This window comes from Suncus etruscus, chromosome 7 (assembly GCF_024139225.1).
Source record: "Suncus etruscus isolate mSunEtr1 chromosome 7, mSunEtr1.pri.cur, whole genome shotgun sequence".
In the NCBI taxonomy this organism is placed as follows: domain Eukaryota; kingdom Metazoa; phylum Chordata; class Mammalia; order Eulipotyphla; family Soricidae; genus Suncus; species Suncus etruscus.
The window spans coordinates 131,212,677-131,284,765 of record NC_064854.1 but is presented as its reverse complement, the minus strand read 5'-3'; the positions used below and the strand labels follow the sequence as shown (position 1 = coordinate 131,284,765).

Here is a 72,089-nt window from a genome sequence, read left to right as displayed (position 1 = left end):
AATCATGTATGTAATAAAGTTGTTTAAATAAAATAAAAACAAAAACAAAAATACTTAAAGTGCTCAAAGTAGTAATCCATAGCTTTCCAGAAACTAGTCTCTAACATAATGAAAACACCAGAACTGTCTGTGAAACACAGCATTTTGTGTCTAATATTGTCAAAAAAAAAAAAGATTTAGTTTCTGAAGGAATTTCCACAAGCATTTTCAAAAATGGTTGAATCACAGGTTAGTGAGATAGCACAGTGGGAAAGGTGTTTGCCTTGCATGCAGCTGATTCAGGTTCGAGCTCTCTCACTCTATCTTCTTTTTCAACTAATGCCAAGAATGACCCCAAGCACAGAGCCAAGAGTTAACCATAAATACTGCTGGCTATGGCCCCCAAATAAAACAAAACATAAATTCCCTCCATCCCAAATGGTAGCACCAATTTAATTTCCATTTTGAGGAGTCTGGTGGATGTTTCTCCGTGACTTTTATTATTATTATTTTTTATTTAAACACCTTGATTACATACATGATTGTGTTTGGGTTTCAGTCATAAAAGGAACACCACCCATCACCAGTGCAACATTCCCATCACCCAAGTCCCAAATCTCCCTCCTCCCCACCCAACCCCCGCCTGTACTCTAAACAGGCTCTACATTTCCCTCATACATTCTCAATATTAGGACAGTTCAAAATGTAGTTATTTCTCTAAATAAACTCATCACTCTTTCTGGTGAGCTTCCTGAGGTGAGCTGGAACTTCCAGCTCTTTTCTCTTTTGTGTCTGAAATTTATTATTGCAAGAATGTCTTTCATTTTTCTTAAAACCCATAGATGAGTGAGACCATTCTGCGTTTTTCTCTCTCTCTCTGACTTATTTCACTCAGCATAATAGATTCTGTGTACATCCATGTATAGGAAAATTTCATGACTTCATCCCTCCTGACAGCTGCATAATATTCCATTGTGTATATGTACCACAGTTTCTTTAGCCATTCGTCTGTTGAAGGGCATCTTGGTTGTTTCCAGAGTCTTGCTATGGTAAATAGTGCTGCAATGAATATAGGTGTAAGGAAGGGATTTTTGTATTGTATTTTTGTGTTCTTAGGGTATATTCCTAGGAGTGGTATAGCTGGATCGTATGGGAGCTCGATTTCCAGTTTTTGGAGGAATCTCCATATTGCTTTCCATAAAGGTTGAACTAGACGGCATTCCCACCAGCAGTGGATAAGGGTTCCTTTCTCTCCACATCCCCGCCAGCACTGTTTGTTCTCATTCTTTGTGATGTGTGCCATTCTCTGTGGTGTGAGGTGGTATCTCATTGTTGTTTTGATTTGCATCTCCCTGATGATTAGTGATGTGGAGCATTTCTTCATGTGTCTTTTGGCCATTTGTATTTCTTCTTTGTCAAAGTGTCTGTTCATTTCTTCTCCCCATTTTTTGATGGGATTAGATGTTTTTTTCTTGTAAATTTCTGTCAGTGCCTTGTATATTTTGGAGATTAGCCCCTTGTCTGATGGGTATTGGGTGAATAGATTCTCCCACTCAGTGGGTGGCTCTTGTATCCTGGGCACTATTTCCTTTGAGGTGCAGAAGCTTCTCAACTTAATATATTCCCATCTGTTAATCTCTGTTTTCACTTGCTTGGAGAGTGCAGTTTCCTCCTTGAAGATGCCTGAAGTCTCAATGTCCTGGAGAGTTTTGCCTATGTGTTGTTCTATATATCTTATGGTTTGGGGTCGGATATCGAGATCTTTAATCCATATGGATTTTACCTTCGTACATGATGTTAGCTGGGGGTCTAAGTTCAATTTTTTGCAAGTGGCTAGCCAGTTGTGCCAACACCACTTGTTGAAGAGGCTTTCCTTGCTCTATTTAGGATTTCCTGCTCCTTTATCAAAAATTAGGTGATTGTATGTCTGGGGAGCATTTTCTGAGTATTCAAGCCTATTCCACTGATCTGAGGGTCTGTCCTTATTCCAATACCATGCTGTTTTAATAACTATTGCTTTGTAGTACAGTTTAAAGTTGGGGAAAGTAATTCCTCCCATATTCTTTTTCCCAATGATTGCTTTAGCTATTCGAGGGTGTTTATTGTTCCAAACAAATTTCAAAAGTGCCTGATCTACCTCTTTGAAGAATGTCATAGGTATCTTTAGAGGGATAGCGTTGAATCTGTATAACGCTTTGGGGAGTATTGCCATTTTGATGATGTTAATCCTGCCAATCCATGAGCAGGGTATGTGTTTCCATTTCCGCGTGTCCTCTCTTATTTCTTGGAGCAGAGTTTTATAGTTTTCTTTGTATAGGTCTTTCACATTTTTAGTCAAGTTGATTCCAAGATATTTGAGTTTGTGTGGCACTATTGTGAATGGGGTTGTTTTCTTAATGTCCATTTCTTCCTTATTACTATTGGTGTATAGAAAGGACATTGATTTTTGTGTGTTAATTTTGTAGCCTGCCACCTTGCTATATGAGTCTATTGTTTCTAAAAGCTTTTTGGTAGAGTCTTTAGGGTTTTCTAAGTAGAGCATCATGTCATCTGCAAACAGTGAGAGCTTGACTTCTTCCTTTCCTATCTGGATTCCCTTGATATCTTTTTCTTGCCTAATCGCTATAGCAAGTACTTCCAGTGCTATGTTGAATAGGAGTGGTGAGAGAGGACAGCCTTGTCTTGTGCCAGAATTTAGAGGGAAGGCTTTTAGTTTTTCTCCATTGAGGATAATATTTGCCACTGGCTTGTGGTAGATGGCCTTAACTATATTGAGAAAGGTTCCTTCCATTCCCATCTTGCTGAGAGTTTTGATCAAGAATGGGTGTTGGACCTTATCAAATGCTTTCTCTGCATCTATTGATATAATCATGTGGTTTTTTATTTTTCTTGTTGTTGATGTTGTGTATTATGTTGATAGACTTACGGATGTTAAACCATCCTTGCATTCCTGGGATGAAACCTACTTGATCGTAGTGGATGATCTTCTTAATGAGGTATTGAATCCTATTTGCTAGGATTTTGTTGAGGATCTTTGCATCTGCATTCATCAGCGATATTGGTCTGTAATTTTCTTTTTTCGTAGAATCTCTGTCTGGTTTAGGTATCAAGGTGATGTTGGCTTCATAAAAGCTATTTGGGAGTGTTTCCACTTGTTCAATTTCATGAAAGAGTCTTGCCAAGATTGGTAGTAGTTCCTCTTGGAAAGTTTGATAGAATTCATTAGTGAATCCATCTGGGCCTGGGCTTTTGTTTTTCGGCATACTTTTGATTACCATTTTTATTTCATCGATGGTGATGGGGGTGTTTAGATATGCTACATCCTCTTCTTTCAACCGTGGAAGATTATAAGAGTCCAAGAATTTATCCATTTTTTCCAGGTTCTCATTTTTAGTGGCATAGAGTTTTTCAAAGTAGTTTCTGATTACCCTTTGAATCTCTGTCATATCAGTAGTGATCTCTCCTTTTTCATTCCTAATACGAGTTATCAAGTTTCTCTCTCTCTCTTTCTTTGTTAGGTTTGCCAGTGGTCTATCAATCTTGTTTTATTTTTTCGAAGAAACCAACTTCTGCTTTCGTTGATCTTTCGGATTGTTTTTTGGGTTTCCACTTCGTTGATTTCTGCTCTCAGCTTTGTTATTTCCTTCTGTCTTCCTATTTTTGGGTCCTTTTGTTGAGTACTTTCTAGTTCTATTAGCTGTGTCATTAAGCTACTCAGGTAAGCTCCTTCTTCCTTCCTGATGTGTACTTGCAAAGCTATAAATTTTCCTCTCAGTACTGCTTTTGCTGTGTCCCATAAGTTCTGATAGTTTGTGTCTTTATTGTCATTTGTTTCCAGGAACCTTTTGATTTCCTTCTTTTTTTTTTTTTTTTTTTTTTTTTTTTTTTTTTTGGTTTTTGGGCCACACCCTGTGACGCTCAGGGGTTACTCCTGGCTATGCGCTCAGAAGTTGCTCCTGGCTTCTTGGGGGACCATATGGGACGCCGGGGGATCGAACCGCGGTCCGTCCTAGGCTAGCGCAGGCAAGGCAGGCACCTTACCTCCAGCGCCACCGCCCGGCCCCTTGATTTCCTTCTTGATTTCATCTCGGACCCACTGGTTATTGAGTATGAGGCTGTTTAACTTCCAGGTGTTAAAGTTTTTCTTCTGAGTCCCTTTGGAATTCACAAATAATTTCAGAGCCTTGTGGTCAGCAAAGGTAGTCTGCAAAATTTCTATCCTCTTGATCTTATGGAGGTATGTTTTATGTGCCAGCATGTAGTCTATCCTGGAGAATGTCCCATGTACATTGGAGAAGAATGTGTATCCAGGTTTCTGGGGATGGAGTGTCCTATATATATCCACTATGCCTCTTTCTTCCATTTCTCTCCTCAGGTCTAGTATATTCTTGTTGGGTTTCAGTCTGGTTGACCTATCCAGTGTTGACAAAGCAGTGTTGAGGTCCCCCACAATTATTGTGTTGTTGTTGATATTATTTTTCAGATTTGTCAACAGTTGTTTTAAATATTTTGCTGGCCCCTCATTTGGTGCATATATGTTTAGGAGAGTTATTTCTTCCTGCTCTACATACCCCTTGATTAATATAAAATGTCCATCTTTGTCCCTTACAACCTTCCTAAGTATAAAGTTTGCATTATCTGATATTAGTATGGCCACTCCAGCTTTTTTATGGGTGTTGTTTGCTTGGATAACTTTTCTCCAGCCTTTTATTTTGAGTCTATGTTTGTTCTGACTATTCAGGTGCGTTTCTTGTAGGCAGCAGAAGGTTGGATTGAGTTTTTTGATCCATTTAGCCACTCTGTGTCTCTTAACTGGTGCATTTAGTCCATTGACGTTGAGAGAAAGAATTGTCCTGGGATTTAATGCCATCTTTATATCGAAATTTGGTGTGTCTTTTGGTCAGTCTTGTCTTAGATTAGGTCTTTCAGTTTTTCTCTTAAGACTGGTTTTGAGTCTATAAAGTTTCTGAGCTGTTTTTTGTCTGTGAAACCATGTATTCTTCCGTCAAACCGGAAAGTGAGTTTTGCTGGGTACAGTATTCTGGGTGAAGCATTCATTTCATTCAGTCTTGTCACAATATCCCACCACTGCTTTCTGGCATTTAGTGTTTCTGGTGACAGGTCTGCTGTAAATCTCAAGGATGCTTGCTTGAATGTAATTTCCCCTTTTGATCTTGCTGTTTTCAGAATTCTGTCTCTATCTGTGGGATTTGTCATTGTGACTAGGATGTGTCTTGGGGTGGTTTTTCTTGGGTCTCTTTTGGTTGGTACTCTTCGAGCATGCAGGATTTGATCACATATATTCTTTAGCTCTGGGAGTTTCTCTTTAATGATGTTCTTGACCGTTGATTCTTCCTGGAAATTTTCTTCCTGGGTCTCTGGGACTCCAATGATTCTTAAGTTGTTTCTGTTGATCTTATCATAGACCTCTATTTTCATCTGTTCCCATTCTTTGACTAATTTTTCCATTGTCTGTTCATTTGTTTTAAGTTTTTTTTCCAATCTCTCCTGTTGTATGGAATTGTTATGTATCTCATCTTCCACAGCACCAAGTCTATTCTCAGCTTCTGATACACTGTCCCAGAGCTTATCCATTTTGTCATTCACTTCGTTTACTGATTTTTTCAGGCCTGTTAGTTGACATGTTATTTCAGTTTGGAGTTTTGTGATTTCTGTCTTCATATTTTCTTGATTCTTATTAGTGTTCTGTTCTATTCTATTCATGGTTTCTTTGAGTTCTTTGAATATATTCCATATTGCTACTCTAAAGTCCTTATCTGAGAGATTGATTAGTTGGTTGGTCGTTAACTGGTCATCAGAATTGTCATCTTCATTCTCTATGTCTGATGCTGGCCTGCGTTGTTTCCCCATTGTCACACTTGTATTGTGGGTTTTTCTACGTGTTGTGGTGGTATTCATTGGTTATATGATGCAGGCAACACACTTCTCTGGCTCCGCCCTTTCTGGATGGGCCGACTTGCCTCCAAGGTAGGGGAGTCCTCCGTGGATGAAGCCTCACACAGGATCAAATCTTAGGCCCAAGCACGCAGCAGAGAAGACAGTCTGGAGAGAAATTCTTGCTTCTGTGATCCAGCACAGTTCTTAGTGTGGTTTTTTTCTTCTTGTGATGGTGTTCTTTTTTTAGAAAGAGTGCACGGCTGCGTAGCGAAGTGGAGCTAAGTGCCTTCTGGAGCCTCTTTTCAGCCCACTCTCAGGAGGTTCACGCAACAGGGTAGCAGAGAGACACACATAGGCAGCACTCACAGTTTTTCACAGTCGGGCCCCACTGGTCAGGCGTAGTTTTCACTCGCTCACTGGGCAGCTTCAGAATGCTGTATTTTTGGGGTTCACTTCCCAGGACTCTGAGGAGAGTCACTGGCTCGCTGGGTAGCTTCCGAATGTAGTTTCTTTGGGGTTCGCTTCCCAGGGCTCTGAGGAGCGCTTCCAGAGTTCAGGAAAGACAGAGAAGAGTAGGACAGGGCTTCCTTCAGGTGCTCAGTTTCTGGCTCGCTGGGTAGCTTCCAAATGTAGTTTCTTTGGGGTTCGCTTCCCAGGGCTCTGAGGAGAGTTTCCAGAGTTCAGGAAAGACGGAGAAGGGTAGGACAGGGCTCCCTTCCAGTGCTCAGTTTCCTCAGAAGAAGCACAGCCGGGTGGAGACTCTGCAGGTAGAGCAATCAGCACTCTGCCTGGAAACCTCCACCATCCAGCCATTTCTTACTCACTTCCCTGGCTCGCTGGGTAGCTTCCAAATGTAGTATTTCTTTTGGGGTTCGCTTCCCAGGGCTCTGAGGAGAGCTTCCAGAGTTCAGGAAAGACGGAGAAGGGCGACTTTTATTATTTAAAATTAATTTTTTGAAGGGCCGGAGAGATAGCACAATGGTACGGCATTTGCCTCGCATGTGGCTGATCTGGGAGGAACCCGATTCAATTCCCAGCACCCATATGGTCCTCCAGCCTGCCAGGAATGATTTCTGAGTGCAGAACCAGGAATAACTCCTGGGCACCACTAGGTGTGGCCCAATAACCAATCAATCAATTGATCAATAATTAAAGTTTTAAAAAAATTAATTTTGAAAGCATTACATTAAAATAAATTTATTTTGATTATGAAATAAATTGGGACCCCAGCCCCATGGGGGCATATTTAACTTGTTAACAGCAACACCACCAGTTTCAGAGTTGGCATTGATCAGATGAGGTCTGGCTTTAATGTGATCTTTTTGTAAGAAAGGGTTTGACAGAGGGGGTTAACTCTGAGAACCAATTTCTGCCTTTAATATCATTTCACAGGCTTCACTCACATTCACGGGGTCTCACTTCTTCATCTCCAAGATTTAAATGTCCTCATCTGTAGAGTGGAGCGCATGATCCTTTCTATTGCTCGGTTTTAATCTAAAGAGAGCATGTCACCCTAAGCTCCCCTCCGGGGCCAGGAGCTGCACTGAGTCTACCATTCGTTACTAAAGTTCACTGAATCATCACAGCTCCGCAACGGAGTGAGCAACTATCATTGAAAGGCAAGACGATGAGCACAGAGAGGTCCCCCTACCTTGTTCAAGGTTGAACCCCAGCACGTGGAAAGAAATATGCTCAGCCCTGCACATCTGCCTTCTCAGCACAGGACTGATTCCTTATAGTCAGTCATGTCTGGAGCTTACGGGGTGGTCATTGCTGGGGAGATGCACTTGGCATCCAGCAGGTAGAAGCAGAGGAGTTACTAAACATCCCTTTGTGCCACACACAGAATAGTCCACAGCACAGAATTATCTATCTGGCCCTACAACAAGGGTCTCAAACTCGCGGCTCGCGGGCCCTTTGCGCCCCGCCGTACAACATTTTGTGGCCAGCGGCTGGTCTTCAAATATCGCAGTATTCGCGATTATTCGCTTACCTTTTGTGTGTGTGTGTGTGTGTAATCCCATATGCGGCCCTGCCTCACCCTGACTTTGCTTCCTGCGGCCCCCAGGTAAATTGAGTTTGAGACCCCTGTCCTACAAGGTTCTTTAGTGCTCAAATTGGAAAGCCTGCCTGGGGCTGCCAGATAATCAGAACTCAGCACTCAACACTCATAGCTATTGAAAATACGTTTCATATGACTTTAAAATGTTAATTATATATATGGGGATGTATTTATTTTTTTATCTTTATTGATTGACTGGTTTTTGAGCCACACCCCGCAACACTCAGGGGATACTACTGGCTCTACACTCAGAAATCACCCCCCGGGATGGGGGACAGAAGGGAGCATTGGTGGTGGGACTGTTGCACTGGTGAGGGGGTATTCTGTTTATGACTGAAACCCAATTACAAACATGCTTGTAATCATGATGCTTAAATATTTATTAAGAAGAAAAAAAGAAGAAAAAGGAGGAGGAGGAGGAGGAAGAAAGAAGAAGGAAGAGGGAAGAAGAAAAAGAAGAAGGAAGAAGAAAAAGGAAGAAGGAAGAAGAAAAGAAGGGGCCGGGAAGGTGGCGCTAGAGGTAAGGTGTCTGCCTTACAAGCGCTAGCGTAGGATGGACCGCGGTTCGATCCCCCGGCGTCCCATATGGTCTCCCCAAGCCAGGGGCGATTTCTGAGCTCATAGCCAGGAGTAACCCCTGAGCGTCAAACGGGTGTGGCCCAAAAACCAAAAAAAAAAAAAAAAAAGAAGAAGAAAAGAAGGAGGAGGAGGAGGAGGAAGAAGAAGAAGAAGAAGAAAGAAGAAGAAAGAAGAAGAAAGAAGAAGAAGAAGAAGAAGAAGAAGAAGAAGAAGAAGAAGAAGAAGAAGAAGAAGAAGAAGAAGAAGAAGAAGAAATCACCCCCGGCTGGCTAGGTGACCATATGGGATGCTGGGAATTGAACAGGGTCCCTCCCGGGATGGCAAAAAGGCCTTACCGCTGTGCTATTGCTTCGGCCCCTGTATTTATTTATTTTTTTTTCTCAGTGATCCAAGGTTCTCCAGCAACTGACTCTCACCTGGTTTAGCACCATCTAATTGGGCTGGGCCCAGTCAGTCAAAATGGCGAGACATTCAACTGTGATTTTACTGGACTCATGATTGGCACCAATCTTGTCGGGGCAGTGCAGACGCCTGCGGTGTGGGGGGTTCATAGACATTAGACAATATTTAGTTCTTGGGTGACAATATACTGTGCACATGAAGCAAAAGACTAGGCCCAGCAGAGAAAACAGAGAGATCCTGCTCATTGGGAGGTGTCTCTGTTTCTAAGAGAACTTTGTCTATTGGGATCTGGGAGTGAAGTGGGAGGGAGGAAGAGCCCACATGTGTGGCACAGCGCCATGTGCACTATAGGCACTTGGACATATGCTCGATTGTTGACATGGAGCAAATGTCATGCAAAGTCCCTGAGGTGGGAACTCAATGTTGGGCAGCTCAAGGGGAGCCAGAGAAGAGAGCTTGAGGGGGTACAGGGATAATGTGACCTTGAAGACATCAGGAGGTAGAAGCCATAGTAGGAATCAGCTCTTCTGTCAAAGAGTTTGGAGAGTTCTGGGTAGTGCAAGGACAACTGGTAGGCCTGTCCTTGGAGAGGTTCCACTTGGGGACCAGGCCTAGCTCTGCATGGAAGATGCTGTGTGAGTCCTAAGACCCATGTTGGCCAAGTGAGGTCACTCCCTCACACAAAGGAGAGCTTATCACTATTAGGCAACTCTGACCAACACACCTCTCTACCCCTCATCCCAAACTGGTTGAGAAACGTGCTGATTCAGATCATTAGTCACCATTAGGTGACTCGGTGATGGCCAAGGGACACTCATGGTTGCGGTGGCGTCAGTAACTGGAAACACCTGTTTCGGTCATGTAGCATCTCGTGCCCAAAGCAGGAATTTTCCCATCAGCCCTTGGTTTCTTTGGGATGTTTTCGGGTGACTCAGGTGATGGCACTTTCCCTCCACCACTACCACCCCCAGAATCTTTATCTGGCTTTCCTCATGCTCCAAAGTGTCCTCTGTCCTAGCATCAAGTCTTCCATTAACCCCTCTCCCACCAGGGTCCTGGTGAATGGTGACTGATGATGATGTCTGGAACCCACGTATCTGCACTTCTTCTCATTTGTGTGATATGATAAGGGCAAGTGTTTAAGATTAAAGAGATCTTTACCCTTTACTCTTTACCCTATGGGTAAACAAGAAGAATGTTTGAACCCAGAATGGAACTCAGGGCTTTGTACGTGCCACATGTTTTTCTATCACATGAGCTACCTCCCCAGCCCCCCAAAGACCTTTGGAGGAATTAGGCTACACCCAGTTGTTGCAAGTCAGCCCCTGAAGAGGTTGACTGATGGAGGGATGGAGGATGAGGTCTTTCCCCTTCAGCTCGGAGCAGGCGTCTGTCACCCTGTATAGCAGACGGTTCTGAGGTGAAACGGCGGGTAAACAGCTCTCAGACAGACAGGCTTGTGGAAATATTAGCTTTATTTGGTGGACAAGACTGAAGTCCAAAGTCTCAGCCTCAGTTCCAGCAAAAAAGCCTTTCGCCTTCCACAGATCCTTGTTTTTATCCCCCAGAATCAGGTACCATCCAATGGTGGGATCAGATACCACCCAATTGTGGAAGCAGAATCAGGTACCACTCTAGGGTGGGAGCAGAATGCCAGGCCACACCCTAGGGTAGGGCACAATCACCGATCAGGGTAGGGTCAGTAACATAATAATCCCATAAAATATTTACATACACAACACCAGTTACTGGGGGCTATTTCAGGCTCTGTGCCAAGGGGTCTCTGTACCGAACTGCCTCTAAGATTCCCCATTACATGCTTACATAGATAAATTCACGAAGTACATGGAGTGTAAAGTAAAGATGCTCCCACCTGAAATATTCTTTTTTGTTCTTTTGTTTGGTTGGTTTTTGGGTCATACCCGGCAAGTGCTCAGGGGTTCCTCCTGGCTCTATGCTCTGAAACCGCCCCTGGCAGGCACAGGGGACCAAATGGGATGCCGAGATTCGAACCACGATCCTTCTGCATGAAAGACAAATGCCTTACCTCCATACTATCTCTCTGGCCCTTTTGTTTTTGATTTTAATTTTGGGGCCACACCGGGCAGTACTCAGGGGTTACTCCTGGCTCTGTACACAGAAATCACTCCTGGCAGTACTTGGGAGACCATATGGGGTGCTGAGGTTCGAACCTAGGTTAACCATATATAAGGCAAATGCCTTACCCACTGTACTATCTCTCTGCTCCCTGCAGTATCATTTTTTTGGGGTTTTTTTGTTTGTTTGTTTTTTGGGCCACACCTGGCGATGCTCAGGGGTTCCTCCTGGCTGTCTGCTCAGAAATAGCTCCTGGCAGGCACGGGGTACCATATGGAACACCGGGATTCGAACCAACCACCTTTGGTCTTGGATCGGCTGCTTGCAAGGCAAACGCCGCTGTGCTATCTCTCCAGGCCCTTTTTTTGGTTTTTGAGCCACACCCGGTGACGCTCAGGGGTTACTCCTGGCTATTTGCTCAGAAGTCGCTTCTGGCTTGGGGGACCATATGGGACACCGGGGGATCGAACCGCAGTCCGTCCTAGGCTAGCACTGGCAAGGCAGACACCTTACCTCTAGTGCCACCACGCCGGCCCCTGCAGTATCATTTTTTAAGGTGTTATGGTAACTGATTTGAAGGGAGAAGGGGCTGGTCTGTGGCCAGAGCAACTGGGGTTCTGACCCCAACTCCATCTCCTCATTCTGTATAGACACAAATATTGTTTGCTTCTCTGTAAAGTGTGTGTGTATGGTGTCACCTATAATAAAGTGAGAGGACGGAGATGACACTGATGACACAGAAACCTCCAGGACAGACTACAGAGTTTAGGATTTTCCTTTCAGAATCCCACATGCTTCTTTTTCTATGTTCAATTCCACATAAAGAAAGTGAAAATTGGGGGCCGGAGAGATAGCATGGTGGTAGGGCGTTTGCCTTGCATGCAGAAGGACGGTGGTTCTAATCTGGCATCCCATATGATTCCCCGAGCCTGCCAGGAGCGATTTCTGAGTGTAGAACCAGGAGTAACCCCTGAGTGCTGCCGGGTGTGACCCAAAAACCAAAAAAATAAAAAATAAATAAAAGGAAAGTGCAAATTGCAGACTGGAATTTATTTCATCTATCTGAGCGTCGGTTGTTTGTTATTTGCATCTTCAACGACAGTTTCTATATGCAGGCACCACTATTCAGAGGTGTATGTTATTTTTCAAGTTGATATTTCAGTGAAAAAGTTAAAAATTACTAAGTAGATTAGTCAAGACTCTCCTCCTGCAGGTTAACTATTTTTGAAGATGAAAGTGGAAACCTTTCTTTATGCTGTGATTGGGTAATTATTAACTTACATCTCCTAAGGAAATAGCATGCTTTGGGATTGGGGAGATTATGCAGAGGTTAAGGTGCTGCCTTGATCTGATTATGAAACTGGTTTGAATACCAGCACCACGTATGGTTTCCCAAGCACTGGTCAGCATGGGCCCTGAGGCAGGGAGCCAAGAGTGGTCCCTGGACAGTAGTGCGGTCCAAAAACAAATGCCCAATTAAATGAAAATGATAAAAATTAAATTTATTTGGGGCCGGAGAGATAGCATGGAGGTAAGGCATTTGCCTTGCATGCAGAAGAACAGTGGTTCAAATCCCAGCATCCCATATGGTCCCCTGAGCCTGCCAGGAGAGATTTCTGAGTGTAGAGCCAGGCGTAACCCCTGAGCACTGCCAGGTGTGACCCAAAAATACCAAAAAACATGTAAATTTATTTGAAACATTGTTTGCTAAATTGATAACCCTACATTCAGCAAAATTTATTTCTTTTAAGGAGTTATGGGTTCTTTTCCAAACATTTAAAACACAGGTATTTTAAATAGTACATTGGGTAAAGTACTTGCCTTACAGACAACTGACCTGGGTTCAATCTCTGGAATTTTGTTTGTTTGTTTGTTTGCTTTGTTTTATTGGGCCACACCCAGTGGATTATTCCTGGCTATACTCTCAGAAATCACTCCTGGATTGGGGGACCAGATGGGAGGCTAGGGGATAGAACCGAGGTCCGTCTTGGGTCAGCTTTGTGCAAAGCAAACGCCCTACCAATGGGCTATCACTCCGGCCTCCAATCCCTGGAATTTATCTGTCACCCAAGCTCACCAGTTGTGACCTTTAAGCACCTTGGATATTGCCCCAAACAAAAAATAAAACAAGCAAACAAAAAAAGAAAAACAATAAATCTATAGTCATATATTCAACTAAATTATCTAATTGCTTTTAAGAAGTTATGACCGCTTTTGCAAACAGTTAATGAAGCTTTTTAAAAATACAGCTATATCTCTTACTAAATATTCTCTTATACAGTGACGATTTCCCCGATGTTTTATCTTTTCTTCTCTTTGTGAACTGATCAATAAGAAATTTAGTGAAAGATTCCCTCAGTTTATCGCTTATGTATGAACCAAGTCAAGGGGATTGTTGGACTTGTTCTTGCAGCCCCCTTATGAACCAATAATGCCACGTGGCATTATTCCTTGTTTGCATAAGCACATCAAAATGGTAAAATTCTATACATACAAATAAGTTCTTATCTAATAGAGATGGGAACACACAAAACTTGTGGTGCAATTGGACCTTACACCCTGATCACTGACATAATTGACCTGGCGCAGGCCTCAGAAGAATGGGCATTCTCCATTCACCCCTGAACTAGGGAAGCCACCTACGAAACATCCAACATTGTCTATAACATCACCTGGAAGCAATCCTCTATCAGGGAAGACCCTACCACTGCTCTGACATCGACCTACTCAAAAGAGACTTCCCTTAACACTGAGAAGACTTAACAACAATAATGTCCTGCTTACTGGACAGGGCTCACTGCATTGCCCTTTAATTGTGAGGTGCAACTAGAGGATGCTCGACACCAGCCTGACTTCAATGTAGGATATGCAGATTCCAGGATCTTTTGCCAACAACAGAGACTGTTTGAAAAATAAAACTGTACTGGCACTACAGTTTTGGACTTGGATTAGACAAACTAGTTTGCCTGGAGCCTAGAGCTGGTCTTATGCCAGGAAACTTCAGGGGTGGGGTCTCCTTGTATTTAGGCCAAGGCTTTTCCTTTCCATGTCACCCATATTTTGGTGGGCCTATGCAAACAATAATTGCCACTCTAACACCGTTTTTACTTTGCTCCTTTGACTCTAAACCTTAAAAAAAACTACTTAAACTTTTGAGGTTAACATAAACTAATATGCATATGCGTGGAAATGTGAAAAATACTATGCCTTCAATGTTTAAGAAGTTACACAAATATCATGGCTTTAAATTGTTTTGTGTATCACTAAGAAATGTTATAATGTACATCTGGAGACTTGAGGGACAAAGTAATTGTACATGGGTTCTGTTTTATTTCTTCTTAATGTTCCTTGACTGTATGTTCAAAATTAAGGTGTCAGCAACGGGATTTCTTCTGAGAACTCAGTCTATTGGTGATTGTCCTTCCACAGTAACTTTACCTTGTCCTCTTTGCATCATTGTTCTCATCATTAAAAATAAAAAATAAAAAGAATAAAAAAGAATAAATTTTAAATTTATACAATTTAAAATTCTATAAATGTTTATAAATTTATAATTCTTTGACCTATCAAAAAGACAGATTTTTGTTTCTGGGCCAACACTTGGTGGTGCTCCAGGCTTACAACTGGACTGAGCTCTGAGGTCACTCCTGCAAAACTCTGAAGACCAAATGGGATTCTGGGGATTGAACCAGGGTCGGCTCCATGCAAGGCAAACTCTACCTTCTGTCTTATGGCTCTGGCCCATGAGCTACTTCTTAAAATAACACACCAAAATATATGCCATGCGTCTGTTAATTTCTGCTTTCACTTGCTTGGAGAGTGCAGTTTCTTCCTTGAAGATGCCTTTAGCCTCAATGTCCTGGAGTGTTTTACCTACGTATTGTTCTATATATCTTATGGTTTGGGGGCTGATATCGAGGTCTTTAATCCATTTGGATTTTACCTTCGTACATGATGTTAGCTGGGGGTCTAAGTTCAATTTTTTGCAAGTGGCTACCCAGTTGTGCCAACACCACTTGTTGAAGAGGCTTTCTTTGTTCCATTTAGGATTTTTTGCTCCTTTATCAAAAATTAGGTGATTGTATGTCTGGGGAACATTCTCTGAGTATTCAAGCTTATTCCACTGATCTGAGGGCCTGTCCTTATTCCAATACCATGCTGTTTTGATAACTATTGCTTTGTAGTAAAGTTTAAAGTTGGGGAAAGTAATTCCTCCCATATTCTTTTTCCCAATGATTGCTTTAGCTATTCTAGGGTGTTTATTGTTCCAAATAAATTTCAAAAGTGCCTGGTCCACTTTTTTGAAGAATGTCATGGGTATCTTTAGGGGGATCGCATTAAATCTGTACAGTGCTTTGGGGAGTATTGCCATTTTAATGATGTTAATCCTGCCAATCCATGAGCAGGGTATGTGCTTCCATTTTCGCGTGTCCTCTCTTATTTCTTGGAGCAGAGTTTTATAGTTTTCCTTGTATAGGTCCTTCACATTTTTAGTCAAGTTGATTCCAAGATATTTGAGTTTGTGTGACACTATAGTGAATGGAGTTGTTTTCTTAATGTCCATTTCTTCCTTATTAGTATTAGTGTATAGAAAGGCCATTGATTTTTGTGTGTTAATTTTGTAGCCTGCCACCTTGCTATATGAGTCTATTGTTTCTAGAAGCTTTTTGGTAGAGTCTTTGGGGTTTTCTAAGTAGAGCATCATGTCATCTGCAAACAGTGAGAGCTTGACTTCTTCCTTTCCTATCTGGATTCCCTTGATATCCTTTTCTTGCCTAATCGCTATAGCGAGTACTTCCAGTGCTATGTTGAATAGGAGTGGTGAGAGAGGACAGCCTTGTCTTGTGCCAGAATTTAGAGGAAAGGCTTTCAGTTTTTCTCCATTGAGGACAATATTTGCCTCTGGCTTGTGGTAGATGGCCTTAACTATATTGAGAAAGGTTCCTTCCATTCCCATCTTGCTGAGAGTTTTGATCAAGAATGGGTGTTGGACCTTGTCAAATGCTTTCTCTGTGGTAGATGGGAATATATTAAGCTGAGAAGCTTCTGCACCTCAAAGGAAATAGTGCCCAAGATACAAGAGCCACCCACTGAGTGGGAGAAACTATTCACCCAATACCCATCAGATAAGGGGCTAATCTCCAAAATATACAAGGCACTGACAGAACTTTACAAGAAAAAAACATCTAATCCCATCAAAAAATGGGGAGAAGAAATGAACAGACACTTTGACAAAGAAGAAATACAGATGGCCAAAAGACACATGAAAAAGTGCTCCACATCACTAATCATCAGGAAGATGCAAATCAAAACAACGATGAGATACCACCTCACACCACAGAGAATGGCACACATCACAAAGAATGAGAATAAACAGTGTTGGCGGGGATGTGGGGAAAAGGAACTCTTATCCACTGCTGGTGGGAATGCCGTCTAGTTCAACCTTTATGGAAAGCGATATGGAGATTCCTCCAAAAACTGGAAATCGAGCTCCCATACGATCCAGCTATACCACTCCTAGGAATATACCCTAGGAACACAAAAATACAATACAAAAACCCCTTCCTTACACCTATATTCATTGCAGCACTATTTACCATAGCAAGACTCTGGAAACAACCAAGATGCCCTTCAACAGACGAATGGCTAAAGAAACTGTGGTACATATATACACAATGGAATATTATGCAGCTGTCAGGAGAGATGAAGTCATGAAATTTTCCTATACATGGATGTACACGGAATCTATTATGCTGAGTGAAATAAGTCAGAGAGAGAGAGAAAAACGCAGAATGGTCTCACACATTTATGGGTTTTAAGAAAAATGAAAGACATTCTTGCAATAATAACTTAAAAAAATATATATGCCATGCTTGATTCTAAGTCAGCCTGTGATTGAAGACATGGAAGACAATCACCACCCAGTCACTAGAGGTACTTTTTATCAGACTTGACCAGGCCAGCATGGGGAGATTCATATCACCCAGAGCCCCAGAAATCATTATTTCCTTCCCTGAACTATTTGTGATTATTTCCTTAGAAAGCCTGGGCGAGTTTGGGCAAAGATTTTTTTTCCCAAGATATTGATTGGATATAAATATATGTCTACTTCCTACCTGTGGTTCTACCCACCAATTTATCATTTCAAGTGAGGGTGCTCAAGAGACCTCAAAGCAGGTTCTAAATTATTCTCATTTCTAGTATTCACAGGAGAATTTTCCTTACAAAGTCTGCAAATATCACTGGGGTTCAGATTAATTGGATTTTAGATTTAATTTTTTGCATTTCAGATCTTTCTAGCCTCCTGCCTAAATCTCCAGAAGTCAGTTTTTAAGGCTAAAACCCTTGCAAATGCTTTTCTCCTCAGGGCTGCACACCACAAAGAGTGTTGAGTTTAGTTAGAGAAATAACTACATTTTGAACTGTCCTAATATTGAGAATGTATGAGGGAAATGTAGAGCTGTTTAGAGTACAGGCGGGGGTTGGGTGGGGAGGAGGGAGATTTGGGACTTGGGTGATGGGAATGTTGCACTGGTGATGGGTGGTGTTCCTTTTATGACTGAAACCCAAACACAATCATGTATGTAATCAAGGTGTTTAAATAAAAAAAAAAGATTCTAAAAAAAACAAAAAAAACAAATGCACAACTCTCACAAACATGAAAACAATATCTAGTGAATCATGGCCCTTCTCCAGTAGCTGAACATGCTCTTCATCCTTAAAGGCCAAGGTTACTCTCAGATGAGTTTTTCTCCTCCCTAGCAAAACATTGGAGCCTCTGGTGAGTGAAACTGTATGCAATAAAACTGCCTTAAAAATGATGTCACTCAAATTGGACTTGACCTTAATCGCACCCAGCAGAGCTTTGAAAGAATTGGAGACTGTGTTTGTGTGCCCAGGAACAAGTGGCTGCCAAATTCCAGTGATACAGGAAACAGCAATGTTTCCCCTTATCTCGCCCTGATCCAAAGTGGGCTTGGTCACCCCAGTTCTCCTAGAATGGATCACACCCAGGTTCATGGATGATCTGGAAGACACATGACATGAAATCCCAGGAGAGGCGACAGTTGTCAAGGCTGGGACCCAGCTGAGAAAGATTAGTGGCTTTACAGAGGAAGGAGCCAAAATTAGGAAGTTCAGTTTCCACCCCACCCTGGGGACCCCCGTTTTCTCCAGTTCCCAAGGAAGGAGACCCGTGCTCCCCAGTTCCTCTGAAAAGTGAAAGCAGCAGAGGAATCCAGTCATTCCTGTTATCTGTGGGCTATATAAGCCAGCGCCTTCTAGGAGGCTCCAGTCATAATTTTTGGGAGCCACAGGATGTCTCTGCCGTCCACCTCGCTGCTGCTTCTTCTTCTCTGCCTCCACGGCACCACAGCCCTGAAGATCTGCTCCTTCAATGTGAGGTCCTTCGGGGAATCCAAGAAGGAAAATGGAGAAGCCATGGACATCATTGTTAAGGTCAGTTCCTTTGATACCAGCAGAATGGCCAGACCCTCTACTCTCCTCCCACTGTCCCCAGGCTGGGAAGGACTACAAGGACTTGAGCTTATTTTTAATTCACTAATGAGGCAGAGGGAGGTCACAGCTGGCTCCAAGTATTGCAGCCAGAATAGGAGCAAAAATGACAATCACTATGCCACCTCTCTAGGCTCATCTTAAAATGGGCACAATGTTGGGAACGTCCGAAGTATTTTGGGAAATGCAGGAGCTGGCCAATGGACAGCTCCCGCAACTTTTTTGTTCATGTTATAAGCTACAGGTAAGAGTTATCTAAGATGAGAATTCTTTTTTCTTTTTGGCACCTGGCAGTGCTCAGGGATTACTCCTGGCTTTGCACTTAGGGAGCACTGTGGCAGGCTTGGGGACCATAGTTGGTTCCAGTTCAAACTGGGTTGATCATATGCAAGGCAAATGCCCTACCCACTGTACTACCTCTCTAGCCCATATGACTACAATTCTTTGTGTGTGTGTGTGTGTGTGTGTGTGTGGTAAACAAAAATGAAACCCAAGGACTCATATACATACATAAGGCTCTACAACAGAGCTACACCCTGGTAAATAGCATCACTCTCAGGCATGTGTTAAGGACTACTTCTTTTTTCTTTTGGGGGGGCCGCACCCCTGCACTTAGGGGTTACTCCTGAGTCTGTGCTCTGAAACCGCACCTGAGGGCTTGGGGGACCATATGGGATGACAGGGATGAAACTTGGGATGAAACCCCTACATTACTCTTTTTTATTTTTTATTTTTATTTTATTTTATTTTATTTTTTTGTTTTTTTGGGTCACACCAGGCAGTGCTCAGGGGTTACTCCTGGCTCTACACTCAGAAATTGCTCCTGGCAGGCTCGGGCCACTATATGGGATACCAGGATTCAAACCACCGTCCTTCTGCATGCAAGGCAAATGCCCTACCTCCATGCTATCTTTCCAGCTTCTACATTACTCTTCTTAAAGTGGTTTATTATTCCTATGCTGATATGATTAAAAATGAAAGATAAAGAAATGACTTACAATGTGAGGAAGCGATGCTAAAATGCCAGATAAATCTAATCTTTTTGGGATGGGCACTATGTCTAGAAGCTCTCAGGGTTTACTTCTGGTTCTGCACTCAGGAATCAGTTTTGGCACTGGTTGGGAGATACTAGGAAATGAATCTGGGTTGGCTGTGTATACGGCAAGTCCCTTACTCCTTGCCTTTCTCTCTGGTCCCAATCTGTTCTTTTTAACCATTAATACAACCCTGAATTTTGCTTCCTAAGACTTTCTTTGAAACGAAAGCAAACAAAAATGTTTTCCAGTTGATGAAAGAGAGACTTTCCTTGGATAGTTTGACCAATTTCTGGAGACTCTGTTCACATTTTCTGGTATCATTTAACTTTTTTTTAACCAAAAAGCTTGATTTTGGGAGGCTGGACAGACAGCACAATGGTAGGGTGTTTGCCTCGACCCAGGACCAATGGAGGTTCGAATCCTGGCATCTTATATAGTTCCCCTGTGCCTGCCAGGAGCGATTTCTGAGCAGAGATCCAGGAGTAAACTCTGAGCGCCAAAAACCAAAAGAAAAAAACCCCTTGATTTTTGATGCTAGTTGCTAAAACCCACCCCACCAATCCAACTGGGCATTATTACCTTAGAAAACCTTAGGAGACACCCTATTCTGGCAGGAATGCCAAGAGCCCTGCGTTGAGATCCCACTTAGCAGCCTTGTGTATGAGCTTAGAAAAATCCATTTGCCTCTGGAAGCTGTCAGCAGGGTGGGTCATAGCCAGTCCATAGCAGCAGCTGACTAAGAGAAGTCCGGTGTGCAAGGCCTTTCCCAGAGCTATGACAGGGTTGTAAGCAGATTAGAGCGAGTGCTGGCATGCTTGGTTCTTACTTAGATGGTCCTTTCAGACCTGGTCGGCCTTGCCCTTTGGATTTGACCCAAGGCTTCTAGATACCTGGTCTTTATCCAGGGCAACCTGGCCACACCTGCGGGAAGCAGGACACCACAGTTTAATAATGTGACTCTGATATATCAGGAAATGACTTTCTCTGCTTTCTCACTCTTGAATCCCTGGAGTCTGAATAGCTATTGATGCCCATTATCTTCCTCACTTATTCCACATGAGAAAACACTACTGCTGTTTTCAGCAGTTGCTTCATTGTTTGCTTTTGGGGTCCACACTACACCTTCCCATAGTTGCTATCCGCTAAATAGTGTTTTACCAAACAGTGAGAAGTGTCTGAAACAGAGGTTATTCCTCAACACTGCCAGAGTCCTTCAGAGAAACCAAAGGCCAGAGTTCAGGACATAACATGTACAGGGCCCGTTGTAGGAGTACCAAACATTTGCTTTTTTTTTTTTTTTTTGGGTCGCACCTGGCAGTGCTCAGGGGTTATTCCTGGCTCCAGGCTCAGAAATTGCTCCTGGCAGGCACGGGGGACCATATGGGACGCCGGGATTCGAACCGATGACCTCCTGCATGAAAGGCAAACGCTTTACCTCCATGCTATCTCTCCGGCCCCACATTTGCTTTCTTGTTTCATATGGTGACACAGTGGCATGGCTGAATTTTAACTAGAAGATAGATTGAGACTAGGGTATAACTTATTTGGGTTTCGTAGTTTGGGATGGAATCCAACCACAGAACTAAATGTTCATTTATACCCCTTTTATTTAATTGCCATGATCACAGCATTGATCACAATTGAGTTTCACTCTTACAACATATACCTCCACCCTTCTTCACCTGTGAACATTTCCACCACCAATATTCCCAGTTTCTCTCCTATCTTTCCCCATGCCTGCATCCGGGGCACCGCTCCTCTCTTTCTTCCCTTTTAGACACTGTGGTTAGCACTATTGTTAATGAAGGGATACCAAGAATATCACTTTATGTCTATTGATTTTCCAGTTATGCAAACTCAGTTATTGTCAAGAGTAGTCAATTCCATCTCTCATTGTCATAGTGGTCCTTTATTTACCTTTCCTGCACTGTTCCACCCTTTGTGGGAAGTTTCCTACCATGGACTTCCTGGCCCCATCTCTATTGTCTCTGGGTTTTATTGCTGTATTCTTTTTTTTATTATATCCTACAAGTGAGTGACATTATTCTATGTCTATTCCTCTCCGACTTATTTCACTCAGCATAATGCTCTCCATATAATTCATGTATAAGTGAATTTATGACTTCATTTTCCTAACAGCTGCATAGTGTTCCATTGTATAGATGTACCACAGTTTCTTTAGTACTCATCTGTTCTCAGGCACTTGGGTTATTTTCAGGTTCTGGCTCTTGTAAATAGTGCTGTGATTCAATGTCCTTCTTTTTTTTTTTTTTTTTTAGGGAGGCATATCCGGCAATGCTTTGGGGTTACTCCTGACTCTGTACTTAAAAGTTACCCAGTAGTGGGGCCTGAGAAATAGCACAGTCGTAGGGCATTTGCCTTGCCTGCAGCTGACCAGGAAAGACAGTGGTTTTAATCCTGGCACCCCATATAGTCCACTGAGGCTTCCAGGAGTGATTTCTGAGTGCAGAGCCAGGAGTAAGCCCTGAGCGCAGCCGGGTGTGACCCAACCCCCCACCCATACCTTTTCTGTTCCTCATTCTGAGACTATCACAACATAATGCTCCCAGCATCTGTCTTCCAGCTACCACCACTATGTCGATTGTGTGTGTGTGTGGGGGGGGGGGTGTTTAGAGGGAGAGAAGCCTGCTTCTGCCCTTTGCCTCTGGGGCTGTTCTGCAGATGTCAGACTCTTATCTGTGTAGGTCTGTGTCCTTGAAAAAGCAGACAGAGCTTATTAGCCCAATAAATGCTCACTAAAGGTAGGCCATGTACTAGATACAGCCTATGAACACAGCCCGTGTGGCCTAGCCTTTGGGATGCCGTGCAGTTGTGGGTGGTAATTTCTTCCACATACACGCTAGGAGAGATCCTGGATGCCGCACACCAAGAGCAGGGCAGCCAACTCCATCTCACACCTGCACTAACTGCATGCCCATTTTGCAGATGAGCTACTAGAGTTCAGGAAGAAGGAAGTCCTCTAACGTTAGAATATGATGCAAGTGCAAGGTGGAGGGCAACAGCTAGGCCTGCCTACACCTGTCTGAGCCCTTATCAATGCCTTTTCTTATCACCAAAATAGGTTTAGAGGCACGGAAGAGTACGCACAGAGTAATCTCTGCCCCATATTTCAGAACTTTATTTTGTTGTTAGTTTGATTTTTGAACCATATCCACTATGCTCAGGGATTACTCTTGGCTCTGTGCTCAGAGATGACTCCTGGCTGGGCTTAGGGAACATATATGGCATCAGGAATTGAACCTGGGTCAGCTGCATATGAGGTAAACACCCATTCTGCTGTACTATTTCATGAGCCCCAACTGTGAGGTGTCCTCCAAGCCATTCCTTCCTTCTCCTGAGACCAACTCATGATCCACCTGCTAGGGTTCCCTCCCCATTGGCCGTGCAGAGCCTGTACCCCTCTGTGAGCAGAATAAAAAATCTGAAGGGCCAGGAGACAGCTTAAAGGGGTGACATGCTTTCCTCGCACACGATAGATTCGAGGCTCAATCCCTGGTATTGCATGATCCCTAAGCACACTGGGGAGAATTGTTCACATGAGCAGCCTGACTGGCATCACTGAGCTACCCCACCTCTACTACTGAGCTGAACATCTCCGGGAGTGACCTCAGTACCACTTATATAGGAGACCCTTACATAAGAATAAAATCAGGGGCCGGAGTGATAGCACAGTGGGTAGGGTATTTGCCTTGCATAAAACCAACCTAGGAGGGACCCACTTTGATTCCTGGCATCCCATATGGTCCCCCAGTCTGCCAGGGCAACTTATGAGTGCAGAGCCAGGAGTAACCCTTGAGCACCACTCAGTGTGGCCCAAAGACCAATCAATCAACCAAGTTTTTAAAAAAAAAAAAAAAAAACCCCAGAGATTGGAAAGATAGTACAATAGTGAAGGTTCATTTCTTGCATACAACAGACTCAAGTTTGCTGCCCCTTGCCTCATATGGTCACCTGAGCCTGCCAGGAGTGATCCCTGGGCACAGATGCAGGAAGATGTCCCATGTGCCACTGGCTTGGCCTAAAAACCAAAAAAGAAAAGGGGAAAGAAAGAAACTCATTGAGTCTTAGGAAGTTGAGAGAGGGAAGGGGATCCTGCTTTCGGCAGTTTTTCTTAAGGAGATGAAACCAGGGGAAATATATTATTTTTATTCTCTGGCCTATACATGGGATAGGAAAAGCCTGAATAAACACATTTCAAAGAGTAAATTTAAGGAAAGCCCAGAGGCAAGATTTTAATCTTTGGTTCTGCCACACACGCAGAGGGCAACCCCACTTTATGAAATAAAACAAAGAGGTAAGTAAAAATGACTTTGGAAACAGAATACAGGAAATTCTTGTTTTAAAAGTTTACATCTTGTGTTTTCCCTTTTATAAAGTACTGTTAGCCATTGTGTTCACTTAAAAAAACCTGAAGAGGATTTTGACTTTTTGGTGGGTTTTGTTGTTGTTTGTTTGGTTGGTTTTGGGCACACCCGGCAGCTCTCTTGGGTTACTCCTGACTCTGTGCTCAGAAATCAATCCTGGGATGCCGGGGATCGAACTCTGGGTCGGCTGCATACAAGGCAAACATCCTACTACTGCGCAATCTCTCCGGCCAGATTTTGACTTTTTGAATACAAAAGTTAGAAATTGAAAGTATTTATGAGGCTGGAATGATAGCACAGCAGCAGGGCGTTTGACTTGTAAATGACTGACCCAGGATGGACCCTGGTTTCCTTCCAGGCATCTCATGTGGTCCTCTGAGCCTGCCAAGAGCAATTTCTGAGCCCAGAGTCAGGAGTAATCCCTGAGTGCCACCGGGTGTGGCCAAAGAAACCCCAAAAACAGAGAGAGAGAGAGAGAGAGAGAGAGAGAGAGAGAGAGAGAGAGAGAGAGAGAGAGAGAGAGAGAGAGAGAGAGAGAGAGAGAGAGAGAGAGAGAGAGAGTTCAGTATTTGTTTTGCAGCAGCTATTGTTAAGAAAGCAGAGTTGGAAGGAAAAAGAGAGGCTGTAGCAATCCCCTTTCACCAGAACTGTTTTACAACTGCTTACTTATCATAGCATCCCTGCTTTCCCTGCATGTTAGCATTTTCTGAGCCATTCGGTGTTATCTGGCATGATTTTGTAGGTCCTCTTCTGGGTCCAAGAATGCTAAATGTTTGGGCCATATAAATCAATGGCAATCGCTTCCTCGCTTCACACAATTGGGGCTAACACGGTGACCTTTGTAGAGGATAATGAAATGTTGACCCAAAAGAGCAGGACCCAACTGTGTGATGAACAGAGTCAGCCTTTGCTCTGCCCCTGCTGTGCCAGGACGAGGGTGTTTTGTGTTCATCTTCTCTTCTAATCCCCTTGATAACACAAGTGCTTGTTCTGTTACACAGATAAGAAATGTGTCGGTCCAAAGACTTCAAGTGACAGGCTCAGGATCACGTAGCTGGTGAGCTAGAGTCTAATGTGTGAACCTAAGATCTCCTGACTCAACTTCCATACATTTTGCCACACATGGTGGTGCTCAGGGATTACTCCTGGCTCTGCACTCAGAAATCACTTCTGGCAGACTTGGGGGACCATATGGGATGCCAGGAATCAAACCAGGCTCTGTCCCGGGTCAGCCTCATGCAAGGCAACCGCCCTATGGCTGTGCTATTACTCTGGCCCTTCAACAAAGACTGTTTTGATGATAATTTTGTAAAATATAGAAATTCTATGAGAAAATATCTTGAGTACCTTAGAGATTCTTAGGTGATTTTTATAGTCTTCAGTGTATTTTATGCATTACTCAAAATTGTATACAATAAGTATCTTTTTTAACATTTTTATTTTATTTTGGTTTTGTTCATTTTGGGTCACACCTAGCAGCACTCAGGGGTTACTCCTGGCTCTGTGCTCAGAAATCTCTCCTGGCTTGATGGACCATATGGGGTACAATTCAGCCACATGCAAGGAAAATGCCCGGTCGCTGTGCTATCTCTCCAGCCCCAAGTATCCTTATAATTAGAAAATTTTGACAAAATTATTATTATTATTATTATTATTATTATTATTATTTAGTTTAGGGGACACACCCTGAAATATTCAGAAGTTATTCCTTGCTCTTCACTCTTGGCTGGTGTGGGGGACCATATGGGATGACAGGGATGGAACCCAGGTGTGCAAGGCAAGTTCCTTACCTACAGTTTTATCATCTGGCCCTATAACATAATTCTGATAAAGGAATTAAATAGGAAAACTGCGGGGTCCTGCAAGCCCCCCGGAGGGGCCCGGCCAGCAGGAATCAGTCGAGGGGCTCACGGACGACCGCACCTTTATTTAGCAGGGCTTGAAGCACAACCACACCTGTGAAAAATCTGAGAGAGGTTAGTAATAACGACCTAAGACGATCAGACCGTTCAAAGGTAACTTTAATGGAGTCCAACACCTTCTTATATAGGGAAGGTGAAGGAGGCAGGCAAAAGACAGTGTCAATCATACTTTTGGCGCGAAAGCCACTACATCATTCCATATAAGGCAAAATTACAGCTCAGGCTAAATGAAACAAAGAAAGTAAATCATTTTCCAAATAAGGCAAGTGGGCAGTGGGATAGGGGGCAGGACAACCTGCAAGTCATGGTGAACGTGCAGTTTCCATGGAGACATCTTGTGACCTTCTAGCTACATTCCTAAACTCTTTTTTTTTTTTGTTTGTTTTTGGGCCACACCCGGCGGTGCTCAGGGGTTACTCCTGGCTGTCTGCTCAGAAACAGCTCCTGGCAGGCACGGGGGACCATATGGGACACCGGGATTCGAACCAACCACCTTTGGTCCTGGATCAGCTGCTTGCAAGGCAAACACCGCTGTGCTATCTCTCCGGGCCCTACATTCCTAAACTCTTAACTATTAGGAGGTGGGGGTAGTTGTTCTTACAGAAATGATCTTGAACAGACAATGTAACATATACATAATGATAAATGCCTCGTTAACTTAGGAATGCAGTTGAGGGAGTAGGACCTCATTTCTGGGAATGGTGCCGGGCCGTGTTGCTCTCCTCCGGGCTACAAAGTTAATTATCTCCTGCAGCTGCACATTCTTTACCGTTAACTCAAGGACTCACAGCAAAACTGCACGTAGGCAGCTTGTAGGTGAAAAGCTGGACTAAGGCAGAGAGCAGCAAAATGGCCACTGTCAAGCTACAGTATCCAACAGAAAACTATTCTACTGACCCTTTCCACTTTGGGAAGAGAGTTGGCCTTTGGGCCATACTGGCAATTTTTAGGGCTTACTTCTGGCTCTGTTCTCAGGGCTCATGCTTGGTATGGTTCAAGAGGCCCATTTGGGATCAGACCTGGGTTGGTGGCAGGCAAGATCCTATTCCTATCCAGACCCTATCCCCTCTTTTTTTCACAATGTCAAAAGAAAGATGTGAAAACAGGAGGGTCGAGATGCTTTGTGAACTGGACCAAGAGTTGGGCAAAGAGTTAGGATGAAGCAAAATCTTGCATGCTAGTCTTTTTTTAATCAACTAAATGAACCAAAAATAAACAAACAAACAAACAAACCAAAGAACCTAGAGAAAGCCGGAAGGTGGATGAATGCCAGCCAGCATGAGATACTTACAGGTTTTAGCCTCAGGAGAATCCTGCTCATGGGATGTTAAGTCACTGCTCACTCGAGTGTAGACTCCAGTCTGCCCAGAGGTATGGAGGGAACTGCCCAAAGGAAGTGGGAATCAGTAACTACTGACAACACGGGGATCAAGATTGTTTGACATGCAGGAAAGGGGATAGAAACAAGAAATCTGCACACTCAATATGAAGGAGTCTTTGGTTTTGTTTCGCTTTGTTTTTCAGTCACACACAGCAGTACTCAGGGCTTATTTCTGGCTCTGCATTCAGGAATAGCTCAAGGAAGAGTTAGGGGCCACATTGGATGTTGGGGAATGAAACTTCTTAGTCATGTGCAAGGCAAGTGCCCTACCTGCTGTACTATCTCTTTGGCCCCCACAACAGAACGTTGCTCCATCTATTTGCCCTGCACTCATGGGCCACACTCGAAAGGGATTCTCAGGCACAGTGAAACACTGGTTACCTTGATAGTTGAGTGTGATGGTCATTACTCGTACATGTACAAATAATCCCATTCATCACCTCACTCAGCATTCAGATGAGCGTCACTTCACTGAACATCCAAGCCGCAATTATATAAAAAGGACAAGAACACTGCATGGCAGGGTTAAAAATATAATGGTTGGGGCCAGAGAGATAGCATGGAGGTAAGGTATTTGCCTTGCATGCAGAAGGACAGTAGTCCAAATCCCGGCATCCTATATGGTCCCCTGAGCCTGCCAGGAGCGATTTCTGAGCACAGAGCCAGGAGTAACCCCTGAGCACTGCAGGGTGTGACCCCCAAACTAATATATATTATATACATCACATATATATGTGACCCCAAAACCTATATATATATATATAAACTGGTTGATGAGAGTTAACACTTAGAATTCCTTCATGACATATGACTATGAGCCAAATTGTAGCTTTACATAAGACAATTCACTCAATATATGATAAGTTAGAACCACACCTATCATGTCACAAATGATTGGGGGCGGGGGGCGTGATCAGTGATTTTCCTGGAACCATGCAGTGCTGAGGGTCAAATATAGGGTGCTTGCATGCAGAGCATGTGCTCCAGCCTTTGAACTGTCTCTCCATCCCAATCAGAAATTTTCGTTCTTTCACCCAAATTCCTTCCTCTGAAGTAGTACTTCTTTTTTTTTCTTTTCTTCTATTTTTTTGTTCTTGGGCCACATGTGGCTGTGTTCAGGGCTTACTCCTGGCTCTGCACTCAGGAATTACTCCTAGCAGAGCTCTGGGACCTTAGTAAGAGCCATGAATGGAACCTGGGTTGGCCACATGCAAACCAAGTGCCCTCTCTGCTATACTATCACTCTGATCCTGAGATAATTATTCTGAGTATTTCCAATCTTGTTAATGTTCTCTGAAGACCTGAATTTTGAGATCAAAAAGTCAAAAAGTGAAAAGTCAGTGAGCTACAGTGCACACTCTGCACACCAGAGACCTGGGTTTTGAACCTTAGTACCACATGGTTCCTGAGCACTGCTGAGAGCAATGTCCAAGCACCAAGCCAGGAGTAGCTCTTGAGCGATGCTAGTGTGATCTGCCTGCCCTACCTAGTACATGGCTTTTTAATTAATTAATTTTAAATTTCATCACTGTGAGATATAGAGTTAAAAATTGTTGATAGTTGAGTTTGATCAGACAATGTTCCGAAACCCATCCCTTCACTAGTGTTCATTTCCTGTCACCTATTTCCCCTGTAACCCTCCTGTCCCCCACAGCCTACCTCTATGACAAACAATTCTCTTCCTCTTTCTCTCTCTCTCCCCTTTTAGTCACTGTGGTTTGCAATACTGTTACTGAAGGGGTATTACACAACCTCTTTACTTCATTTTAATTCCAAGTATTTATCCAGAGTGATCATTTCTATTATTGTCAGCTATTATATTCTCTGTTCTAACTTCACTTCCCATCCATCCATCACTTCCCATCCTTTACTTCCCATTTATCTCATACTAATTTTTATAAATCTCACAGATGAGCGCAATCATTCTATCTCAATCCTTTTGTCCTTCTGACTCATTTAACTCAGTGCGATACTCTTCATGTCTATCTTTGTTTATACAAATTTCATGACTTTATTTTTCCTAACAGGTGCATGGTAGTCTATACAAGGTGTACCACAGTTTCTTATCCACTCATCTGTTCTAGGGCATGTGGGTTGTTTACAGATTCTGGCTACCATTAATTGTGCTGCAGTGAACATAGGCGTGCAAAGGGTTTTTCTGCAATGTGTTTTGAGTCCCCTAGTGAATATTCCCAGGAGGGGCATTGTTGGGTCAAATGGAACTTAGATTTCTAGATTTTTGAGGAAAGACCATATTGTTTTGCAAAAAGGCTGGACCAGTTGGCATTGCCACCAGCAGTGACTGAGTCCCTTTCTCCCTGCATCACACCAGCACTGGTTGTTCTTGTTCTTCTTGATATGTGCCAGTCTCTATGGTGTGACGATTGCATTACTGTTTTGATTCCTGTGAAGGAAGGACTATCACGATCCTGATGTACAGATTAGGAAACCTGAATTACAGATAATTGATTAGATCTTAAAAATTGATCAAGGGCCCGGAGAGATAGCACAGCGGCGTTTGCCTTGCAAGCAGCTGATCCAGGACCAAAGGTGGTTGGTTCGAATCCCGGTGTCCCATATGGTCCCCCGTGCCTGCCAGGAGCTATTTCTGAGCAGACAGCCAGGAGTAACCCCTGAGCACCACCGGGTGTGGCCCAAAAACCAAAAAAAAAAAAAAAAAAATTGATCGAAAAGATTTCCATTTCCTCCCTTTCCTTTCCCTTTATGGCTCTGGTGATGTCTGGCAAGTATTTCACGCTCGGCCACAGTTCTTAGCAGGGGTTACAGACATTAGTTGCAGTTCTTGCACATGTGCTCACTATTTGCTTTGCTAGAGCACATCCTGGTTGCCAGAGGTACTGTGGTGCCCACTGTGGGTGGGGGGGGTGTCACCCTTCTGGCCAGGATACTTGCACATCTTTAGCTGTGGTGTTTGCAGGCATTTGGCTCAGGCATCTTGAAGATCACTCTCTTGTACTAGAAATTCCAGACAACAGCACAGCCAAGACCTGGCTTAGCACACGTGTGTGGCACAGGTGTCAAACTCTTTGGCTCATGTTTGCAAGGCACCTTCAGTCTCTGAGCCTTCCCAGAGGTCCCCCAAGACAGAATTATAACGAGAAACATCCCTCAATGTAAGAGCTCTGGACCAATAACATTGCATATGCTCTGAATGCTCTTTTTTTTTTTTTTTTTTTGGTTTTGGGGCCACACCCGGCAGTGCTCAGGGGATACTCCTGGCTGTCTGCTCAGAAATAGCTCCTGGCAGGCAACAGGGGACCTCTTTTACCATCTTTATCCCAAGATACTTCTTGCCTATCAGAGCCTATTCAAATGCTACCTCCTCCTGGGAGCCTCCCCTGAGTCCTCTAGACAAAAGTAATTATTTATTCCTCAATACTCCCACATCTGCTACCTATTTTACTTGCATCTCATTGCAGTGGACTGTTTCCACATGTTTCTCCCGGATGATGGGTCTTTGAGGACTAGTGCTCAGTTGTTAATACGATGGGCTATGTAGGCGTACAGGTCTGGATTTAAATCCTGATCATATCTTATACTTACTTACAACCTTAAGCTAATCGCTCTGAGCCTGATTTCCTGAGTTAAAAGACTTAATCAGAGGGCAAAAGGTGAGAATTTGCCTTGCATGTAGCTAACCCCAGTTAGATCTCTGGTATCATATATGGTCCCCTGAGCACTGCCAGAAATGATCCCTGAGCAAAGAACCAGGAGTATCCTTTGTGCACCCAAATGAAAATATAATATAATTATAATGTCATATGATAAAATATATTAAAACTTCATCTACGTGGGGGAGTTCTTGTTAATTTCAGGGAAGTTGATTACTTTAACAGCTTCCAATTTGATACTTAAATCATTGCAAAGTGCCCAATAAACAAATATTGGTTTATTCGTTCTTAATAAATGGTTTCAAGAACGTGGGTCTTCTCTCCCACAGATCATCAAACGCTGTGACATCATGCTCCTGATGGAGATCAAGGACAGCAACGACATGATTGGCCCCATGCTGATGGAGAAGCTGAACGGGTAAAGATGGGTGCCTGAGACTCTCTGCAGGGTGCATATCAAGTGCAAAGGCAGCTAAAAGTCCGGGGAAGTGAAACAGTGTGAGAATTTGTCCTTGCTGTGGTCACACTGTCCACCCCTGAGTTCTCAGCCACAGTGCCACAGCTGGTTTTTAGTATGAGAAAGCAGGTTACAGGAAAGAGGAAAAGAGGAGAATCAGAACAGAGGAAGAAATGAGACACACAAGCCCTGAGTCAAGACATAGTGTTCAAAAGGAAATTTTGGCCAGAGTGCTCCAATAGTGCTTAGCTCTTCCCATGCACTCAGTTGACCAGGGTTCTAGCTCCGGCAGCCCATTTGCTTCCCCAAGCCCTGAGTGCAGAGCTGGGTGTAATTCCTGAGCAGCACTGGCGTAGCCCAAAACAAAACAACAATTCATTCGTACAAAGGAAAGATCGAGTGCAAATTAGATGAGACAGAGCCGAAGAATTAGTACAGGTGTTGACAAGTGTTTGCAATGTGGCAAACCCCAATTCAATCTCTAGTACCACATTTGGTTCCCCCAAAAGTGATGGAAGTGATCCCAAACACAAGCCAAAAATAGCCCCTTCACTACTTCTATACCATTATGTGGGGTCTAGAAGGAAAAAAATAATAACAATGAGAATATGATGGGACCATAAATAATCATGCTATGGGAATAAAGTCACTTGCCTCGACTGTGTGAGGCTTAATTTGATTCCTGGCACCAAAAAAAGGAAAAAATGACAGGCTGTAGTAAAATATTCCAAGTTTGTGGAAGGATGATCACAAAATATTGAAAAAAGCAAGTTGGGAATTGTAGGTGGAGTAGCTTTGAGTAATCTCAGAAATAAGTGCATGTTTGAGTTTGTGTGGACGGGGAAGGAAGACTGAAAGGACGTGCTCAGAACAATAAAGGGGTGCTTCTATGCAGAGTTGGGGACTATTGGATCTGTGACTGAAGGAGCAGCATGGAGGAATTAGCTAAGGAATGAATCACTTATGCTTTTTAATTTTATTTATTTATTTTTCCAAACTTTATCTATTGATTGATTGGTTCCTGGGCCACACCCAGCGAGCTCAGGGGTCACTCCTGGCTCTGCACTCAGAAATCACCTCTGGCAGACTGGGGGACCACAAAGGATGCCGGGAATCAAACCGGGTCCCTCCCGAGTTGGCCGTATACAAAGCAAATGCCCTATCGCTGTGCTTTCCCTCTTGCCCCTTATTTTATTTTTAATTTTATTTCACATACTTGTGTGTGCTTTGCATATTTTAAAGCCTGAATTAATTTTGTCACAATGAATAATGATCTTAGATGGTCTTGTATGATATTATAAGTATATTGTAATAATGCTTTATATTCTTTTTTTAAATAATCCTATTCACTTGAAAATCGCCCCAGAGCGAGTTTAAAATGCACAGTCAAAGAAACACATTTATTAATTGAGATTAACTGCATAAAGAGAATCTTTAACAAACTTTCCAAATGGTTCTGATTTACTGTACTTTTCCAACTATCCCCCATTTTGGAATTAAAACCAGGGGCTCAAACTTGCAAGGCAAGAACTTAACTACAAAGCTCCATCCCAAGACCACACTCTACATTTTAAAATTTCTACTACAATTTCTCTTTGGTAGATATGTTGTGAGTTTAAATCTAAAACTAGAGGCTATAATAGTAAGTAACAGGAAATGTAATTATGACAAAAGGTAAAAACAAAACGCATGTAAAGGATTCAAAGATAAGGAACCACATGTCAACAGTGGCTACTTTCACAATACATATTTATAAGAAACTCAAGCATAATGTCTTCTACACATTTTCTATAGTTAACCAATATAAGGAGAATAGTATACTCCTTTCCTTTTATGTTTTTCACTTTTTTGTAAATAATTCTTTTTAAAGAATATTTAATGCAGGAATGGGGGGTAGCTCAAAGGGCTAGAGCTCATGCTTTGCTTACAGGAGGCCCACATTTTATTCTGGGTTGATCCATGAGACTGTAGATGGTTCCCAGAACCATCAAAAGTGATTCCTACTGCGCCTACTGGGGCAGGAGTAATGGCATAGCGGGTAGGCTCTTGTCTTCCACCGGGCCAAACTGGATTTGATCCTAGCTATCTCATATGGTCCCCTGAACACCTCCAAGAGTAATTTCTGAGTGTAGAGCCAGGAGTGAGCCCTGAGCAAAACAAAACAAAATAAAAAACAGAGCGTAATTCCTAAACATAGAGACAAGAGTAAGTTCTGAGCACTTCTGGGTATGGGCCCCAACAAATGATAATAAAATTTTCGTTGAGGGTTTTATTAGGCTCCCTGGTATGTGACTCTGTTTTTTTCTTTTTTCTTTTAGGATTTTCTCTTTATCTTTGATTTTTGCAATTTTAAGTACAGTGTGTCTTGCTGTGCATTGTTTGTGTTCATGTTGTTCGAAACTCTTTGAACTTCCTCTTTTATCCCTTTCTTTTGGCCTCACAAAGCAGTACTCAAAGCTTACTCCTGACTCTGCATTCAGGGATCACTTGTGGTGTAACTCAGGGGACCCTATGGGGTGTTAGAGAAGAGAATGTGCAAAGAAAATATTAGTAAAATTCCAGTTATACAGCAAATAGTCAGGAATGGTACCTAGACAGAGTGTCCTAATGAGCATCACTTCCCCTGGAAGTTTGATGCATGGCCCAACTCTGGGCCAGAATGGAGGTGAACACTGGTTCTGGGATGAATCTTCTAGGGTCTCCCACAGGTATGGGTTTGAAGATGAGTATGATCTAGATTCAAATCCCAGCCTTGCTCTCAGAAACCATAAATAGGAATTACGACAGTACTCACTTTGGAAGGCTAAGGAAACAATGGGTGTCAAGATCCTGGCAGATGCCCACTTCCATTGGCTGAATGGAAAGTCAACGGGGCCTCTCTGACTAGACTCAATGCTGCACACACACACCAGCCCTCCCTGGAGGCAGAGAGGAGAGAGGGAGAGAGGGCACGGGATGTGAGGCAGCTGGCTGGGCGCTGATTCTGGAATATGCAATGGGAATCCTTCTGTTTTCTAGAAATTCAAGAGCCACAACATACAACTTTGTGATTAGTCCTCGTCTCGGAAGAAGCACATATAAAGAGCAGTATGCCTTTATCTACAAGTAAGTATCTTCTTAGTGACAGGATCACTTAAAAATTCAAACTAGGATTTAAATCAAAATCAGTATCTTTTCCTCTAAGACGAATTTCTATCTCTAAGGAGTTCTCAGTATAGTTCTGAACAATTGCTCTCAAAGACGAATTTCTATCTCTAAGGAGTTCTCAGTATAGTTCTGAACAATTGCTCTCAAATTTGGGGCGATGCAAAGAATATTTAAAACTAAAAACCACAACCCCTTCCCTTTAATGCATTACTTGGTGCCCAACTCACCACTTGTAATTTCTTAGTTGATGCAGTAGTCGCCTGCTCAGAAGTCCTTTATTCCTTAAAGACAAGCCTGGTCCAGGCATGGCCAACTTCAGAATTTCACAGTCTCACCATCCTTCCAATGACCTGTTTCAGTCTGATTAACCCATGGGAGTCTGAGATCTTAAGTAATAGCCACAGTTTGAGCTTCCAAAGGGCCCCTGGCCATTGAGAACTGACTTGGCCCTGTTCGAGGGGAAAATTTTTGTCCCACCACACATGCTGGGGAGGCCACAGGAACCCAACTCTGCTTCTTCAGAGACATTAGGAAACAGATTTCTCAGCTGGGAGAACTTTCTTTCTCTTTTCTAGGGAAAAACTAGTGTCTGTGAAGAAAAGCTACCTCTACCACGACTATCAGGCTGGAGATGAGGACGTGTTTTCCAGAGAACCCTTCGTGGTTTGGTTCCAGTCGCCACACACTGGTGAGACCCACGGGCCCCTTCTTGCCTACGATTTCTCTGGGGATCCTGTCTGGTTAATGGTTCTGTGTGTGCACTTCAGTTCTAGAAGTTATGCGGCACCATTAGGGCAGGCTTAGGCTTAAAATGGCCATTAAGAATGGAGTTACCTGGGGCCTGGAGTGGTAGCACAGTGGTTGGCATTGGCCTTACACGTGGTTGATGTGGATTCGATCCTCAGCATCCCATATGGTCCCCCGAGCCAGGAGCGATTTCTTAGTGCAGAGCCAGGAGTAACCCAAAATACCACCACCAACAAAACATTAGCTATCTGAATAAAGAGGGTACAATATAGTTTGATGGTTCCAGGTTGGCTTCTCAGAACAAGATGATTCAGTCTGGAATGACTTTCTGGAAACAGTGAAAACTCCATTCTCTTAGGTGGGTGGAGATTACTTACCATAATCCCTCCGTCTCAGCCAAGCATTTCCTTCAGTGAAAAAGAAATCCTGCCCATAGCTATAGTACAGAGGATAGGGCTCCTGCCTTGCATGTGGCCTACCTGTGTTCATTCTCTGGCACCCCTTGTAGTCCCCCAACTCTGCCAGGAGTGATCCCTGAGTGCAGAGGCAGGAGTAAGCACTGACCACAGCTAGGTGTGACCCCCCCAAACAAACAAAAGTAAAGAAAAAAAAGAAATTCCAGTGATGGCCTGCAAAAAAACACAAAGATAAACACCCAACCTACAGTCTCACTCTCCTTCCAGTAGTTTCAGTATTTTGAGGAAATCAAGGTGCAAATATGGTAGAGAGTCACTTGTCCAAGGTCCCCCACTGCTATTAAAAAGGATAAAGCAGAGTTGTAATTCAAATTACCATCTTGTGAACTCAGGCGTTGAACCACTCTGGGGACTGCATGGAATGTCAATAATAAGTTTGGTTTTCAGATTTGTGCTACATAGAATCATGGAATCTTTTCCCTGTACCTGCTATATGCCAGGCTCTATCCCATGCACCTGGCAAGACAGATCAGAATCCTGCCCTTATAAAGCTCTTGTAGAGGCAGATAATAAGCAAACACAGGCATACAAAGCCATACTCTTTCTGTATGTTTTATATTTATGCTACACAGATATAAGCATATTAATTATTTCTTCCAGGGCTATGCAGCCTAGGGGCAGAGTACTACAGGAAAATAAGGATAAGGCAGAACAGACAGGGAAATTCCCAGTCGAGATAGATAGAGAAAGAATGAGGTGTGGCTCTGTTAGGTGCAAGAATTAACCTTCAGAGAACCATACAATGATCCTTTTTGTCATGCACTCAACTCACACTCATGCAGCAGTGTTCAGAGAACCCTGATCCACCACTTCCCATTGAGCCTCCTGAAGGCCCCGGGATCTTTGTGACCTTCTCAACAAACCAAACCTGTTAGTCTGTAGTTCCACCCTTTCCTACCTCTCCCTCTCCTGTGGGATGGCACCCAGACCTGATCTGTTTGGAGTTTTCATTTGCACAACACCACCTCCTTTTGTCCTCTTAGGGATTAAAGCAAAATAAGTTAGCTATTTATCATCTTTTATTTATTCACTCCTTCTGTCATTCATTTACTTCTATCATGGATTCATCATTCATTCATGTATTCTGTCGAGAAACAAGCTTGAGAAATTTCCATGTGCTAGGTACTATGCTGAAAGCTAGAACAAAGTGAGTGAATGAGAGTAGACCAAACCAAGAAGCAAAGCAGAGCAAGTCATTTCAGATAGAAAAGTGTAAAGTAGGGGCTGGAGCAAAAAGGAAGAAAAGAAGAGAAAAGAAAAGAAAGAGAAAAAGAGAAAAAGAAAGAAGGAAAGAAAATAAAAATAAAAAGAAAGAAGGAAAAAAGAAAGAAAGAAAGAAAGAAAGAAAGAAAGAAAGAAAGAAAGAAAGAAAGAAAGAAAGAAAGAAAGAAAGAAAGAAAGAAAGAAAGAAAGAAAGAAGAAAGAAAGAAAGAAAGAAAGAAAAGAAAGAAAGAAAGAAAGAAAGAAGAGGGGCCGCGGGCGGTGGCGCTGGAGGTAAGGTGCCTGCCTTGCCTGCGCTAGCCTAGGACGGACCGCGGTTCGATCCCCTGGCGTCCCATATGGTCCCCCAAGAAGCCAGGAGCAACTTCTGAGCGCATAGCCAGGAGTAACCCCTGAGTGTCACAGGGTGTGGCCCAAAAACCAAAAAAAAAAAAAAAAGAAAGAAGAAAGAGAGAGAAAGAAAGAAAGAGAGGAAAGAGAGGAAAGAGAGGAAAGAAAGAAAGAAAGAAAGAAAGAAAGAAAGAAAGAAAGAAAGAAAGAAAGAAAGAAAGAAAGAAAGAAAGAAGAAAGAAGAAAAAGAAAGAAAGAAAGAAAGAAAGAAAGAAAGAAAGAAAGAAAGAAAGAAAGAAAGAAAGAAAGAAAGAAAGAAAGAAAGAAAGAAAGAAGAAAAAGAAGACAGTAAAAGAAAGTGAAGTAGGCACTTCGAGGGGCCCAGCTTTCATCCTCTTACCAGGTTTGACCCTTAGAGGTATCACTGGGGTGGTAACTGCTGAAGCCAATGACAAAAGGCCAGAAAAGAGCATTCCAGGAAGGGTACTGGAGTCTCTTAAGCTCAGAGGTGGTAAAAGGGTGGAAGTGTATAGGGGGGTCCCAAAGGTGGATGGAGGAGTGGATGGAGGCATGAGGAGAGCAGAGGATAACTGGGTCCTGAGAAAAGCTGCTGGGTCCAAACACCAGCTCCCCACTGAATGCAAGCAGGGGCCACCCAGCACCCCAGCTCATAAGTAGAAGGCCCAGCACAAAATGAGGGGTAAGTCAGAATAAGTGTTCAGGAGGATGTTACAGCTGCCCTCAGCAGTAGACAAGTTCCAGATTCTGGGACCCCACATCTTTCTGGTCTGGGAGAAGAAATTTTGTACTCTCCCAAGACCACTTACTTAAAAAAACAAACAAACAAAAAAAAAACTTCTATTTCCTCCTTACCTTCACTTTTTGTGGTTCTGCACACTTGGTTGTGACACTCAGAGGCTGAACATACTGAAGTAGTGGGAATAACACACCAACAGGGGCCCTGGGTTAGAGCTTTCAAATCAGCGCTTTATTACCTATGCACACGCCCAGCCTATTAGCTTTATTAAAAAAAAAAAGGTTTTTTGTTGCTTTGGGCTACACTCAGCAGGGCTCAGAGGTTACTCCTGATTCTACACTCAGGAATCACTCCTGGCAGTCTCCAGGGACTATATGGAATGTTGGGGGTGGAACCCAGGTTGGCTAAGCATTCAAGGCAAACGCCCTATTGGTTGTACTATCACTCCAGCTCCATGATAGTTTTATTTTTAAAAGTAGAGTTCCCAGTGCCCCCCCCCCGGTTATAAAAGGAATATAATCTGTATTCTTTTTAAAAAAATTTTTTTTAAACTTGATTGATTGGTTTTTGGGCTACACATAGCAGTGCTCAGGGGTCACTCCTGGCTCTGTACTCAGAAATCACCCCAGCGGGCTGGGGGACCATATAGGATACCCAGAATTGAACTGGATCCCTCCCTGTAGGTTCATACAAGACAAACACCCTACCGCTGTGCTATCTCTCCAGGCCCCGTAATCTGTATTCTTTAAAAATTGTTTTCATTTAAGAATTTTTTCACTAGAGCACAATACAGATTTTTAAATATAGAAAGCAGCTTTTCTTTTTTTTTAATGAGAAAATAACACCCTCAAGGCCAGCAAGGAACATTGTCTTCCAACTTGCCCTTGGCCACTGCAGATAGTGGGAGGAAGTTGGTTTCTGTGACCTGAGAAGCACCCTACCATCCAAAGGCACTGGCTGGGCACTGGCGATTGGGGGACCCAAATGTTGCAGAATGGGTCATCTGAGGGCCAGGGGCAGTCCGTTTCCCTGCAGCTGCGTTCCTGGCATCCCGACCGGGCATGCATGTGACCCCAACCTCTGTCCCTTTTCTCAGCTGTTCAGGATTTTGTCATCATCCCCTTGCACACCACGCCTGAGACTTCCGTCAAAGAGATAGACGAGCTGGTGGACGTCTACAAAGCCGTGAGCCGCAAGTGGAAGGCAGAGGTGTGTCCAAGGGGAAGAGTCAGGATGAGGGTTGGGGTTGTGCTAACCAACTGACTCCAGAAACTTCTTACCCTTTCCTTTGCTTTAACGATCCTCCTTGTTAAATGTGCCCAAGTGAGTCTCAGGAATTCTTTTGTTGTTGTGTTGTTGTTGTTTGTTTTGGGTTTTGGGGTCACACCCAGCAGTGTGCAGGGGTTACTCCTGGCTCTGTGCTCAGAAATCGCTCCTGGCAGGCTCAGGGAACCATACGGGATGCTGGGATTCGAACCACTGACCTTCGGCATGCAAGGCAAATGCCTTACCTCCATGCTATCTCTCTGGCCCCTCAGGAATTCTTAAGATGAATGGAAAGCTGGTATTAAGCTCTTGGCGAAGATGGGAAGGGCCTCGTTTATTTAAGCCTCCCACTAACCCCAGGTAGCTGTTTTTATCATCTTCACTTTGCAGTTGAGAACAGTAAGTGATTGAATCTCAAACCCTCAAAACGGAGGAGCAACTTACTGGTGCATTCACTAAAATAGAATTCAATACCCAGTCGTCATTTATAATTAACAGATCCAGTTATCATTTAGGCAAAGCTGGATCCAGGGCACAAACAAGGATCTTAGGACTCTGCTACCCCCATTGTTTCCCCTCCTTGTGACCCTCCCTCCATTCTGCTAGGTAAATTCTGTTTTTCTAAGACCCTTCATTCTTGGGGCCAGAGAGATAATACAGTGGATAAGGAGCTGGCCTTGTACACAGCCGACACAGGTTTGACCTCCGGCACCAAATATGGTCCCTGGACCAACAGCAGAAGTCATCCGTGAGTGCTGAGCCATGAATAAGCCCCAACCACAGCAGCCAGGTGTGACCCAGAAATAAAAAACAATCAAAAAAGAGTATTCATTCTTAGGACAGCAAGACAACCACTAAACATTGTAGACAAACTGACATTTGGGGGGAGATATGTGGGCCACACCCAGCAGTGCTCAGGGGTTATTCTTGGCTCTGGGTCCAGAAATCACTCCTGGCTTGCTCGGGGGACCATAAGGGATGCTGGGTATAGAACCCAGATTCGTCCCGAGTCGGCTTCGTGCAAGGCAGACACCCTACCGCTGTGCTATCACTCCAGCCCCAACATTTTATTTCCCATAATGCAACAACTATCCTAGGACTGAATTCTGTAGTATCATCACCATGATCAGGGAGGTGAAATGCTTTGATTGGCCCAAACTGTGTCACTTCCACCCCCCCCCCAATTTGATAGTGGAAATAAGAAGAATAAGAATAAGTAAATAATAAGAATAAGAATAAGTGGATAGGGGCCGAAGAGATAGCACAGCGGTGTTTGCCTTGCAAGCAGCCGATCCAGGACCAAAGGTGGTCGGTTCGAATCCCGGTGTCCCATATGGTCCCCCGTGCCTGCCAGGAGCTATTTCTGAGCAGACAGCCAGGAGTAACCCCTGAGCAATGCCGGGTGTGGCCCTAAAACCAAAAAAAATCAAATTCAAGGGGCTGGAGAGATGGCATAGGTGTAGGGCGTTTGCCTTGCATGCAGGACGGTGGTTCGAATCCTGGCATCCCATATGGACCCCCATATGGACCCCCGTGCCTGCCAGGAGCTATTTCTGAGCAGACAGCCAGGAGTAACCCCTGAGCACTGCCGGGTGTGGCCCAAAAACAAACAAACAAACAAACAAAAAAAAGATTAAGTGGGCCAGGGTTAGTCGTCCATCTATAAACATGGACAATGTCCCTGAGTCAGTCACAGACTATGAGAGCATCCGATCAGTATAGAAGAGCTCTTTCACTTCCTCTTTGTCCAGTCACCTTTCAGGGTGTGACTCTAGTGACTCTCTTTCCCTTCCCTCAGTCCCAAAAATCAGAGTGAAAAATTAGTAAGAATGTAGAGCTAGAGCTAGAGCATGGAGCTCACAGAGTGTATTTCACTGTTTGCTTGTAAAAGGCAGAGCAAAGGAGGGACTAAAAGCCATTCCACAAGAATCCTCTGAGCTCTATGAAGAGTCAAGAGCTTGTGAAGAGTTAGTTTTGTGAAAGTGAACAGTGGGGGATTTCTTGGATTGATGGGCTTTCAGTGGGAGTTGTTTGGGAGTCCAGTTATTTATTTAATTTTTTTGGGGGGGTTACACTTGGCAGTGCTCAGGAGTTACTCCTGGTTGTGTGCTCAGAAATCACTCCTGGCAGGGTTGGGGAACCATATAGGATGCCAGGATTTGAACCTGGGTCTGTCCTGTGTGCAAGGCAAATGCCCTACCGCTGTGTTATTGTACAGGCCCCCGGGGGTCCAGTTATTGACTTCACCACTTGAACCCCCCTGGTTGCATGATGTAGAATAGGCCACTTAATCCCACTCTTTTGCATCCACAGAGGTGAAAAGTCCCTTCTTCCATGTATGGGTGTTTTATGAAATTTTAGTTTTAGTTAAATAAACTATTTAACTAAATTTACTAAATAAACTATTTAGTAAAAATAAAACGCTAGTGCTGAATCTGAACATGGAGAATGGCCAGTGAACTGAACATGTATTAATAGAAATATGTCAGCTCTGGGGTTAAGGATGGCATCCTGTTCTCTACTGCACCCATCCGCTTCTTAGAAAATCAGCATGTCCAAGGTCAAAATTAAGTGTTTTTGAATAAAACTAGCAAGTCAGCAATAGCCCTGAACAATAGCACAATCAAGGAAATCTGACATTTCCTCTGGACTGGGAGAATATTACGAAATTTGTCTGAGAGTCCTGCAGGAAAAAGCACTTTTTTCTCTCCTAGACGTCAGTAGCTTATTGTTTGTTTAGTCCAAATATATATAAAATGGAAACTCTAAGAACCCATTCCACCTGAAACAATTAAACAAAATTCTACCTACATGTAATGCTTAAGACATTACAGCAATAAAGATGGTAACCAGGGACCAGGGAGGTGGCGCTAGAGGTAAGGTATCTGCCTTGCAAGTGCTAGTCAAGGAAGGACCACGGTTTGATCTCCCAGCATCCCATATGATCCCCCCAAGCCAGGGGCGATTTTTGAGCGCTTAGCCAGGAGTAACCCCTGAGCATCAAACAGGTGTGCCCCCCCCCAAAAAAAGATGGTAACCATTGTTTTCTATACATACTAAGCCAATATAGTATAGTCAATATGGTAAAGCCAATTTGCTTGTAGTCATGTCAAGATACCATATTTTTCATACTATATGACGCACTCACTGCCCACACAAAAGATGGGGGGAAATGTCTGTGCACCTTATGGAGCGAATGCCACCTGGAGCTGAAGCCTGAGTGCAGGGGAGGAGAGCAGACACTAACCACTGGATATCCGCAGTGTGACACTCCTTTTTTGTGCAGACAGACCACAAATCGAGCAACCAAGTTAACGCACTTTCACCGTCACTTTCCTTAAGACTATTTGGTCGCTGCTGCAACTTTTATTTTTTATTGTTTTCCTCATCTAAAATCAATGTGCGTCTTATAGAGCTAAAAATACGGCAATAGACTATTACCATTAAAAAGCAAATAACAGTAAATAAAATTTTTACTGTTTCACTGAGAAGGGAACAAAATGTTACAAGTCCCTAGTACTGCAACTGACATTAAATTTCTTTTTTTTTTATTTTCCATTTTTGGAAACAATTTTTTTGACATCTCTAATAATATCTTTATTTAAGCAGCATGATTACAATGACATTAAACTGTCCATGTGATGTTTGCATGTTTCATTGTGGCATGCAAAGATTGAGCTCAATGACACTTGGCTCTAATTACTTATCACACTTTATATATATTTTTATTAATTTCTCATTTTTAATTATGAGAACAAAGATGCAAAGAAAGAGGACAAGGTAAAGTTACACACACTTTATATTTTTGTCATTACTTTTGGGGTAAACTGTTCCAAATAGGGGCTGGAGAGATAGCATGGAGGTAAGGCGTTTGCCTTTCATGCAGAAGGTCATTGGTTCGAATCCCGGCATCCCATCTGGTCCCCCGAGCCTGCCAGGAGCAATTTCTGAGCATAGAGCCAGGAGTAACCCCTGAGCGCTGCCGGGTGTGACCCAACCCCCCAAAAAAACAACAACAAAAACAAACAAAAAAACAAAAACAAGAAGGACTGTACTAGGGCCAGAGCTATAGCACAGTGGTAGAGCATTTTGCCTTGCACACGGTTGATCCAGAATGGACATAGGATTTGATCCCCGGCGTCCCATATGGTCCCCCAAGCCAGGAGCAATTTCTGAGCACATAGCCAGGAGTAACCCCTGAGCGTCACCTGATGTCCCCTTGGGTTTCTCCTATTTTCTTGATTCTCCATAGGAATGGGTCCATAAATTAAAACCAACCAGAGAGAAACAGGGTGCCAATGCTATCAAACCACCCAAAGTCATTTGTATAACTTGGAAACAAAAGGGATTGCTTCCATCTTTGTTTCGACCCCGTAGTAGTTTGCACCAGAGACAAAGGATGTGAGGAAATCAATGAATGAACTCTGGTTTCTCTTCACCCACCTCTGCAGCTGGGTTACAGAACTCAGTGACTAAGTAGAGCAGTTACAGTGCGCATCCTCCTTTCATTCAGAACATGCCTTTTGCACACACTTGTTTGTTGCGTACATGTTTATCAAACTGTGACCCGATTTTCAACCCTGGCCTCCTCTTTTGTAAAGCAGAAATTGGGGGCCAGAGCAATAGCACAGAGGTAGGGCATTTGCCTTGCACCTGGCTCACCCAGGACTGACCTTGGTTCGATCCCTGGCATCCTATATGATCCCCGAGCCAGAAGCAATTTCTGAGCACAGAGCCAGGAGTAACCCCTGAGTGTCTCTGGGTGTGACCCAAAAAGAAAAAGAAATGGGGGGAAATGTCTGTGCGTCTTATGGAGCAAATGTCACCTAGAGCTGAAGACTAAATACTTAAAAAAAGATTTTTTATTTTTATTTTTATTTGCTGATATTAAAAAAAAAAGCTAGGTAAATGTGTTTATGGATTGGCATATTGTAAATATACTTGGGCCTCACAGGCTGATAGCATCTGTGTTGCACCATTTGCTTTAGAATATTTTTTTTTCTTGTTTTCCTCATCAAAAAATTATGTTTGTCTATGGTCAGGTGCATCTTATAGAGTGAAAACTACAGTACTAGATAAATACGGTACTAGAAAAAGACTACATTTCAGCATGTGAATTGGGAGGGACAAAAGGTAGCCCACAACAGGATCCACTGCTGGCTGTCCCTAGGATATTTTCTCTTTTGTTTGTTTGCTTCTTTCCTTTTGGACTACCCCTGCAGTGCTCAGGGCTTATTCCTGGCTCTAGCCTTGGGGATCACTCCTGGCTGAGCCTAGAGGAACATCATGGGATGCTGTGTGTGGAACCCGGGTCAGCTGACTGCAAAGCTTTACCTGCTGTCCTGTCTCTCTAGTACCAATTCTTTGGTTTTTGTTTGTTTGTTTTGTTTTCATGTCAAAAAGGCAATGGGCTCCTGGACTCCAGGCCTTCCCTGGGTGCCGGCCCAGGTGGTCAGAAGGTGGGTGCCAGGTGGACTCTATAGGGGTCCACAGGCTTTCCCCATCTCCCTACACTAGGGGGAGGAGGGAGGGCAGATGTCTAGCTTCTGGTTCCCTTTTTGGTTCTAAAGGCTAGCTCTTGCCAGGCATGGGGTTGGGGAGGCTCCAGGCCATAGGCCTTCTCCCTAGCTTGGGGGGGTGCTGGGAGGCTTGGCAGGCCCCCAGCTGTCCCCTTGCAGGCCCAGGTGGCCAGTGGTGGGTGCCAGGTTGACTCTATAGGGGTCCTCAGGCTTCCCCCCCCCCACTAACGGTGAGGGGCACGGGGAGAAGGGCGGACAAATGTTGTGTTGGGTTGTGTTGGGGCAGTCACTGGCAATTTTTTTTCATTGGTCTCCATTTTAAATATTATAAATATTTAAATTGTAAATATATACTTACAATATATTGATAGTATTCTATGCATATATTTTACATATGCAGAATGTCCATCTTATATTCTGCCCTTGACACTGCCCTACAAAGCTCATTTCTAGTCCTTTACTGCCTCAGTTTCAACCATTATTTCCCCCATTTACCCTTTTCACCTTCAGTACCGTACAGTTCAAATCACAGACCAAAGTGGTGCACTGAATTTAACACCCCACCCAACTATTTCAAAAATCCCCTCTATGTATTTGTTTTATCTATCTTTCTGTTTGTGATCTGTTTAATAAGGAAGTCTGGTAGAAGTGTTTCTCCATTTAAAGTTTATATTAGAACCAAGTCAAGGGGATTGTTGAACTTGTTCTAGTGTCCCCATAGGCACCAATCATGCCATGTGGCATTGTTCTTCCTTTGCATGGGAAATTATATACAAACATGTTCTTATCTAATAGAGATTGGAACACACAAATATTGTAATGCAGTGGGACCTTACACCCTGAACATTGTCATAATGACCTGGCTTGTCCATTTACCCTTTAAAGAGGGATGCCATCTACGAAACAACCATGGTTGTGTACAATCCTCTACCAGGGAAGACTATAACACTGCTCTGGCATAGACCTACTCAAAAGAGACTTCCCTTAACACTCAGAAGACTTAACAATGACAACGACCTGCTTTCAGGACTGAGCTCTCTGCATCACTCTCTAATTGTAAGGTGAAACTAGAGGACCCTCCACATCATCCTGACTTTGATGTAGGATCTGGATATATTCCAGGATTTTTGACTACAGAAACCTGATACCAACAACAGTGACTGTGTGAAAAATAAAGGTGTTTTGGCACTACTGACAATGTCTGGGGTTGGACAACCTAGTATGCCTAAGCTTAGAGTTGGTCTTATGCTAAAGAACTTCAGGGGTAAGGTCTCCTTGTATTTAGTCCAAGGCTTTCCCTTTCCATGTCCCTTATATTTTGCTGGGCCTATGCAAACAATTGCCACTCTAACACTTTTTGCTGTGTTCCTTTGACTCATCCTTAATGAAATAATGTATTATGATCAACTATGTCAACAATACTATGGCCTTCAATGTGAAAGGAGATACATACATTTTGTGGCTTTAGATTGCTTTGTGTACCGCCAAGGAATGTTATAATGTACTACGATCTGGGGACTTAACGGACAAAGTAATTGTGCATGTGTTTTGTTTTATTTTTCTTAATGTCTTTTGGCTGAAAATTCAAAATTAAGGTGTCAGCAGAAGGATTTCTTTTGAGAATTCTGTTTATAAGTGATTGTCTTCTCACTGTAACTTCACCTTGTCCTCTTTCTTTGCATCTGTGTCTTCGAAAGAAAAAGGAGGAAAAAAAAAAGGCAATGGGACATTATAACAAGGTCTTGGGGGAGGCTCATGTCACCCAATCAGTTGCTTATGAACAGAACCGAAAGAATCAGACTATAATTCTGAGGTATTTGACAGCAATCCACATCTGATAAGAGTTTTACATCCTGTCTTTCAGAATTTCATTTTAATGGGCGACTTCAATGCTGGCTGCAGCTACGTTCCCAAGAAGGCCTGGAGGAACATCCGCCTGAGGACTGACCGGAACTTTGTGTGGCTGATCGGGGACCAAGAAGACACCACAGTCAAGAAAAGTACCAACTGTGCTTATGACAGGTGGGAGACTCCCCTTTGCTCCCCTAGCCCCCATGGTCCTTGAAGTGCATCTTTATTCGGAGGGCAAAGCACTTGGCCCCCAAAAGTCAGTTCTTCAGGTCCTTTGTCAGGTGCTTTGTGCAGTGAACAAACTATTTGTGCAAGTTCAGTTGAGTTCAAATCCTGGTTCTGCCCTTGTACGTTGTCTGTCACCAAAACATGGAAGCGCTCTGAGTCTTGCTTTTCTCACCTGTAAAATGGAGATGATAGAAGTGTCTCATGGTGGAATATGAATGAGGGCTGAATGAAATAACAAACAAAGAAGACAAACAAGTCTTCTTGTTTTTGTTTTGTTTTGTTTTTGGGCCACACCCGGCGATGCTCAGGGGTTACTCCTGGCTGTCTGCTCAGAAATAACTCCTGGAAGGCACAGGGGACCATATGGGACACCGGGATTCGAACCAACCACCTTTGGTCCTGGATTGGCTGCTTGCAAGGCAAACGCCGCTGTGCTATCTCTCCGGGCCCAAACAAGTCTTCTTACACTTCCTGGAAACTGTTAAACACTCAATCTGTCACAGGCTCATGTTTACAATAAGAAAGGCACACCTCATTTTCTCAATTAATCCCCTTTCATTGGGCATTAGATTATTATCAACCAAAAGTTTGCTATTAAAAGTACAGTTGGCAGTCAGGGAGATGTCTCAAAAGCTAGAGCACATGTTTTTTGTTTGTTTTTTTTTTTTTTTTTTTTGGTTTTTGGCCACACCTGTTTGACGCTCAGGGGTTACTCCTGGCTATGCACTCAGAAATCGCCTCTGGCTTGGGGGGACCATATGGGACGTTGGGGGATGGAACCGCTATCTGTCCTATGCTAGTGCTTGCAAGGTAGACATCTTACCTCTAGCACCACCTTCCCGGCCCCATAGAGCACATGTTTTGCATGCAGGAGTCCAAGTTCAAGTCCTCTTTATTTATTTATTTATTTATTTATTTATTTATTTATTTATTTATTTATTTTGGTTTTGGGGTCACACCCGGCTTTGCTCAGGGGTTACTCCTGGCTGTCTGCTCAGAAATAGCTCCTGGCAGGCATGGGGGACCATATGGGACACCGGGATTCGAACCAACCACCTTTGGTCCTGGATCAGCTGCTTGCAAGGCAAACACCGCTGTGCTATCTCTCCGGGCCTCAAGTCCTCTTTAGCTGAAGTGAACATTTTGTGTTTTCATTTTGTGTACGTATTTATGACTTCCTTAGAGAAAAACTGAACTTGAGATCAGAGTGAAATCAGAGCCAGAGGGCTGGAGAGAGAGAGAGAGGGAGTGAAGGAGAGAGAGGGAATGAAGGGGGGGAGAGAGAGACAGAGAGACAGAGAGAGACAGAGACAGAGAGACAGAGAGAGACAGAGACAGAGAAACACAGAGAGAGACAGACAGACAGACAGAGGCACAGATAGAAACACAGAGAGATTCATTTCTTGCATCTGACTGATTCCAGTTTCACCCCCAGCACCAAACAGTTCCCCAAGCCTCACCACGTGAGCACAATTGTGGTGACTGGGATAATCCTAGGTCGCACTCTATTCCTGATCCCTCTGGCCCAGTGGCTTAAGCATTATTTGAGAGCCTCTCACCCACCACCATCATACACACAACCAGAAAAAAAAATTATTTGCTTGTGGTGCCTTTCAGACAGCTTTCACCTTTGCTCCTTAAAGCAGGGGAGCGGTGAGAGCCCACAGCAGGATGTCCCACCCATAGCAGTGCCCTGGCCTGGGAAAACCCTGGAAACTTTGATTCTGCAGAGGCCTCGTTCTCTGCTCAGCAGCACGCGAAGGTCAGCTGCAATAATGCTTTATCTTCTTCCCATTTCTCAAATTCTGAGGCCTCGCTTTGTCTCGTTCTCACAGCCTCGTTTGTTCCTCTTGATGCTTTCAAAGCTGGTGGGTGCTTTGCAGAAGTGATTACTCCACTTCTTCAAAGTGAAAGTAGCACTCCTCGGGGCAGAAAGCTCAATTATGGTGGGAAATTAGAGCGACTGACCTCCCGAGCCCGCTGCCCTGAAGAAGCCATTTAGAGGCCATTTTGAGCACATGTGGCCTTGAGGAGAAAAAGTCCCTTCAAGGTTTCACCATTCTCCCCTCATGCACAGAGGGAAGAGATAGAAAATTATGAAGAAGGATAGTGGATCACAAGGCCAGATTCTCTCAATAGATTCCGTGGGTGGGAAACAGGTTTAAAGGTTTAATTTTAAAGCTTACAGTCAGGATTACATGCATTTTTTTAATTTGTTTGTTTTAGTTTGCAGCCACACCCAGTTGTACTCAAGGCTCTGCATTTAGGGATTTCTCCTGGCAGGGCTCAGGGTAACATTTGTGATGCCAGGGAGCAAATCTGGGCTGGCTGTGTATAAGGCAAGCAAACCATCCACTGTGCTATATCTCCAGCACTTACATATAATTTAATTTTTTTCATTTTGGATGCACACCTGGCAGAACTCAAGGGCTTACTTCCCAGAGCTATGCTCAGGTGTTGTTCCTTGTATTGCTTCCTAGTGTATGTGGTGCTGGTATCAGATTCACTAATCCCACATGCAAAGATATTGCTTTGGCCATACATGGAAATTTTTTTGGTATAAGGTGAAGTGCTTCACTTTTTCTGTTTTGTTTACACTTGGGGCCCACACCAGGCAATGCTGCATTGGGAATTACATATGGTGGGCTAAGGTTTTTATATGAGATGCCAGGAATTTAACCGAGGTCAGCCATGTGCAAAGCAAGTGCACTTTTCACTCTACTAGCTATCTGGCTCTTGACTTTCTAGATCTGCTGCTCTAAATTTTCTGTAAGTTTTCTAACAACACATATCTTTATAGTTTGTCCTGGCAGTAGTGTCCAAGACCCACTGGCTGATGGAGCAGTGATGGAGATTGGTTTCACCTGTGCAAACCAATGACTTCTACTATTGAGTCCTTTACCCAGGCCTTCTTTTATGAATTTTTACAAAGGGATATAAATAAATCAGGGCCAGAGAGATAAAACAAGGGTTTAGGTACTTCTTTTACACATAGCCCACCCCAGTTCAAATCCCCAGCATATATGGTTCCTAGAGCCCTATCAGGAGTAATCCCTCAGCACACAGACAGGGTAACCCCAGAGTACTGCTGGGTGTGGTCCCAATACCATTTAAAAAAAAAAAAGGAATGCCAATAGTTAAAGGGGGAGTGATCTGACATGGTCTTAATTTCCACCTGTTCAAATATCCATTTAGCTCTCTCATGTGCTGGTCACACGTGTGGACAGGCAGAGATGTCATAGAGTAGCCTCGGGAGAATTTATTTCGATCGGCTGAGCCCTGTGTCTACAGGAAGTCAGGAGAGCAGATGGTTTCACGCTGTTGTTCTTGGCTCTCAGGGTTCAAAGAACAACTCCTCATAACTCTCCAACCAAATATGAAGAGTCAAGATTTGGCCTGAGTTCAGAGTTAACTGCTGGGGTGATTAGCAAGCACAGCAACCCACCTTAGCTGGCCAGAATTAGGGCAAGCTCATAGCAGATTGTTAGGTTTTGTCCTTCTTCGACCAGGCATTGGTGATATCAAGCGCCTACCTACTGCATCATGCCACTTGGAGCTATGTTAGTTCATGTTTCCAAGACTCTCTGAAACACCCTATTCTCTACAAAGCAATTAGATGATAGTTTCCTCCTTTGTAGTTGTCTTCACATTCATGCATTTCCTATGAAAAGGAGTGAATTTCTAAAACAATCTTAGTAATGCAAATGAGAGAACAGTCTCATTTGGCAGAAGCTGAGGATAATTGGCACAAACCCATTGAAACAGAATAATGTTCCATTCTGCTGCCAGCCTCTTGCCTGCAGAAAGCTTGGTGGGTACAACCTGCTCTTCTTTAGTTAAAATGGGGGCTCAGGGAGGCATTAAGGAGTAGGCCAGTGCCTTCCTCCTCCACTGAATCAGGAAAAATGGAAGCACAGTAACTCGTTTTGTTGATAGTCTGGGTGGTGTCTGTGTCTTAAGAGGGTGTCTCTGGAGCCAGGGCTGTCGGACACAGCGAAGCTGACACCCACCATAACACTGCCCGACTCGCCCTGATTCCCAGCCTGAGGGCACAAGCTAAAGTGGATCTGGAATGGTTGCATCCTGTTGATAAACAGTCGGTTCAGCCATTCCAGATTCAGTCACAAACCTCGTCTCCTCCATGGCCAAAACCAACAGGATGGACTGAAGTGACTCTTTCCTTCCCTTCTCCAGGATCGTGGTCCGGGGACGAGAACTTGTGGACTCTGTGGTTCCCAAATCAAGCAGCGTCTTTGACTTCCAGAAAGCATATGGGCTGACTGAAGAGCAGGTAAGACCTCCTTCGTGTCTTTCTGTGCCATCAACCTGGGACAATGGGTTGGCGACACCCTCTAAGCATGACAGTGAAGACACAACATCAGAGCTTTGGTCCTAGACTTTTTGTTGCTGTTGTTTGTTTTTTGGCCATACCAAGGATTCTCAGGGGTTATGCCTGGCTCTGCACTCAGAAATTGCTCCTGGCAAGCTCAGGGGACTACATGGGGCCAGGGTTCGAACCTGGGTCAGCCTGGTCATCTGCATGCATGGCAAATGCCCTACCGCTGTGCTATCAATCTGGCCCCTGAACCTAGACTCTTAAAGACTATGCATCTATGATTTTGTTGTTGTTGATTCTTTTAGTGTGTGTGTGTGTGTGTGTGTGTGTGTGTGTGTGTGTGTGTGTGTGTTAGGGCCATACCCAGCAGTGCTCAGGGGACTACATTGAATGCCTCATATCAAATCCAGGTCAGCTGTGTGCAAGAAAAGCACCCTTCCTGCTATTCTTTCTCTCCAGCTCTGAGCTTATGCTTTTATTGAGGTGCTAACAGGATTTCTGCTTGCTCTAGTCTGAGGCCGATGCTAAGTAGTGTGTGTGTTCCGAAATGTGACTTTGACGTTTTGACTTCCCTCTCTGAGTCTGAGTTTGCTCATCACTAAGACGTGCCCTACGTCTCACACTCATGTCCCATTTCTCCTTCTAGGCCCTGGATGTCAGCGACCACTTTCCAGTTGAATTTAAGTTGCAGACTTCAAGGGCCTTCTCCAACAACAAAAAGAAGTCTGTCTCTCCAAGGAAGGGGAGAAAGAGCCGTCGCTCTTAGAGAGGCAGGCACTGCTGCATTAGCCATTCTTGTGGTAAATAAAACAGCTCTAGTGGGTAGGAGCTACTCCTTGCGCTCAGGAACCAAGACTAACCCAGCTGCTTCCGTCTTTCAAGTTGAATTTTGTCCACCTCAAGTTAAATTGGGAGGAGAAAATCCTACCCACTGTCTTGGGTCATACCTCCCTCAAAGTGCCTAGAACAAAACTGGGGTCTTTTGCCATCAAACCTGATCATCTTTACACTCTGAACTACTGATTGCCACCCCCACTACCATCACCTGGCCAAGAGAAACTCAGGAGGAAGAACTTTGTTTCCACCTTTATGTAGGGGGTCTGGGAAGACCACACTCAGATACACCGTGGCTCCAACTGCACCCCGATGATTGGACAAGCCCCTTTCATTAGGGATCAGGAGTCAAATCCCCATTTTGCCCTGCAGGAACTAAGGAGGAAGGAAAGAGGCCTTTCTCCTGATCTTCTTGACTAGATTGGCCCAGTCACCTTGGGATACCCCTTTAAAATTCCATCATAACTACTGACTGCTCCCCACACCACTCCTGCTTTTAAATCTTGCTAGAATTCACCAGGTACCAGGACAAAGCCAGATGCTTGGGGACCTACAGAAGCTCTCTGATGACAGAATAGCAGGTCAACCTTAACTGGGACGGTCTTCCCTGGGCCTTCCCTGGCCCCACATGCCCTCAGCTTTCCCTCTTTCTGGAACTGGCTCCGTCCGCTTGGCTTTTCTTTAACTCTGGGCCTGAGTCAAGTGCCCCCAAGCATCCACTTGTGCGCCCTACTCCTATTGTATTGTTCACCATGTGCATGGATCTTGGGCCAGACTTGGGCTCCTTGTGAGGAACCTGAGGTGACAGAGGCTGGTTGGGAGTTTTGATAATCTTGTTATCTTTCTGCAACCATTGAGTGGCAGAGGAGTCCTGCAAAGTAGCACCATTTGGGTGGCAATCCCAGGGGCAATTTTGTGTTTGTTTTTCTTGGTTTTCCCCACCTGGTCATAATTCTTGAACATGATTGATTATGTCTCAGCACTAAAGAATAAGCAGCGGCTGGAATGACATCCCCAGAACGCAAGTTTCCTGTCTCAGACCTGAACCCTCTCAGCACTTGGGTTCACACACAGAATCTTTGCTTACATAAACAGCAGGTGGAGCATTGAAAAGCAGAGGGAACAGTCAACTCTGGAACTGGTTCCATGCTTTGCTCCTTTTTATTTTTTTAACATAGCATGCCACATCTGCCAGCCCTCTTGTATGACAAGGACCACGCAAGCTGGAAGGACATTCAAGAAATGCTCCATCCTGCAACATGACAACAGCTTCTCACCCCCATCTTTAAGATTTTGTATAATTACACTCTGTGTTATGAGTGTCTCTGTCTGTTTGGGCTTAAGAGATCCTAATAGCGGGGGTGGAGAGATAGCATGGAGGTAAGGCTGTTTGTTTGCCTTGCATGCAGAAGGACAGTGGTTCGAATCCCGGCATCCCATATGATCCCCTGAGCCTGCTAGGAGCGATTTCTGAGCGTAGAGCCAGGAGTAACCCCTGAGCGCTGCCAGGTGTGGACTCCCCCCCCCCCCAAAAAAAAAAGAAAAGAAAAGAAAAAAAGAGATCCTAATAGCGATCTACTAGGGGGATTTCACATTCAAGATATTCACAAAAGTTTTGAAGCCAGATAGGGCCCTTAGAAAGTTCTGGGATGAACTACAAAGATACAAACAGGCTATTACTCAGTAACCATACCAGGCTTTGGAAAGTCCAGCAGCATCAGGCTCTGAAATACTAACTACTAGGAAAAAACCTGACCTTTTCAAAGGTCCCTCCAGACCCCCTCTCAGCCCACGGTACCAACTCTTATGACCATTAACATTGTTCTGCCCATGCGATTAAAGGTCAACTCTGGCACCCACCCCAAGGCAAGAACAGCATGCAAAGGGAACTCTATGATCCATTACCATCCATAGGAACTTACAGCCCAGGTGGACAGTGACGGATATAAACATTAAGATGGGCATAAAGATTTTAGGATTTGTTATTATGGCAGAGAATCAGACATAGGAGATCTGACTGGTGCTTATTAAAATAAGATCAGCCTCATAAAGCAAATAAAAACTTGCTAAGCTTGAAGCATTACTAAAGAGATAGAAACAAATCGGGAGACTATGAAAGCCCTAACTGAACCCTATTGAAGACCCAAATTGAATCCTATTGAAGTCCCAAAGTATGGGATGGGAAATTATTTTCTTAGAATTATGTGAAGTCTGTGCTTGCTCTTTTGCCAATCAGTTCTTGTAAGCTATTGGTTAAAATTAATCATTGTCCTGAGCACTTCTGTCTGTGCTAAGTTTGAGAGATGAATCAATCCAGACCATTGTTCTCTTGTGTGGCTTCCTTCTCATGGTGTAAACCTGCAACTGTAAGCCAAAATATAGCAAAGAAAGATGCTTTGAGCAATAAAAAGGGAGTCATTCCTGCAATTCGACTCTGTGTGTGTGTGTCTTCCTCGATGAATCCACCAACACCCTTTTGGGGGTCCTGAACCCTTGCTGCAGTCCAGAGCAGGGATGAGATGTCTTTGGTTTAAGAGAAACAAACCTTCAACTTGATGTTTGAACAATAAGGAGCATCTGATGAAATAAAAAATTGAAAATAAATGGGAGCAATCATTTTCCTGAAACAGCCTATGAAACTCTCAATGGTCTAGAGGTGGAATGGCGGTGGCGGGTGGAAAGATCGCTAAGATTCTGTGACCTCCTCTGGTGGGCATGAAGGGATAAAATGGGCCTTTTCATTGGCACAACTTGACAGTTAGAGAAGGACATTCTTCTATACCACTCCTAGGGATATTCCACATGAATACAAAAACGCAATACAAAAATGCCTTCCTTGTACCTGTATTTACTGAAGTGCTATTTACAATAGCCAGAATCTGGAAACAACCCCAATGCCTGACAACAGATGAGTGGCTAAAGAAACTGTGGTACATACACACAATAGAATACTATGCAGCCATCAGGAAAAATTAAGTCATGAAATTTGCCTATACATGGTGGACATGAAAACTATTATGCTGAGTAAAATAAATCAGAGGGAGAGAGATAGACACAGAATAGTCTCATTCAGCTATGAAATTTGAGAAAAATAAAAGACCTTATTGTAATAAAACCCAGAAACGATAGAGATGAGGGCTAGAAGCTCATAATATGCTCACGATATGAAGCTTACCACAGAGTGGTGAGTGCATTTAGAGAAATAACTACACCAACAACTATCATGACAATGGTAGTGAGTGAGAGAAAGAGAATGCCTGTTTCAAATACAGGCAGGGGTTGGGGAGGAGGGAGATGGGAGATATTGGTGGCTGGAAGTTTGCACTTGTGAAGGGGGGGTATTCTTTTTATGACTGAAACTCAACTACAGACATGTTTGTAATCATAGTGCTTAAATAAAGATATTATTTAAAAAATAGAAAGACGTTCTTCTGTCCCTTGACCCCTGCACATCTGTGGGGTGGGGGTTGAGGAACTCTTGCCACTTTCCATGGAAGGGGTTGTATTAGTATACACACCTTTTAGTCCGACACAGTCCAGACAGAAATGTCTGGGTACTCATTGTCAGACTCACCCCACCTCAGGGATTGGGGGTTCAGAATCTGCACCCCAAGCAGGTTCCAAAGCTGAAGCCACACCTGCCCTTTTGTACCAAGGGCCCTGGGTTTCCAGAGCATTCTCTTGAGCGCCTGAGGGAGGATGGGTGGCATGTGAGCAAGGAGTCATTCTGTGCCAGACTGTAGCAGTGGGACAAAATGATCCTCCTTTGGCTGACGTGTAAAACCTAAGGGCCTGAGAGAATCAGCCAGTCAGAAGCACAAAGGAGAGAGGTCCCAGGAATGATTCTGTGCCTCTCAGGGGCCCTTAGGGCTACCTCATCAAAAGGAGGCTCCTGAGTACCTTCGGTGTGCGTGTCTTTCCTTTCATGGCTGAGAATAAATTTTGGTCCCACCAGCAGGCCTGTTGTGTATGTAAATATTTTAGGGGATTATTATGCTACTGACCCTACCCTGATCGGTGATTGTGCCCTACCCTAGTGTGTGACCTGACATTCTGCCCCCACCCTAGGATGATACCTGATTTTGTTTCCATCATTGGGTGGTATCTGATCCCACCATTGGGTGGTACCTGATTCTGGGGGATAAAAACAAGGGTCTGTGGAAGGCGAGGGGCTTTTGGCTGGAACTGATGCTGAGTCTTTGGACTTTATTCTTGTCCACTGAATAAAGCTATTATTTCCACAAGTCTGACTGTCTGCGAGCTGTTTACCCGCCGTTTCACCTCAGAACCGTCGGCTGGACGGGGTGGCAGATGCGTGCTCCGAGCTGGAGGGGAAAGACCTCATCCTCCATCCCTCCATCAGTCAACCTCTTCAGGGGCTGACTTGCAACACAGGCCTACTTTCCATGTCTTTGTCATTCTTTCCATCAAGTGCAAAAGTACTTTGAACTGGTGAAACGGAGCGACTTCTGGGTTCTTTTGCTTCCCCCTCAACACTCTCCTGTCTCAGACCTCAGATCCTCCCAGGACCCTTCCGCTAGGCCTGTGGAGAACAGGGCTTCCTCCTGGGAACAAGCACATTCAAACAGAAGTGCCATGCCAGGGTCACCTTGCAAACCGCAGCTCAAATTCCTCTCCCTCCCAGGACACACCGGGCCCTGGCGAATGTGGGGGTCAATAGCAGGGGTCTGAAGACTCCTGTGCGCTTCAACGGCCACATGAGCCCCTCAGTTTTCTACACAGGGGACCTGGAAACCTCAGTGAGGAGCCAGTGTTGACCACCTTCCACATGGCTTATGAGGAAGGAGGCAGTTACTAGGATTCCATAGGACACCCTCAAACTTGATCTGATTTCTGTGTTTTGGTTCTGGGGCTGAGTGGAACTCAGGGGTTACTCTGGCTTGAGAATCACTCCTGGTGGTGCTCAGAGGACCATTTTGTGCCACAGATTGAACCCAGGCTTCCTGCATACATTCCAATCTATTGTGCCATCTTGCTAGAATCCCTTCAAACTTTAGGGTTCAGAGAGGCTCGTGAGACAAGTAAAACTCAGAGGTTTTAGGGAAATGATGTGTGTGTGCCTGGGATGGATGGGGTGTCAGGGAATATATACTGTGACTAGAACACAAGGAGGGTGATTGGCCACATCTCCAGGCTGCAGCCTGACACCAGATCTCGGGGCCCTAATGCAGTACCAGGTTCTAGTTTGATGCCGACCCCAACAGTCTCCACTCTGGCCCCTCCACATTCACGCTTGCAGTTTACAGCCTGTTCTCCTAGAATAATCCAGATGCTCTTTCTAAATGGAAATAGAATGTCTCTTGCCTAAAACTCTTTATGACTTCCCACTTCCTGGATAAAACCCAGGTCCTTACCTTGGCTACCAAGTCCCATCTTTCTGTTTTGGGGCCACAGTCAGCAGTGCTGGGCTTAGCTCAGTTATTCCTGGCTCTGAGCTCAGAGATCACTCTTAAAAGTGCTTGGGGCATCTCCCATTGGAGACTGAACCCAGGTGGGCTACATGCAAAGCCAGTTTCTTAAGCCATGAACTATCATTCCAGTCCAGAAGACAAGTATTTTGCTTGCTTATTTGGGGAGCTCTGCTGATCTTGGGAACCATACACATAGCACGCTCAGGGACCATATGTGGTACCAAGATTCAAACCTTCATTCTGACTGTAGTAACATACAAAGTATGTGACTGAAACTCTGGATAGCCCTCCAGATATTAGAATTACCCCCCCCTTTTTTTTGTTTTTTTGTTTTTTGTTTTTTTTTTTGGGCTACACCCAGCAGTGCTCAGGGGTTACTCCTGGCTCTGCACTCAAAAATCACTCCTGGCAGACTTGGGAGACCTTTTAGATGCCGGGGATCTAACTTGGTTCTGTCCTGGATGTCCACATGCAAGGCAAACACCCTACTTCTGTGCTATCACTCCCGGCTCCAGAGTTACCCTTATTTTTTTATTTGTTTTGTTTTGTTTCTTTTGTTTGTTTGTTTTTGGGGGCACACCCAGTGATGCTCAGGGGTTACTCCTGGCTATGCGCTCAGAAATTGCTCCTGGCTTGGGGACCATATGGGACACCAGGGGATCAAACCGTGCTCCATCCTAGATCAGCACATGCAAGGCAAGTGCCCTACCACCGCACTACCACTCCAGCCCAGTGTTTCCCATTTTTTTTTTTTTTGTGGTTTTTGGGTCACACCCGGCAGTGCTCAGGGGTTATTCCTGGCTCCAGGCTCAGAAATTGCTCCTGGCAGGCACGGGAGGACCATATATGGGACGCCGGGATTCGAACCGATGACCTCCTGCATGAGAGGCAAACGCCTTACCTCCATGCTATCTCTCCGGCCCCAGTGTTTCCCATTTTTAACAAAGAAAATATTTGAATTTAGAATCTTGAGATAGGGTCCAAAGAGATAGCAGGGAAGCAGGGAGGTAAGGCATTTGCCTTGCATGTGGAAGGATGGTGGTTTGAATCCCGGCATCCCATATGGTCCCTTGAGCCTGACAGGAGTGATTTCTGAGCATAGAGCCAGGAGTAACCCCTGAGCACTGCCAGGTGTGACCTAAAACCAAAAAAGAAAAGAAAAGAAAAGAAAAAACATAAAAAAATATTTGAGCAAAAGGCAATGAATACAGGATTACTGCAAGTTCCCCCTCAGAAACCCTTGCAGAACTGAAGAGAATAGTGGAACTCTGATGCCATCACCTAACTCTGACTGTCTCCTGTGCTGTGCTGCATTCTTGGCCTGATTTCATCCTGTGTGTGGCTTCTGAAATTTCAGGTCAAATAACAGGTCTGAAAAACTCAGTAGATGAATTGAAGAAAAAAATGTATGAGCTTTCCTACAGGTTAACAGCAGCTGAGGATAGAATTAGTACACTGGAAGATGAGATGAATAACAACTCCATACAGCAGAAGAGATTGGAAAAAAGTCTTAAAGCCTTAAAGCTTTTTTTTTTTATCAAACAATGGAAAAATTACTCAAAGAATAGGAACAGATGAAAATAGAAGTCTATGATAAGCTAAACAGGAACAACTTAAGAATCATTGGAGTCTTAGAGACCCAGGAAGAAAATCTCTAGGAAAAATCAACGGTCAAGAACATCATTAAAGAGAAACTACCAGAGCTAAAGAACACATGCAATCAAATCCTGCATGCCTGAAGAGTACCAACTAAAAGAGACCCCAGAAAAAAACACCCCAAGACACATCCTAGTCACAATGACGAATCCCACAGATAGAGACAGAATTCTAAATGCAGCAAGATCGAAAAGAGAAATTACATTCAAGGGAACATCCTTGAGATTTACTGCAGACCTGTCACCAGAAACACTCAAGGCCAGAAGGCAGTGGTGGGACATAGTGACAAAATTCAATGAAATAAATGCTTTGCCTAGAATACTGCACCCAGCAAAACTCACTTTCAGGTTTGGAGGAACAATACATGGTTTCACAGACAAACAACAGCTCAGAAACTTTAGAGACTCAAAACCAGTCTTAAAAGAAAAACTGAAAGACCAACTTTAAGACAAGACTGACCAACAGACACACCAAACTTCGATATAAAGATGTCACTAAATCCCAGGGCAATTCTTTCTCTCAATATCAATGGACTAAATGCACCAGTTAAGAGACACAGAGTGGCTAAATGGATCAAAAAACTCAATCCAACCTTCTGCTGTCTACAAGAAATGCACCTGAATAGTCAAAACAAACATAGAGTCAAAATAAAAGGCTGGAGGAAAATCATCCAAGCAAACAACACCCATAAAAAAGCTGAAGTGGCCATATTAATATCAGATGATGCAAACTTTATACTCAGGAAAGTTGTAAGGGACAAAGATGGACATTTTGTATTAATCAAGGGATATGTACAGCAGGAAGAAATCACTCTCCTAAACATATATGCAACGAATGAGGGGCCAGCAAAATATTTAATACAATTGTTGACAAATCTGAAAAATAATATCAATAACAACACAATAATTGTGGGATACCTCAACATGACATTGTCAACACTTGATAGGTCAATCAGACTGAAACCCAACAAGAATATACTACACCTAAAAAGAGAAATGGAAGAAAGAGGCCTAGTAGATATATATAGGACACTCCACCCCCAAAAACCTGGATACACATTCTTTTCTAATGTACATGGGACATTCTCCAGGATAGACTACATGCTGGCACATAAAACATACCTCCATAATATCAAGAGGATAGAAATTTTGCAGGCTACCTTCGCTGACCACAAGGCCCTGAAAGTATATGTGAACTACAAAGGGACACAGAAGAAAAACTTTAATACCTGGAAGTTAAACAGCCTAATACTGAATAACCAGTGGGTTCGAGATAAAATCAAAGAGGAAATCAAAACCTTCCTGGAAACAAACGACAATGGAGACACAAACTATCAGAACCTATGGGACACAGCAAAAGCTGTACTGAGAGGAAAATTTATAGCTTTGCAAGCACACATCAGGAAAGAAGAAGGGGCATACCTGAATAGCTTAATGATGCAGCTCATAGAATTAGAAAGTGCTCAACAAAAGGAACTAAAATTAGGGAGACAGAAGGAAATAACAAAGCTGAGAGCAGAAATCAATGAAGTGGAAGCCCGAAAAAACAATCCGAAAGATCAACAAAAGCGGAAGTTGGTTCTTTGAAAAAATAAACAAGATTGATAGACCACTGGCAAAACTAACAAAGAAAGAGAGAGAAACTTGATAACTTGTATTAGGAATGAAAAAGGAGAGATCACTACTGATATGGCAGAGATTCAAAGGATAATTAGAAACTACTTTGAGAAACTCTATGCCACTAAAAATGAGAACCTGGAAGAAATGAATAAATTCTTGGACTCTTACAATCTTCCACGGTTGAATAAAGAGGATGTAGCATATCTAAACACTCCCATCACTATTGAGGAAATTAAGACAGTAATCAAATGTCTGCCCAAAAACAAAAGCCCAGGTCTAGATGGATTCACTAATGAATTCTTTCAACCTTTCAAGAGGAACTACTACCAGTCTTGGCAAGACTCTTTCATGAAATCAAAAAAACAGGAACACTTCCAAATAGTTTTTATGAAGCCAACATCACCTTGATACCTAAACCAGACAGAGATGCTACAAAAAAAGAAAATTACAGACCAATATTGCTGATGAACACAAATGCGAAGATCCTCAACAAAATCCTGGCAAATAGGATTCAATGCCTCATTAAGAAGATCATCCACTATGATCAAGTAGGTTTCATCCCAGGAATGCAAGGATGGTTTAACATCCATAAATCTATCAACATAATACACAACATCAACAACAAGAAAAATAAAAATCACATGATCATATCAATAGATGCAGAGAAAGCATTGGATATGGTCCAACACCCATTCTTGATCAAAACTCTCAGCAAGATGGGAATGGAAGGAACCTTTCTCAATATAGTTAAGGCCATCTACCAGAAGCCAGTGGCAAATATTATTCTCAATGGAGAAAAACTAAAAGCCTTCCCTCTAAATTCTGGCACAAGACAAGGCTGTCCTCTCTTACCACTCCTAGTTCAACATAGCACTGGAAGTACTTGTTATAGCGATTAGGCAAGAAAAAGATATCAAGGGAATCCAGATAGGAAAGGAAGAAGTCAAGTTCTCACTGTTTGCAGATGACATGATACTCTACTTAGAAAACCCTAAAGACTCTATCAAAAAGCTTCTAGAAATAATAAACTCATATAGCAACGTGGCAGGTTACAAAATTAACACACAAAAATCAATGGCCTTTCGGGGCCCGGAGAGATAGCACAATGGTGTTTGCCTTGCAAGCAGCCAATCCAGAACCAAAGGTGGTTGGTTCAAATCCCGGTGTCCCATATGGTCCCCCGTGCCTGCCAGGAGCTATTTCTTTTTTTTGGGGGGGGTGGGGCTCGTCCGGGATCAGGAGCTATTTCTGAGCAGATAGCCAGGAGTAACCCCTGAGCAACGCCGGGTGTGGCCCCAAAACAAACAAACAAACAAAATCAATGGCCTTTCTATACACCAATAATAATAATAATAATAATAACAGGGAAGAAATGGACATTAAGAAAACAATCCCATTCACAATAGTGCCACACAAACTCAAATATCTTGGAATCAACTTGACTAAAAATGTGAAGGACCTATACAAAGAAAACTATAAAACTCTGCTCCAAGAAATAAGAGAGGACACACGGAAATGGAAACACATACCCTGCTCATGGATTGGCAGAATTAACGTAATCAAAATGGCAATACTCCCCAAAGCATTGTACAGATTTAATGCGATTCCTCTAAAGATACCCATAACATTCTTCAAAGAAGTGGATCAGGCACTTTTGAAATTCATTTGGAACAATAAAAACCCTAGAATAGCTAATGCAATCATTGGGAAAAAGAATATGGGAGGAATTACTTTCCCCAACTTTAAACTTTACTACAAAGCAATAGTTATCAAAACAGCATGGTTTTGGAATAAAGACAGGACCTCAGATCAGTGGAATAGGCTTGAATACTCCGAGAATGTTCCCCAGACATACAATCACCTAATTTTTGATAAAGGAGCAAGAAATCCTAAATGGAGCAAAGAAAGCCTCTTCAACAAGTGGTGTTGGCACAACTGGCTAGCCATTTGCAAAAAATTGAACTTAGGCCCCCAGTTAACATCACGTACAAAGGTAAAATCCAAATGGATTAAAGACCTTATCAGACCCAAAACCATAAGATATATAGAACAACACATAGGTAAAACACTCCAGGACATTGAGACTACAAGCATCAAGCATCTTCAAGGAGGAAACTGCACTCTCCAAGCAAGTGAAAGCAGAGATTAACAGATGGGAATATATTAAGCTGAGAAGCTTCTGCTCCTCAAAGGAAATAGCGCCCAGGATACAAGAGCCACCCACTAAGTGGGAGAAACTATTCACCCAACACCCATCAGATAAGGGGCTAATCTCCAAAATATACAAGGCACTGACAGAACTTTACAAGAAAAAAACATCTCATCCCATTAAAAAATGGGGAGAAGAAATGGACAGACACTTTGACAAAGAAGAAATACAAATGGCCAAAAGGCACATGAAAAAATGCTCCACATCACTAATCATGAGGGAGATGAAAATCAATACAACTCTGAGGTACCACCTCACACCACAGAGATTGGCACACATCACAAAGAATGAGAACAAGCAGTGTTGGCGGGGATGTGGAGAGAAAGGAACTCTTATCCACTGCTGGTGGGAATGCCGTCTAGTTCAACCTTTATGGAAAGCAATATGGAGATTCCTCCAAAAACTGGAAATCGAGCTCCCATATGATCCAGCTATACCACTCCTAGGAATATACCCTAGGAACACAAAAATACAATAAAAAAATCCCTTCCTTACACCTATATTCATTGCAGCACTATTTACCATAGCAAGATTCTGGAAACAGCCAAGATACCCTTCAACAGATGAATGGCTAAAGAAGCTGTACAATGGAATATTATGCAGCTGTCAGGAGAGATGAAATCATGAAATTTTCCTATACATGGATGTACATGGAATCTATTATGCTGAGTGAAATAAGTCAGAGAGAGAGAAAAATGCAGAATGGTCTCACTCATCTATGGGGTTTAAGAAAAATGAAAGACATTCTTGCAATAATAATTTTCAGACACAAAAGAGAGGAGGACTGGAAGTTACAGCTCACGTCGTGAATCTCACCACAAAGAGTGATGAGTTTAGTTAGAGAAATAACTACATTGTGAACTATCCTAACAATGAGAATGTATGAGGGAAATAGAAAGCCTGTCTAGAGTACGGGTGGGGGTAGGGTGGGGAGGAGGGAGATTTGGGACATTGGAGATGGGAATGTTGCACTGGTGATGGGTGGTGTTCTTTACATGACTGAAACCCAAACACAATCATGTATGTAATAAAAGTTGTTTAAATAATATATATATATATATTTAAAAAATCCACTCAGCTATTAAGGAAGTCTGAAAAAAGGAGTGTTAAGTTTTCCCAAGACTATTGAGCCTTCGGCCCTTTCTTTACTTCATGTAAGGACTGGGGCTTTCAAGAAGCTCTGATAATGGTCAGCTTACACCCTACTCTGAGACTAAGGCATTACTAAGAGTCAGAATAAATTAGCTACTATTTTTAAATGAGCTCCTAATGTTTGCTAAAAATAAATGAGCTACTATCACTGTTCTGACATTCAACCTCCCAACTGCTGTGTTTCTTTATGTTACACCATCTTTCCTATGTTATATGGTCCAGAAAATATCTCCAAGCTCCCTGACTGAAGCTTCTCTGGATAGCTTTATAGGATGAGATGTGTGTGAGTGTATTGAGAGTGAGAGAGAGAGAGGAGAGTGAGATGTGAATGCAGATATACACATACGCTATCAATTGTGAGTAAATCAATAAGTGGAAAAAAAAGAACTGAAGAGAATATAAAGCATCTAAAACGAGCATGAAGAGATGCTCACATGTGATCCCTGAGTGCCCCTAAGTGTGGCTCCCTCCAAAAACTCAAGTACAAGTTGGAAATGAAAATATGTGAACAATTACCTTTATAATACCTTTATACTGTTTTAAGGCTCTTAGGAATACCAGGAACATGAGCTTTGAAATCTTAAGACTCGGACAAAGTGAACCTCATGGCAGCTCCTTGAATTTACACACACACACACACATACACACACACACACACACACACAGGCTTTTCTCATGCTAGTCCTTCTGTCTTCCGTCTCTGACCTCTCTCCTGCAAAGTAGTGTCCCTTTCTTCATCAGATAAAGTTTCTATGACACATCTACCCTTCACTGAGGAAAACAATCCATACACAGAACAAACACACACACACACACACATTCCATATAAATACACACACAGCAATCATATTCTCCCATTTCTGGGAGAATGTCCCTGACACTGTCTTCTCTAGGACATTTCTTTTTCCTCCATAAAATATCCTAGAAGCTTCTCTTATTTTTTTCCCCAACATCCATTTTGAGATTCTTGCTAGCTTGAGGGATTTTAATAATTCCACACAGTGAAGACCGAAGACAAAACGGTGCAGCCAGGGATGGACCTCATTGGTGGAGCACTCACCTCTTCTGTGAGGCAAGTACTTACTGGTAGGTCTATCCCCAGCAACGGAGGGAAAAGAGATGAGGCTAATGAGGATGTTAATAGCAAGAGCTGCCTATTGCCGAGGCTTGTTATTCTAGGGTAGGGCTGATGGCTCACTATGTCCAATTACAGCATTAGAAAGGGGTTCCATTTATTAGATGAGGAAATCAAAGCCCAGGTCACACACGACTGAGACACCAGGGAGTCCTGGGTGGTTTTCCAATGAGTCCTAGTAGGTAGGAACCAGGCATGAGCCCCACTAGAGGCTGTGGAAATGTCTTCATTTCTTTCCAAGAAGAAGAAAAAAGATGAATGTGAGTTGTACAACGGAAAATGTAATCTGGATGTGTTTTTTATGAAAGGATGTGTGCCAGGAGAAAGCATCCCAAGCTGGCAAAAGTCATCCTGTGACGCGAATGTCATCAGCAGACAAATCAGGTCAGAAATCAGGTCAGTCGGCCTCCCAGATTGAATCGAGCCTGATCCCAGTTTCAGGAGAGGAAATTGTGCAAAGGGATGGATGGAGGGATGAAGAGCCACTGGGTGGTTGCCAGTGGCCCCAACATGTGCGTGTTGCGGTAGCGCCACCCGGTGGCGCCATAGGAAACTGTAGGCTATAAAATGGACCTGGGTTGGCAGAGGTCCAGATTCTGGCAGGAGGATTCCGGGCTCCACAGGAGAGAATCCTCAGGTGGTATCAGAACACACACACACCCATGCACTCACACCTCTCCCAGGGTAGCTACTCCTCAGAGTTCATGTTTCTAAATAAGAATATCATGCAGGGTCTGGAGAAATGGGCTGAGCACATACATGCTTTACAGACAGGAAACCCAAGTTCAGTTCTCAGAATCACAAAATCCCTGAGCATAATACTAAGGATGGCCTCAAACCAAAGTGACAAAACAGCACAAAAAGAATATCGTGAGCCAACATGGTTCTAGTCCCTGTATTAGAACAAAAATAAACAAATAAAATTAATTGGGGTCTTTTTAAAAAATTTAAATTTATTTTTTGGTTTTTGTTTTTGTTTTTGGGCCACACCCGGCGGTGCTCAGGGGTTATTCCTGGCTGTCTGCTCAGAAATAGCTCCTGGCAGGCACGGGGGACCCTATGGGACACCGGGATTCGAACCAACCACCTTTGGTCCTGGATCGGCTGCTTGCAAGGCAAACACCGCTGTGCTATCTGTCCGGGCCCTAAATTTACTTTTTAATTTTAATTTGCTTGTATTTTTTTTTCTTTTTTGGACACACCTAGTGGTGCTCAGGCCTTGCTTCTGGCTCTCCACCTAGGAATCACATCTGGCAGCGTACAGGGAATCACATGGGATTCCGGGAACTGAGTCCTGGTTGGCTGTGTGCAGAGCCAGGAGTAACTCCTGAGCACTACTGGGTGTGGATCTCCACAACATTTTTAAAAAATAAAATAAAATAATGTGTAGCTGGAAATAAACCTACATGCCAGATGGCTGTGAGTTCTCTGTGTCTGCTTTGCATTCAATGGAAAACAGAATGACCGAAAGGTATAGTTGAGACTTCAGTGCACAGAACTAAAAATATTTGCTGTCTAGTCCTTTACAGAGAAAATGTGTCAGTCTCTGATTGAATCCAGTAAAGTACAATTTGGTGATGTGATATCAATGTGTAATTCAATATTTTTAAACTTTATTTATTGATTGATTGAATAATTGGTTTTTAGGCCACACCCAGCAGCTCTCAGGAGTTACTCCTGATTCTGCACTCAGAAATCTCCCCTGGCAGGCTGGGGGACCATATGGGATGCTGGGTCCTTTCTGGGTCAGTTGCATGCAAGGCAAACTCTCTATCACTGTGCTATCTCTCCGGCCCCTGTGTCATTCAATATTAATGTGAATATATGAAACAATGCTAATGAGACACTTTAATTTCACGATATTGAATTTTGGAATTAGGTGTGCTTTTTTTTATATTTTTGGCACATTTCAATTTGGGTAAAATACATTTCAAGTATTCACTGACTACCTCTGACTTGCTCATGGCTACTAAATTGATTTAGAAAGATACGATATAAAGGGCCAGAATGATAGCACTGCAGATAGTGTTTGCCTTGCACGTGGCCAACTTGAATTCAATTCTCAGCATCCCATATGACGGTCCCCTGAGCCTGCCAGAAGTAATTTCTGAGTGTAGAGCTAGGAGTAACCCCTGAGTGCTACCAGATGATCTACTTTCATCCCCCCCCCAAATAAAATAAAAATGAAAGAAACAACATAGCTAACTGAATTACAAAAATAAATCCCCTAGATAAATTAAACTCTAACAACCTAACAAACAGCCACAGTTTGTAATGAATCAACCTCTACCCCTGGCCCCTAGAATGGTGCTAGCTGTGTGGTACTGTCCTAGGGAAAACTAAGATGATAATAACTCAAATCATGTTCCATATTTTTTTCAGTTTTTTTCATGTTCCATATTTTTGTTTGTTTGTTTTTGGGGGGCCACATCCAGCAGTGCTCAGAGGTTACTCCTGGCTCTGCATTCAGAAATCGCTCCTGGCTGGGGGGACCATATAGGGTGCCGGGGGATTGAACCGCGCTTCGTCCTAGGTCAGTCACGTGCAAGGCAAATGCCCTACTGCTGTACTGCTGCTCTGGCCCCTCCATAGATCTTAATTTGGAAAATCCGAACTGTGTAATGCTGCCCAGAGACACTAAAATTTTGTTTTGCTTTTTTGTTATAAAACCATTTGTGTGTGTGTGTGTGTGTGAGAGAGAGAGAGAGAGAGAGAGAGAGAGAGAGAGAGAGAGAGAGAGAGAGAGAGAGAGAGAGAGAGAGAGAGAGAGAGAGAGAGAGAGAGAGATTCGGTGTTGGGATGAAATTCAGACTTTCCCATCTGGGAGGGAAGTGCCCTACTCCTTGAGCCACACCCCCAGATCAAGTTCTATTGTTTCACATTGTTGGTTCTTGGCCCATTGTCCTGGCAGGCACACTCAGGAGGGGACTTCCAGGCTTAGAGGGGTGGCTAAGCTCAAATCCACCTCAGAGAAGCCTCAGGACGCGCCAGGCACAGGCAGGGCAGAGCCAGAGGCTCAAGTACTTTCTACCCATCCCTGGATCCCTGACAGGGAAACCAGTGACCCAGTGGTCACATGACTTGTCCTCATTAGTCGAAAGTGACCGGCAGTGTGAGTCAACTCCTGGTCCTCTGTCTCCTGCCCCTGTCCTGTGTCCCCAAGTTGGATGTAGAGGGCTGGGAAGGCTTTGTGGGAGATGCCGGATCTCCCAGCTGAAGAAGTCTGGATGTCCTGTGTTGCATAGAATGTCAGATTGAGGTGTACACTGAGAAATACATCTTTATTAGTGAAAACCAGGAGATCCGAAGAGCCTTTCTTATGAAGTACAGATGCTTGTGATTACTGGTGCCTGAAGCCAAACTGTCCTGGGACCAAGCAACGCGGCTGCTGGCCTCCAACAGAATGGGGAGCGAGTCAGGGTAGGGGAGCCCCTACCTAGCACCATCCGAACTTAGAAGCCTGCCCTGGGTCACCTGCAGGAGCACTGGAGCCGGAGTACTCGCAGTCCCCTATAGAGAGGATTGTGTCACCCTCCCACCTGTTGGGGCAGGGAACACTGGGGGACGCTGGTCCAGGAGGGCAGGCAAGAGACCATCAGCCACTTGCCTCCAGGATGTCTGTCCCCTGGCATGTAGGCCTGTCCACTCTCACAGCTGATGGGCCAGACAGAACAGAGAGGACAGTGAGTCCCTGCTCTGGGGGAAAGCAGAAAGCACAGGGGGACTGTCCCATTTGGTCTTGCTGGTTCACATGAGCGGGTCAGGGGTCTGCAGAAGGTGGAAGACGCTGCTCCGGATGTAAAAGCTCTTTGTGATGGAATCGGACCTGGCATAGGCCGGAGGCCCCACATTCTTTATGAAGTCCCCTAGAACACAGCAAAGAAAGGCCTGGATCAGTGGGGCCACACAGGGCAGAGTGAGGGTCAGAGAGGGACACTGCCACATCTGCTCCTAGCTGGCATGGTCAAGTTATTTTGGTTTTATGCCAGACCTGGCTGTGCTCCGGGATTACTCCTGGCTCTGCACTCAGTCATTCCTGGCTGTGCTCATGGGTCCATATGGGATTCCGGGGATTGAACCTGGGTCGGTTGCTTATAAGGAAAGTGCCCTACTGGCTGTACTAAATTGCTGCCTTGGTGAAGTGTTTTGCACACTTTGAAACAGGCGCTGTAGTTGCCCTGGCCCTATGCAAGGCTCTGATGGCCTCCTAGGACCCAGCGGAAGCAAGAGAAGCTGGCCTGAGGGGGGCCGAGAGCAGGCTTTACCCCATGGCCATCTTTTGGCCTGATGGCTGGCTCTCTGTTAACTAATTCTACAACACCTTGACCACAAGCTCAGCTCACCATAGATACATTTCTCCTCTGCGAAGCTTGCCCATGTTGATCATAACAGCATTTGAGGCAGACGCTATGTTAGGCAAGCACTCAATGGTACTTTCTTGAGGTAAAAGTGCACTTTGGGCTGGCACCACTGGGCATAGACAACCCCTTCCACCTCTCTTCCTGCCAGAAGATCTTGCTCAATTTGGAACAGTGTGGAGGGAGAGGAGAGGTGGTCAGCAGTTCTGTTCTCTGTTCCCCTACCTGGGACCTGATCTGAAGGGCAAGAGGCCAGAACTTGGCAGAAGGTTCTAGAGATTCTGGTCATATCTATGAGTTGACACAAATCACCCTAGAGGGAAATAGTCTTTCTGTCTCTGACTAGAAGTTCTTTAAAACTAGCCCTGACCTCCATGATTGGACAATTGGACAAAAGTCAGAAATCTCAGTTACAAGTGGATCTCAGATCAACAAAGACCTGTTTTTTTGTTATAAATAGGTCCAGTGCAATATTGGGGCAGGCTTATACTAAAAAATTATTCTCAAACTGGATGAAGAAATGTAATGTAAAGGTGGGGACTCCTAGATCACCCCAAAACCCAGCACTTAGAGAGGAAGACAGAGAAGGAAAGAAATTATGGGAGAAAGGAAAAAAGACAAGAAAGGGACATAATGGGGGAACAGGAGTCAGAGCTTCAGTTCTAGTGTTGATGTTGGAGAGTTGTAAAGTTTGAAATCCAAAGCACAGATGCTGCAGCACCGAAAACACGAGATCTTAAGCTGCAACCATCAAACTTTGCAATGTGACTCCCAAGGTTGGGTCGCAGGCAGGGGGTGGTGGGGTGCTGATGGTGGAGTACAGAAATACTGGTGGGGGGATTGGAGTTGAAATATAGGGCCAGAGAGATGGCACAGCAGTGGAGCATTTGCCTTGCATGTGGCCATGCTGGGAGGGACCTTGTTTGATTCCTGGCATCCCATGTGGTTCTACAGCCTGCCAGGGGTGATTTCTGTGTGCAGGCAGGATCCTGAGTACTGCTGAGTGTGGCCCAAAAAACAATCAATCTATAAAAAAAAAAAAAAGAAAGAAAGAAATATCGGGCCGGAGAGGTAACACTAGAGGTAAGGTGTCTGCCTTGCAAGCGCTAGCCAAGGATGGACCACGTTTTGATCCCCCAGCGTCCCATATGGTCCACCCAAGCCAGGGGTGATTTCTGAGCACATAGCCAGGTGCAACCCTGAGCGTTAAATGGGTGTGACCAAAAAAGAAGAAAGAAAGAAAGAAAGAAAGAAAGAAAGAAAGAAAGAAAGAAAGAAAGAAAGAAAGAAAGAAAGAAAGAAAGAAAGAAAGAAAGAAAGAAAGAAAGAAAGAAAGAAAGAAAGAAAGAAGAAAGAAAGAAAGAAAGAAAGAAAGAAAGAAAGAAAGAAAAAGAAAGAAAGAAAGAAAGAAAGAAAGAAAGAAGAAAGAAAGAAGAAATATAAAGTTCCTAAAAGTCAACTATCAGAAAATTTATAAATCACAGTTCTTTTAAATAAAAGGATGACTTTCATCATTGGGTCAGAAAGTGAGCGAATGAGAACGAGAGAAGAAAAGAAAGCTCACAAGACTGAATCATATGCTTTGCCTGTGAGAGGCCTTCCCTGGGTTCCATCCCTGCTACCTGGCCCACCAAACACCTCCAAGAGTGACCCCAGAGCACTGAAAGAAGACTAGCTCCTGAGTTCCTGCTGCCAAAGAAAAACTTTCACTAAAAGTCATTTGACATTTCTCTGAAATGCACAGTATTAGACCATCCTGTATTCATGTTCTCTCCCCCCCTCCCCATTGGTCATGGGGCGGTGTTGCAAACAGGAGCAGGAACAGGTGGGTGGGTGCTACACAGGGGATCCTCTGCAGAGAACCCAGTGCACTCGGGAATCTGCTCCAATGAGCCTCCCTGATCTATCTGCTCACCAGAACTGCCTGCAAATATTTGGCTCTCCTGACTCATGTCCTATTCTAACTCCCACACACTCGGTATGTCGGGCAGAGCAGCTGCAGGAGAAGCGTGTCAGAAGCCCATCCATCTCTGTCCCAGTTACATTTGCTTCACGGGTGGGTGCTCAGTAACACAATCTCCAGGAGATGCTTCTGTGTTTACATATGAAGAAGCACGTTTATAGCACAAACCACTGACTAGCTGACACGACCTCCTATATCTGAGGCCGGCTCCATGTCTGTATCCCCAGGGACAAAGGGGGTTTGACACACGTTAGGTGCTCAGTAAGCAGTTGCTGAAGGAAGGAACAAACCAGAATTCGAGCGTAGGAAGCCCCGCTTCAAATGGAGTCACTCCCAGGGCTTTGAGCTACTACAGCCTGGGTAGCTCAGAGGAGAAAACATGCCCGGCATGGCCTAGTCCCTGGTTTGAGGTCTGGTCGCTGGCACCAGAAAACAAATAGAGCCTGATCATTCTTCTGTCCTCAGCCGTCCACTCATTATTCCAGGGGAGAATAGGATGTCTCTGGC

General features: G+C 43.8%; 1 protein-coding gene across 1 annotated transcript; it reads left to right on the top strand.

Annotated features, from left to right (window-relative positions):
• The first annotated feature begins 18,328 nt into the window (after positions 1 to 18,328).
• DNASE1L3 (deoxyribonuclease 1 like 3) lies at positions 18,329 to 53,185 on the top strand. The gene is made up of 8 exons (XM_049776229.1): positions 18,329 to 18,475; positions 31,219 to 31,307; positions 34,365 to 34,451; positions 35,069 to 35,181; positions 39,121 to 39,233; positions 46,674 to 46,831; positions 51,083 to 51,179; positions 51,871 to 53,185. Exons 1-8 carry the CDS (start codon positions 18,335 to 18,337, stop codon positions 51,988 to 51,990), a joined length of 918 nt encoding a protein of 305 aa, XP_049632186.1. The 5' UTR covers positions 18,329 to 18,334; the 3' UTR covers positions 51,991 to 53,185.
• Positions 53,186 to 72,089: the final 18,904 nt, after the last annotated feature.

Bases quoted from the DNA above. Each gene is read 5' to 3' on its own strand.
- DNASE1L3 (XM_049776229.1), top strand. From the start codon at position 18,335: ATGTCTCTGCCGTCCACCTCGCTGCTGCTTCTTCTTCTCTGCCTCCAC. The intron at 18,476-31,218 runs GTCAGTTCCTTT...TCTCTCCCACAG, and splicing joins CCATGGACATCATTGTTAAG to ATCATCAAACGCTGTGACAT. The intron at 39,234-46,673 runs GTGTGTCCAAGG...CCTGTCTTTCAG, and splicing joins GCCGCAAGTGGAAGGCAGAG to AATTTCATTTTAATGGGCGA.